Source organism: Humulus lupulus, chromosome X (assembly GCF_963169125.1).
Source record: "Humulus lupulus chromosome X, drHumLupu1.1, whole genome shotgun sequence".
Lineage (NCBI taxonomy): Eukaryota > Viridiplantae > Streptophyta > Magnoliopsida > Rosales > Cannabaceae > Humulus > Humulus lupulus.
This window is the reverse complement of record NC_084802.1, coordinates 98,619,155-98,691,243: the sequence shown is the minus strand read 5'-3', so window position 1 is coordinate 98,691,243 and position 72,089 is coordinate 98,619,155. Positions and strand designations below refer to the sequence as shown.

Genomic DNA, 72,089 nt, shown 5'->3' with positions numbered 1-72,089 from the left:
CACTCGCTACCATAGCGACAAATAAAATTCTTGACTTTGTCATCAAGAACATTGTTTGCCGATATGGTTTGCCCCGAAAGATCGTTTCAGACAACAGAACCCAATTTGACAGCGACCTATTCACCGACTTCTGCGAAAGGCACGGAGTTATTAAAAGCTTTTCTTCAGTTGCGCATCCCCAAGAAAACGGGCAGGTCGAGGCCGTGAATAAAACTCTTAAGGACACCCTGAAGAAGAGGCTTGAGGACGCTAAAGGATCATGGCCAGAGCAGCTGCCTGAAGTCCTCTGGTCGTATAGAATGTCTCACCGAACAGCGACAGGTCATACCCCATTTTCTTTGGCCTACGGATATGAGGCTATTCTACCTGTCGAGTTAGATCCCCCCTCACATCGACGCATAACATACGACCAAGACCGGAACAGCCAACTGATGATGGAGTCCCTAGACTCAATTGACAAGATACGGGAAAAAGCCCAACTCCGAGTTGCTGCATACCAGCAAAAGGTCGCCTGGTACTTTAACTCAAAAGTAAAAGAAAGAAAATTCAACGTCGGTGACTTGGTGCTACGACGAGTTTTCTTGAATACCCGCGACCCCACTGCTGGAGTAGTCGGACCTAATTGGGAAGGACCTTACCAGATTGAAGAAGTCCTTCACCCGGGCACCTACAAACTTGCACGCCTAAACGGAGATCTCGTTCCATGTTATTGGAATGGAGAACACCTGCGCAAGTATTATCAGTGAACAGTCCTTTTTAAAGGACTGGCTTGTATTAAATTTTACTTTCTACAAGTTTTGCAAAAAGGGTTAGCCACGTTGTATGGCTAATCGCTTATATATGTAAGGTCCTTTTTTAGGATCACTCGTAAAGACATGTTTAGTCCATTTTTAATACGAGATTATAAGGGACTGTGCGCAGCCAGTCATTCTTGCCAACTTTTGTAAATTTATTTTTACAAGTATTTGTTCATTACGTGTGTTGTTTTGCTGTATTACAAGTGTTAAATTTTGCAACGAGCAGTAATGTTTGCACAGGTCGTGGTCAAGGCAAGTGACCAAGGACCTAAAACTCCTCGATCACTTGGGGGGCATATAAGGTACATCGATAGCAAAGCGTACCACCGTGAGGTACGTAAACACATGAACAAAATAAGTGAAAGCATGCTTCGGTACTTAGAACATTTTTCAAAAATATTTTGAAAAAAGCAAACCAAAGTACTATGCTAAGTTCGGTCATGCGAACAGATATTATAATAAAAGATTATAATATCATAGGCAAACGTTTACACCGCGAGCATTAATGCTCGGACGTAAGTATGAAATTAAAAGGAAAAAAAACCTTTACACCGCGAGTAGTACTGCTCGGATGTAATTGTTCAAGCATAAGCAAAAGAGCTGCCCTCGCAGCAATAAAAGAAAAAAGATTGTCTTTACAAAAAGACCCGTGGGCCATAAAAGCTGAAAAAATATATATAAGTATTAATTTTGCTGGGGGGCAGGAGGGTCTTCTGGATTAGGAGCATTCTGGTCAGCCACAGCATCAGCAGCAGGAGTTTGGGCCTTAGCTTTCTCTTCTGCCTCTAGCCGAGCAGCGCACTGCGCCATCAGCGTCTTTTGCAAATGCTCGGAGAGATAGCTAATGTCTGCCTCCCGATTGTTCTTCCAGAAGTCATAGAAGCAGAGGAAGGTGGCTTCCTTATACTTCTTCAGAGTTTTAACTCTGTCCTCCTCGAGCTCGTGCACCCGTTCCTCAAGCTTCTTTACCTCATCCCTGCTGGCGGTCAGATTGAGCGTGAGCTGTTTACACTCTTGGGTGTTGAGTTTGCAGTTCTCCTTCCATTTGTGCCGCTCGTCGATGGCTTTATTCCGGGCCTCTTCACTCTTCTGAAGCTCTCGGGTAAGAGTGGATTGGTCCTCGCATAGCTGCTCGTTCAGCTTAGCCAACTCCTTGTTCTCCACAAGCAACTTGTTGTTTTCCTCGAGCAGCTAGGTCTTCTCATCCTCAAGCGCTTGCTTAGCCTGGGCAAGCCTGGAGTCAAAGTTCTTCTCTCGAGAGACCATTGCCCCAGCTCGGCGCCAGCCAGCAGTCAAAGACAAAAACCCCTGAAGAAAAAATGGGTTAAGAAAGGAAGTTCAACATAAATGACAAAGCAGCAAAAGACGACTTACACTGGCTATCTCATTCAACCCTCTGTTGATGATTTCGTTGATATCCATTGTGGCAGTGTCATTGATGGCGACCTGGGAGCGCTTATGCTTGGAGAACCGATATATTGTCTCCCTGGCCATGCCAACTATATGGCTGGGCAGGGAGCCTTCAGACAAATGGTCCGTGGTCTCTTTGTCTACGGCCTTTGAGGAAGACCGAGGATCGGCAGGCGTGGGAGTTTGTTGCTCGGGGACAGGCGGATGTGTTAAGTCCTCTTTGGAGGGGGCGTCGGTGGGAGCATCTTTTGTTCGGACCTTCTTCGAATGGGTCTTGCTACTTTCCCCACGAGCTCTTTTGCTATCCTTCTTCGGGACAGAAGCTTCGGCAACAGCTTGGTAGTGTGCAAAGAAGTCCCCGGAGTCCATGCTTGCACAAAGAATGACATTTCAAACGACGAGATTAAAGGGTCGCAGAGAAACAAAGGTTAGAGTATGAGGGTTGCAAAAGTAAGGTACCCGAGCTACACCTACTGGTCGTTACATTATCTACTGAACTACCTAGTTCCTAGAAGAAATCTGAATTTAAAGAAGGAGCGTTCCTAAAGTTGCCGTCCCCATCAAATAGGTGGATGGGAATTGGCAAGTTATTTAAAAACGAGAATGGTGTACCGTATACATCCAACGAGTCGTCAGATTGTTCGGCAGGCTCAGCAGCCTTTTGTTTCCCCTTGCCCTTGGGGACCGACGTTTCTGTTGCTCGCTGGGGAACAACAGGCTCCCTGATTGTAACCCCAGTTGGCCTCCTCCTAGGAGGAGGTGCCTGAGGTTGCTGCTCGGGACCCTGCTCACGTCCCACACCAGCATGGATACCACCTGCCGCAGGTTCGCTGGTCACAGGAGGGGAGCCCTTAAGGCCAGCCAACCTAAGGTTAGCCTCAGTGATCAAGTTTTTCACACTCTTAGCAGCATTGGACATGCTAGCTAAGAGTGCTGCCCTTGACTCCATTCCTGGAGTGGGGGTTGGGCGCACCTGGAGTATAGTGGAATAGTAGAGTATTATGACTAGAAAAATTTAAAGGGCAAGAACTACTGATTTAAGGCTCGTTATTTCCCTTACCTCCTCGGGTGAAGGCCAGGTTGTCCGCAGCGATGTCAGGTGTGAGAAAGTACTCCAGATGATACTTCCCCACGTTGGAGATATGGGTGGTCTCGGACAAAAACGTGCGTCCGGTCTCCTGATGGCAAAAATGGAAGAACCCCGTACCGTCTTGGTTGGGGTTAAACTTAAGGTCAAATAGATAATTGACCTCATGAGGGGAGGGGGCTAGCCATTTCTTGAGTTTGTAAAGGATATAGAGCGCAGTCAGCATCCTATATCTGTTCGGGGTAATCTGAAAAGGGGCCACCCAGGAGTAATTAGCAACCCCTTGGAAAAATGAATGTAGAGGCAAGGTGACACCCGCCTCGATATGGTATCTCGACCAAGAGCTATAAGCCCCCCCTGGCAGGTTGGTTCGCTGGTCGATGGTAGGTCTGACTAGGGTCACCCCCGTCAGATTGTATTTATTTAAATAATTGGAGACCATGCGAATGGTCACCGTGCTCAGAGATACCACGTGCCACTCGACAGCCGGCTGGTCGGCATGCCGAGGACGGGCACGTGCCTGAACTTCGGTCTCAGGAAGGAATTCTCCTCGACCACTGGTCGAGGGGGCATCAGCAGGAGGCTGACTTGGAGAAGGGTTGCGTCTTTTTCTGGCCTTAGTTTTTGTTCTGGCCATTTTCTGGATAGGAGCTGGTGGAGGATTTGGGTTAGAACGTGAAAATGGAATTTCCGGAATCAACGTGGATGGATTCTCTTCGCCTTCGAGCAGTTGGGCTAAGAGTTCGTCTTCGATAGGTCTTTCTCCCCCCCAAGGGTCTTACATATGAACTGCAAACAGACAATGGAGGAGATAAGACAATCCGTGAAGTAGTATGGGGAAGTTGGGATAACGTTGCTCGTGCCTAAATAACAAGCAGCATTCTAATCCTACGCAAACTTCAACGTGGGTAGCTTAAAAGACGGAAAAAATCAATAAAGGAAAGAAAAACCTTTTCTGAGAACTTTTTTCGACTCCTAAAGGGCGGGGAAAAAATTTCAGTTTTTTTCGCCTAGCTTAAAGGTTGAATCTTTCGTCGACCTTACGTCCCAGTCCAGAGACTCTATCTATCAAAGTATTGACCTAACCTATACAAGGCATAAAGGCGCGCTTTTACCCAATATTAGGCGGTTTATACCAAAAACCCTAAAAACCCTATTCAAGAACGCAGGCATATTAGAGTAGAAAAACGGCATGCATGGCGTAATACAGAGCTTAAAGGAACAAAGTTTTTACCTGGGAAAAATGAGGATTCAGAGAAAGATGAAAACTTGAATCGGAAGACCTGCGACACGACGTCGGACTGGTTTTCGAAGCTCAGAACACTGGTGCGAGTTCTTGAAGATTTTAGCAAAGTTGATGGGTAAAAATTTCTTGAAAGAGAAGAAAGACCTACTTATAAGGAGCGAAGGAACAGCCAAAAGGCGGTAATCATCACTTCCCACTTTCAAAACGTGGGGAAGTGAACAAGCCGTCAAATTGCCTTTTTGGAAACCGAAAAGGCTTGATTAGACATAATTATGACACGGTTTTTGAAAATGCACGGGGACTCTGACAGACGTGGGAAGACGAACGGTTGTTCCCTTAAGTTTCTTTATTACTGGTCGCACTAAACAAACTTGGGGAGCGAATGTTATCCCAAAAATCAAGAGTGAATGACATGGCAGGAATTAATTGCACGTGGCTGACACCTGGAAAAACCTGTGTTCGACTATCGACCAGGAAGATATTCAGCATTATGCGATCGGTCTCTTCATACGACCAGTCTGGTCATATGCACGTAACACGCGGAGGAAATCTTAGGCAGTTATGATGGAATCCGAAATTCTCTCCCATGATTTCTTGAGTATCTGATTATTTAGGAAATAATATCTGTAACAGATCAATGTAAATCCTCCCTGAGCTTATAAATAGAAGAGGGGGACTCAGGGAAGGGGGATCCTTTTTTCTTTTCTGACTTCTAAATCGCTTGAGATTAGAGTTATCATATCAATCATATTGTATTGTTCTTCAGAGGCTGGTGAAACTCATTGAACCCTAGTTCTTTGATCACTTCTTTGGATCTCACTTCAATAACAATCTAAGTGGACGTAGGTTATTACCTGATCCTGGGGCCGAACCACTATAAAATATCGTGTTCTTATTATTTTCGTCATCACGTTCTTTTCAACGCATTCATCCACGTCAAGCGTATTTTGACTCCGTGTCAATTGTCCAAAATCAGGGTCAACAGTAGCTATGTATAGTAGATCTAATGGTCCAAGGTCATAGAAATATTTGGGTCATTACATCACATTATTTAATATAACAATATATTAAACTATAACATTTATGTCACCTGATATAGCGTCTTGTACTCTAGTAAAATAATAAAGATTTTATTATCTTGCTTTTTTATGGAAAATAGATAATCTTCATTAATAAAATCAATATGACATATCCCATTAAAAGCTCATACTGAGCAATATCAGTAACAATCAATTACAATTTCTATCCACTAGAGCACTTGGCAAGAAATGGTGTGTCTTACAAATGAGAACTTAGGCTCCTGTTTATAGAGTTTTGAGACACCCTTTGAATTTCAAATTTCATCAACCCCCTTGCGTATTACCAATGTGAAATTGGGTGTTTATGGATTTATTGGGAAGATTTGGGAGTTGCCTAAGCTATTCAAAGCATTCAAATTGTTTAATGTGCAAAATGAGATTCCTTGGATACTCTAGGCCACGGTCGTGATGCTCTGCTTCCTAGGCCGCGGATAGAGACACTCTAGGGCACGACCTGGAGTGTTTTGTAACCTCACAATTTTTCACATTTTCACAAAAACGTCCCAAATCTTTCCCAATTGATTTTGTAACCTTCATACACCTAATGACAGTCAAAATAATATCTTTAATCGCCATATTACATAATGGCTCATTAAATCAAATTTTAGAAATGTGTAACTCTCAATCACACATTACTCATTTTGTAAAATATGTAACTCCCAAAAGCATGTTACACACTTAGACACACATTTGTCCTATTTATTTGTAACTCTCAATTTTATGTTTCAAAGTGTGACAATCGCATTTGTCACATTATTTAATATAACAATATATTATACTATAACATTTATGTCACCTAATAGAGCGTCTTGTACTCTAGTAAAATAATAAAGATTTTATTATCTTGCTTTTTTATGGAAAATAGATAATCTTCATTAATAAAATCTATATGACATAACCCATTACAAGCTCATACTGAGCAATATCAGTAACAATCAATTACAATTTTCAAAGGAAAGAAAACCCATACAGAAACTTCAACTAAGTCTAATAGGCACCAGTAATTGAGCATCCAAGGAGTGTGAAGTAAACAAAGTTTTCTTCCTGAATGGCAATATGACATATCAACTCTAGTAATGAAATAACACTCAAAATCAATCATAAGATTAAAGGCTTCATTATTGGAAAATAAACAACGATCGACCCAATATGTAAAGATTGATGAAAAATGACAATGCATCACAAACCAAGGGACCAATAGCCTGTTCATCCAGATTTAGAATAAATTGAATCCCGAATGGTAAATAACCATCCCTGAAGGCACGAACCTCACCAGCAGAGTTCTTTGACGATAGAAATACACAAACAAAACACACAATAAATAACAATATCAGATAGACATTAACAAAATAAAACCTATGCTTTGAACTCTGTCTCCTGCCAATATCGGATCCAAACAGATTCGAACCCTAGTGCCCAACCCAAACTAAAACGAACACCCCCACCCCAAACCCACACTAATCCGACTACAGCGCCACCCTGAGTCGCCGATCCAGCTGGCCTGAAGAAAAGGAAACCTCCCCGAAAGCCCACCAGATCTGAAGATCTCCAACCCCCTCGGCCTTCTACAGATCTAAGATTCGTCTTTCCCACCTCCATGCCAGCCCATCGAGATCTTTGAATGCCCTTGCAACAACCAGATCTATATCCTCCCCAACCCCGAAGTCATCAACGCTTGAGAAGAAGTCCGGAAGTAGAATGAACTCCCCTTCCTCACACGAGCAGCAACATCAAGAGAAGAAAACAAAACTGAGGGAATAAAAAAACTTCCCCTCTCGGCCAAAGCCAATGAGAAATTACCAGCGTCGACGGTGGCTCCGACCAAGAGAGAATAAATTATGCTTAAGGACATCGATATAACAGAGAGATAGAGCTTTTCCTTACTTAGAGCCTACGCATCAATCTATATTTCTTTGAGAGTCCTAAATATCCCATTTTATAATAATGAAGTGACCTACTCGATTCAAAATCCTACTTTTCAAACTTAGACGCCCTTTTACAAAATAAATTAGGTCAAAAAAAATATTTAATAGGCCCTAAATATAGTGTATATTGTTATATTTCCAACATTTATAATGATAATTTATTTTAGATAATAATTAATGTATTGATAAGTCTAGTTCATGGTAGTTTTAGAGTTTGTTTTAGTCAAATTGTAAGTTTTGTATGGTATTATGCTTGTGTTTGTTTTGTTTTCAGATTTTTTGCTATGAATTTGTGAATGGAGAGGAAATGAGTGGATTTAATGATGAAAATGGGTATTTTGGGAGCTTTTAACCATTTTGTGTGAATTCAAGACAGCTGAGAATATTCAGATGACTCTGGTGCTAAACGAAGGTGAAAAAGGAGTGAAATCAAGAAATTTTGAACAAGGAGTCGCGACTTGCCCTTACAAGTCGCGGCGGGCATGAAGATAGAGGCGAATCAGTGAAGGGAATTAAGGACAGGTGGTTCGCGACTTGGTCTATCAAGTTGCAACGCCTGAGTTTCCAGAGGAGGAAGAAATTGGCAGAAAAAGAGGTGGGCCACGACTTAGGAATATGCAAGTCACGACCCGCCTCACTAAAATTTGAAAAAAAAAATGTGTTTAAATACAATTTTTTAGGTCATTTGTAAAGGGGAGTTCTTGGATTCAAGATTAGCAGCTGTTTAGCATTATTGATCTATTTTTCTTCAGTTTTCTCTTATTTTTTAGTAGTTTAATTCTATGTTTCTGAACATTTATTTGATTATTTTAGTCATGCCTCTTATGAACTAAACATTTATTCTAGGGTTTAATGCAGCACTTGGATATTTGTCAATTTTCTATGAATTTTATATAATTTCTTATTCTTCTATCTTTTATCTATATGATTTGTGCTTAATGCATGTGTTGACCGTGTTTTTGGCCAACGACGCGTAGACGTCAAAACGACAAAAACCTTCAAGAGAAATAAACGACACAGACAATTTTTATAGTGGTTCAGCCCCAATGTGTTGGTAATAGCCTAATCCACTTAGAGTTATGATTATAGATCTACACTCAAGATCATATGAACCTGAGTCAACTGAGTTTCTTCAGTGCAGAATACAAGAGTTCTCTCAAGATACAATTACTCTCTCTCGAAAATCAGAATCCGGACCCTCTTTATAATGCCATGAGCCTTGTATTTATAAGCTCAGGATCGTATAGATGATGTCCCCCATAATCGGGATATTTTATTATTCCCACTATATTTAATTAACAATAATATTCAAAATACAACGATACACTATATTTATGGGATAATCTGAGAGATTCCCGCGTAGGTAAGACCGATTCTTGTTGAAATCATTTCTGGGATCTTTTGCGTAGCCCTGCTCTGTCTGGTCGATCCATATCACACTCAAGAAGAAAACTGAAGGGCAAAAATTCCTCACTGGTCGGCCAAACCTTCACTGGGCGGACACGCACCTGACTAGGCGGACATGCACTAGGACTGGGCGGACATGCACCTGTCCGGTCGGACATGCATGTGACTGGTCGGCCAAGGTCATGCCTGGGCAGACAGGCATGTGACTGGTCGGCCAAGGTCATGACTGTTCGGTCATGACACTTGACTAGCCAGTCAAAATTCTTCACTAGTCTACCAGGTCACTCCTAAGCCAGATTACCCAACCATTCCTTGCCATTTGCCATTTCTATTGCCACGTCATCATTTTCAAATTTTGGGGATAACATTTGTCCCCAAGTTTATTATATGATGTTCTCACATAATAAATTTTTTTCTCCACTGCTGACGGTATAATAAAAAAATCCAACTGTTCATTTTCCCGCCCATGCAACAGATCACGACTCCATAGCAGACCACGATCACCGAAATTAACTGCTCACAGTCGTGGAGAGAAAAAATGCTCAAGGAATTCCAAGGGTCTAAAAATAAGTGGCAATTTCCACTTTTTTTTCTTTAAATAGACCCATATGTTCCCATATTTTCATAAGCAAAATAGAGCAAAAATTTCCCTCTTCCTTCATCTTTTCCTCTCTTTGGCTGAATACCCCATAACTCCTTCTTTTTGGCCGAAAGTTCAAGAACATCAAGGGAAAGCTCCCATTTCTTCAAGCAAATCAAGGGTTCTTCAAGATTGGGTAAGTCCTTCTTCTTCATCTCCACTTATGTTGTTGTTTTTTTTTTCAAAACTTCAAGAAAATATGGGTGTTGGCCGAAACATCATAGGACACTTTCCCCTTGGATTTGTGTATGAATCTTTCAAATACAATGTGTTTTGTGGCTGTTTTGATGTTGTTTAGGTTATGGGTAACTCAATTTTATCTTCAATTTCATAGAAATTTGAAGAAAAATAAATTATTTAACCTAAATCATAAGTATGGGTTTATGGGTAATGGATGGTATATATGATCTCAAGAACATTTGAAACCTTTCAAATCACCCCTTTTGATCTTGTTGTTGTGTATTTTAGATGAGGAATTGTGTTTGTGTCCTATAGAATTTAGGGCTTTCTCGAAAATAGTCTATTAGGGAATACACCCATGACCGATCGGTCATGCTTCCTTCTGTCCGAGGAGACCATAATTTGAGATGCCCGTAACTGCTCGGACACGCCTATCAGCCGAGCGCATGTCCTTCTACCCACTCGGATCAACGCCCACCGATAGGACACCAGAAACGCACAGCTCCTCGGGACCAGCCGCACCGATAAGACACCAGAGACACAATGCTGCCTAGCCGTTCGGCCATGCGTACCTACTGCTTCCACTCGGATGCCACACACGCTCGCTCGGATGCCTCGGTGCTGGCTGGTCGGATGCCTCAGCATCTGCTCGGACTCCATGCTCAGCTCCTCGGACAACTGCCCAAACACGCACACACGGAACGCTGCTTGGATGTGTAGACGCGCGCACAGCTCGGAAGCTTCGGCGTGACGCAGGTGCACTGCTCGGTTGCTAGGCCATCCGCTCAGACGCTAGGCCATTCGCTCGAACACGCGCACACACGACACACTCGGACATCACACTTTAGGCACCAAAAGTTGTGCCTATCATTTTTTTTCCCTTATACATGCTCATTCTAGGGACCTTAGGCACTTTTAGGCACAAAAAATATTTTTTTTTTCCTCATGCATGCTATATTTTTACTACTTAGATACATTTTTTCTGAGTAGAAAAGTAAACATTTCCCTGCTAAACTAATTGATCTATATTTGTATGGTTACTCACCTCCCCATTTTTATTGTTTTTTTGTAGATGAATCGCTTCGACTATAGGGGAGGTGACAACCATACAAACTCTGACACTTCCATCCCACAATCGAGCGATACTCCTCAAAGCAGTGACTCTTCGTCTAAGTCTCCTAGCAGTCGCTCTCCTGAGGATCGCCTTCGCCGTTTTAAGAAGATCCTCCCCCGATCAGCCTTATATTTCCTTCACGAAGAGCAGTTCCTCCATCAACAGGTTGAATAGTCAGAAATGAGGGTAAAGAAATATAACAGACTCCCACAGGACCAGGATCCTTAGGTAGCCCGCAAAGCGGTACAGAACATGGTGGAACGCAGTGAGGTCCGTACTGCGGCTTCTTTGAGACCACCCCGCCAGACGCAAAAACCAAATAAGCCTCGGAGAAAAATTACTCAGAAATTGACTACCGAGATCCAGCGTTTGGCTGTCCAAAAACCAAGAAAGGAAGGAGAAGAAACACCTTCTTGGTTTATCGCCAAACCTTCGAAACTTAACCCCGGGATGTTTGACAAACACATCCAAGCCTTGGGCCTAAAAGAGGTTAATGTGATATGTCTGTGCCCTCATCTGAGAGCTAACAGGCCTGGTGGACCTTACTGTGCCTGGTCTAGGCACCATGTATACGCAGGAGCTACCATACCGCTACATTCCATCTTCCGGTCAGTAGCGGACTATTTCAACGTCTCTCCTTTCCAGATCGCTCCTAATGGGATTCAGGCATTGTCTGCTCTATACATTCTTTACTTCCTGCAAGGCTGGGATCCACCTACTCCTCACGAAATACACTACCTATTCGACTTCAGAACCAACCCGAGCCATAAGAACATAGGTTTTTTCCACCTCTTCCATAGGCATAAAGGGATTAAATACCTCCATGGTATTGCTCACAAGTCAAATCTTGGAAAATACTATACAGAGTATTTTCTCACTTCGGACATCAAGGCCAACAACTTGGCCTTTACACACGCGGGTCCATTTCACTAGCCCTTGCCTACCAAAGAAATGTGTGCCCGAGCGGAGGAGTTGGCTAATATGTGCACCGAGGAGAAGGATGTGAAAGAGTTTGTTACTGTGGATAATCTTCAGATGGTGGGCCCGCTACCAAGTAACCAGAACATCACAGTAGAGAGCACTACCGAGGAAGCTAATGCAACTGATCAGTCCAACGCTGATACTGAGGTAGTGACCGATCAGTTCTCTCCTGGACCATCTCCCCACCCCCGCAGACCAGGTGATCTCATCATTAGGGAGCCCCAGCCAGAGGACCAACGCAGACTTGTCATTCCCACACAGCCTGGGAAGGGAAAGACCATCTAGCTTGAGAGAGACTTAAGCTCATCATCTAATGATGAGGATGACTTCCTCGACCAAATCCTAAACTCAAGTTTAGTAGTCATAGTGAGATGTTTGATAACTTGGTTATATGGGATTTATAGAGCTGTCTGGTAATAGTAATGTATTTAACCACCTCTCGCTTTATTTTTTTACTAACAAATCTTGTGCTTTCTCTTTTACAGATTCAGAGATGTTTAGGCAATTCAACACCTTTCTTGCCCCAAAGAGGAAATCCGGGGAAGGAAGTGGCTCCACCCCTCCGAGCAAAGTCCCAAGGACCACTCCATCTAGCCAAGGGAGACAACCCGAGTAGTCGATCACAATCCCGCAGCTGACTCCTTCCTCGCTTCCTCCCTCTACGAGCCTAACTCCTACTTGCCTGGCTGGCTTGAGTGAGGCCCTTTGCATTGCTGGTGGTATCGGGAAGGAACTGCTTGACCAGACTCTCCATGATGCTTCAATGATTCAAAGCTTTGAATCCTTACCTCGGCTTAGCGTTGAAGTTGTCTTACAAAGAGGGCTCGCTCAGTTGATGAATGTAAGTATTCTATCTTAAGACAGTTTGTTATTAATATTTTTACTTGTAATAACCTCCTATTTTCCATGCAGTCGCTCGTCACCATCAGTCACGCTCAGCACCGAGCAGTTGACTATAAGGAGTTGATCAAGGTCCTAAATGATCAACTAGTGGATGCTCAAGCTAGAGTGGAAACTTTAACTGCTTCGGAAAAGGATCTCAAATCCAAGCTGGAGCAGGCAGAGAAGATCGTGGCTGAGCGGGATGAGTCTCTTAAGGGGCCGGCCGATGAGAACCAAAGACAAACCCAAATCAACAAGTCGTTGACCGATCAGCTAGAGAAACTGACTCGTGAGAACGAGGAATTAACTCATGAGAATGAGGAGCTAAAGTGGGAGAAAGAAGCCGATCTTGCTCGCTACGAGGAAATTTGCTTCAACTGCTTTTACCAAGTGTGGGAGCTGAACAAGCCTCTCAACCTTGACTTTCTCACAGATGAGGCCAAGGCAGAAGAGCTTGCGAAATGTGAGGCAAAGGCTGTTGAGGAAGCAGCTAATCCTGCTGGCACTACACCTTTTTCCCCTACGCTGTCATTCCGACCGGAAGAAGCAGCTGATGCTGAGGAAGGGGTTGATCAACCTACCATAGCCGACCAGTGAGCTCCCATCCACCCAGAGAGCCTCCATCCGACCAGCTGACTAGTAGATCCTTATTTAGTATTTTGTTATGTACTTTTGCTCGTATGGCCGAGCTATGAACACTTTACTTTTATAGACTTAATCATTTAAAAGTTATATTACATAGATGCCTTATATTTTCATGTGAGTACTTAGTTTTCTAACTTAGAAATTCTAGACATTTCATAAGTCCATACTAAGTATACTTTCTCACACTCTTATTGCTCTAATATATTTATGAGCATAATGTTTATTTTCACACGAATATCTGCTTCTAACTTAAAATTTTGAAAAAATTCCAAGTTAATTAAGCTTTGTAAAACAAGTTAGCTTAACGGCCCTTTTGACTTCAAAGATTTACAAGTCAGCCTGAAAACAAATATCTTTGCTCGTGTTCTTATTGCCTGTGTTGAAGTGTATGTCAGTATACCCTATGTGCCCCCCAAGTGATTGAGGGTTGAAAAATCCTTGATCACTCGCTACTTGACCGAATTCGTCCGAGCAATTATTACTCGTGAAACACATTGAATATACAAAAGATATTTCAGCAGTTAACCACTGCAAACACACATGCAACTATTTAAACGTTGGTCATTCATCTGATGGATACCGACCAGTATAACACTGCCCAGTATTTCTTTTAGAAAACCTTTTTTGTTTTAAGTTGTAATGATAGTTGAACACTGCCAAAGCAAGAATAATCAACACATATGCAAATTTTGTAGCAAGATTTGACCGCGCTGCGCGTGATCTCTTTTATTACTTGTAAAAAAAAGGACAAAACGTGTCTAATTACGAGTCTCAAACAAAATAACATGACTGGTTAGCAAATAGCCAGTTCACAAACAAACTTAAATAACAAGTTAAACACTTGATACAAAGCTACTACTTTGTAAGCAGTATTTATTGATAATATTTCCTCAAGTGCTCGCCATTCCAATAGTTCCTGATCAGCTCTCCATTTAATCAAGCAAGCTTGTAAGTGCCGGGTGGCAAGACTTGCTCAATTTGATACGGTCCCTCCCAGTTTGGTCCTAGTACTCTAGCCACTGGGTCTCTGATGAACACCTTCGTGAGGACCGAATCTCCGACTTGGAACTTTCGATCTCTGACTTTGGAATTAAAATAGCGGGCCACCTTTTGTTGATGAGAAGGAACTCTCAAGCTTGCTTTTTCTCGTCTCTCCTCAAGGAAATCTAAAGATTCAGCTAGCAACTAGTGATTCTCCTCCTGGTCGTACATGGTCCTTCGATGAGATGGTGGGTCTACTTCCACAGGTAACATGGCCTCATACCCATATGCCAAGGAAAAGGGGGTATGACCAGTTGCTGTCCGGGCAGTAGTCCTGTATGACGAAAGGACTTCTGGTAATTCTTCCGCCCAAGCACCCTTAGCTCGCTCTAGACGCTTTTTTAAAGTATCTTTCAAAGTTTTATTTACGGCTTCAACTTGCCCATTGGCTTGTGGATGGGCTATCGAGGAGAAAATTTTCGTGATGCCATGCCGAGTGCAAAAATCGGTAAATACGTCACTGTCGAACTGAGTGCTGTTGTCAGACACTATCTTCTTGGGCAGACCATAGCGACATATTATATTCTTAATCACAAAGTCTAACACTTTCTTCGAGGTGATCGTGGCTAGTGGTTCGACTTCAGTCCACTTGATGAAATAATCCACAGCAACCACTGCAAACTGTACTCCTCCTTTCCCTTTCAGTAATTTCCCGATCAGATCAATGCCCCATACTGCAAAAGGCCATGGGCTCTGCATTTGCTTCAAGACATTCGGAGGCGCCCTGGGTACTTTAGAAAATCTCTGGCATTTATCACACTTCTTTACGTATTCCATGGAATCGTCATTCATTGTAGGCCAGAAAAATCCTTGCTGCAAAATCTTTTTAGATAGACTCTGCCCCCCAGCATGATCTCCACAGAACCCCTCGTGCACTTTAGCCAATAAGTTTTTTGACTGGTCGGGTGCTATGCACCTGAGTAGAGGTAAAGAGTACCCTCTTCTATACAGCACCCCATCCATCATAATGTACCTAGCAGCTTGCCTCATAATCTTCTTTGCTTCATTGCGATCATTTGGGAGGATTCCTTGCTCAAGGTAAGCAATGGTGGGTGCCATCCAAGTGTTAACTATTGTGATGGGCATGGCTTCTTGTTCATTAATGCTCAGTTCTGCCAAGTATTCCACTGGTACTATATTCAGAGTTTCAGCATCTTTTGCACTAGCTAGCTTTGCTAGGGTGTCTGCGTTAGAGTTCTGCTCCAGTGGTACCAGCTTAATAGTATACTCCTCGAATTGTGCTAGCAGATCCTTGGTCTTATTTAAGTACGCCATCATGCGTAGGCCCCTTGCTTGATATTCCCCTAGGACTTGGTAGACCACCAATTGGGAATCACTGTTCACTTCAACCGACCGGGCTCGAACATCTCTAGCCAAGCGCAAGCCTACTAGGAGGGCTTCATACTCTGCCTCATTGTTAGAAGCGTTGAATCCAAATCTTAATGCGCAATGAATTTGGTGCTTCTCCGGCATGACTAATATAATTCCTGCTCCCGAATGATGTTCGTTTGATGACCCATCAACAAACCGTTGCCAAGCAGGAAGATCCTCTCTCTGCCCGGTTACACGCTCTTGCTGGTCGGGAATATCAGCAATCCCAGTACATTCAACAATGAAATCTGCCAAAGCCCGACCCTTAATAGAAGATCTCGGTTGATACTTGATTTCGAATTGGCCCAATTCAACCGCCCATTTAAGTAGCTGACCAGATGACTCCGGTTTCTGCAAGACTTGGCGTAGGGGCTGGTCGGTAAGGACTTTAATGAGGTGTGCCTAGAAGTACGATCGCAACTTACGGGATGCAAGTACCAAGCAATAGGCCAACTTCTCGATCATGGGATACCGGGATTCTGCTCCTATCATTCTCTTGCTAACGTAGTACACCGGATGCTGCACTTTATCTTCTTCTCGTACTAGAGCAGCACTAACAGCGTGCTCTGTGACTGCTAGGTAAATAAAGAGGTCCTCCCCATCAATTGGCTTCGAAAGAACAGGATGTTGAGCCAAGTGTTCCTTTATGGCTTGGAAAGCCTGCTCACATTCTATCGTCCATTCAAACTTCTTGATTCCTTTAAGTAGATTAAAAAATGGGACACACTTGTCCGTCGATTTAGAGATGAACCTGCTTAGAGCAGCAATCCGCACAGTCAAGCTTTGCACATCCTTAATTCTGGCCAGAGACTTCATTTCAGCGAGCGCCCTTATCTTTTCTGGATTTGCCTCTATTCCTCGGGAGTTCACAATAAACCCAAGAAAATTTCCAGAACTTACTCCAAACGAGCATTTGAGGGGGTTTAACTTCATGTTGTACTTTCTCAGTACTGCAAAGCATTCCTCCAAGTCTCGTGCATGTCCTTCAGCTTCCTTTGACTTTACCAGCATATCGTCTACGTACACCTCCACGTTCTTGCTGATTAAGTCACGGAACATACCATTCACCAAACGCTGGTAGGTGGCTCCTGCGTTCTTCAATCCGAATGGCATAACCTTATAACAGTACAACCCTATGTCCGTTCGGAAACTGGTGTGCTCTTCATCGGGAGGATGCATACTAATCTGGTTATACCCTGAATAAGCATCCATGAAGGACAATGTTTCATGACCAGAGGTCGCATCCACCAACTGGTCTATTCTTGGCAATGGAAAATAGTCCTTTGGACATGCTTTGTTCAGGTCGGTAAAATCCACGAAAGTCCTCCATTTTCCATTGGACGTGGGTACTAACACTGGGTTTGAAACCCAAGCAGGGTAATATGCTTCCCTTATAAACCCGTTTTCCTTTAGCCTTTCCACCTCCTCCTTTAGAGCCTTTGCTCGATCTTTGTCAAGCAATCTTCTCTTCTGCTGCACTACTGGATAGTTTTCATCCATGTTGAGCATGTGGCTGATCATAGTTGGTGAGATACCCACCATATCCTTGTGAGACCAGGCGAAGACATCTTGATTCCTTTGCTAAAATTCTATCAGCTGTGCTTTTACTTCTGACTTCAACTTTTTCCCAACTTTGACCCCTCTGGTTGGATCATTCTCATCTATTAGGACCTCCTCTAACTCCTCAGATGGTCTGACCTCACTTTCATAATCCCCAAAGCGAGGATCAAAGTCCATTCCCTCGCTTTGGGCAACGCCCTATTTGGTGACTTCATCACCGGATGGGGCTTGTTGTTCTCTTAAACTAAGAGTGCTTTCTTGGCCAAACTCTTCTAACATTTCTTCCTAACCGGCTACGACTGTGAAACTTTGGTCGACATCCATCTCATCTACCTCCTCTCTCTCGGCACATACAATCATGTTGTTTTCTTTGGCCCCCTTTCTTGCTTTAGCTACCAAGGCATTATAACATTCCCTAGCCTCTCTCTGGTCTCCTCGGACGCAGCCTATGCCTGCACTGGTCGAGAACTTCATAGAAAGGTGCCATATAGAGACTGCCGCATGCAAGGTTGTGAGTAGTGGTCGACCAATAACCACATCATAGGCGGACGGGCAGTCGACTATCAAAAACTCTGTCATCACTGTCTCATGCTTGGGAGCATCCCCCGTTGTGACTGGTAACTTGATCGTTCCAGCTGGTGACAACCCTTCTCCAGTAAATCCATAAATTACTTGAGAGAATGGCTTCAAGTCATTGATAGATAGCTTCATCCTTTCAAAGGATGATTTGTAGATAATGTTCACAGAACTCCCTGTGTCGACCAAGCATCTCTTCACCTTCATATTCGCTATTTGGACTGTCACGATGAGAGGGTCATTATGAGGATATCTCACGTGTTGAGCATCATCTTCAGTGAAAGTGAGGGACTCACTTTCGTATCGTGGGTTCTTCGGAGGCCGCTCCTCTACAGCCATGACTTCGGAGGTTGAAGCTGCATCCAACTCATGCCGAAGGGTTCGAGCATACCTCTCCCTTGCCTTGTTGCTATCCCCAGCCAGATGTGGACCTCCACATATGGTGTCTAGAGTGAAGTCCACAGGCTCGGGTTGCAAAGGTGGGGATCGTTGCCGCTTGAACCCAGGATTGTTGTTACTTCCCTCTCCTTGGGTCTTTTCTGCTTGATACTTTTTCAATTTCCCCGACTGGAGGAGAAACTCTATCTCATCCTTGAGATGATTGCATTCATTTGTGTCGTGACCATAGTCTCCATGGAAACCACAGAACTTGTTCAAATCTCTCTTACTCATCTCTTTCTTGATGGGTGGGGGTTTCTGGTAGGGGACCTCCTAATGACTTGCGAGATATATCTCCACTCGGCTCGCCGAAAGAGTGGTGTAATTAGTGAACCGAGGTTCATACTTAGTTGGCTTGTCGTTTGATCCTGACTTAGCCTTCTTTTCATTGTGGCGGTCAGACCCGTTATTCCCATGTTTCTTACCACCACTTTGATCATTTCCACCATTCTTGGGAGGATTAGTCGATCCGCTCGGATTGTTGAAGCCCTTCTCTCCCTTCTCAATAACATCATCCAATTTCATATACTTGTCCGCCCGGTCAAGAAATTGTTGTAACATTGAAATTGGGTTGCGATGAATATTGTCCCACAAAGGACTCCGATAGATTATGCCAGAAGAAAATTCCACCATCTTCCTCTCATCTCCAACTGCAGTAGCTCGGTTAGCTTCTCTCATGAACCGTTGTATGTAGTTCTTGAGAGATTCGTCCTTTCCTTGTTTAATATCCGCCAAGTGATTGGCGTAAACTGGAGGGGTCTGAGCAGCACTGAACTGCCTGCAAAACTCCTTCCTGAAACTTTCCCAAGAAGTGATGGAGTTTGGCTTAAACTTCCAATACCACTCCTGGGCAATATTGGACAATGTAGTGGGGAAGACTCTGCACCGATAGTCATCACTCACTCCGAGCAGCTCCATCTGGTCTTCAAATTTCCCCACATGCCTTATCGGATCTACCTTTTCTGTATAAACTGGCAGTACCGGTGCTTTGTACTTCGCTGGTGGCTGGGCTGCTCTAATTCGAGCATAGAACGGGTTGCCACTCCTGTGGTCTACTCGATCGATTGCAGAAGGTCGTTTCAACAGACCCTGAACTACTGCTGTCAGAGCATCAAGCTGAGCTTGGATGCCTGGGGCCACTGCTTGGGACTCATTCTCGGGACCGCCTGGTCGGGCGCTCCTATTCGGCACAACATCATCAAGTATTTCTACATGACTGGTAGGTCGGTTCGGAATTCGCCCTTCGACCAGGACGGTCCTTCTCCTATCAGTAATGACATCTCTTAGATCCTTCTGAGAGGTACGCCTCCCTAACCGATCGAACACTGTACTGCGAGTTTTTTCGGAAGGCTTGCCATGCGGGACATACTCCTTGCCACTGCGTTGCTGGTTGGGATGCAGTGGTGGCCTTCCTGTCTGTGCTGGGCGATCTTTTCCTCCTCGATGGTTGTTATCATTCTTCTCCTTCGACTGGTCAGTGTGATGACTATCAGCTTCATCACGACCATGCCCATCTTTGAAGTGTGAAGTTTCTTTACCCCGAGGAGCTCTATTTTGCTCCTGCTTAGGTGGAGTTTTCTTACTGCCTGACTTGTGACTTCCGGATCTGGAAGTCTCTAATCGGTGGGTCCTTGAGGGGGTTCTGGAGTTCCCCCTTTGGGTTGAGGCAGTGCCCGATCGGACTCCATCTTCTTCCCGACCAGGTGGGTTACTACCACTCTTGTTTGGCCCTCAAGAATTGGGTCTATCAGTGTTTTTGTGACCAGCTTCTGTGGTCCTTGCTCCTGGGGTGGCTGCTCCTCGTGCTGCAGCTTGGGCATTGGCCTGGGCCAGCTGCATAGCTGCCTCCAGAGCGAGTGTAGCCTCGCAATGTTGCCTATCGGCCTCCTCTTGCTGTTGCCGGATCTCCTCACTCCTAGCGTCCATCTCCCGTCTTTGCTGCTCAAATGCAGCCTTCTGCCTAGCCATTTCTTTAGTGAACGCCTCTTGTCTGGCGTTGAATTGTGCCATTTCCTCCTGGAAAGCCCCCATGGCTTCCTGGAGTTGTTCAACCTCTGGAGTCACGTCCCCGAGCATGACTCTAGGCTCAGTCTCATGGTCTTGAGTGCCAGGACCTTCTGATCTAGCAGGCTCTTTAGAGGAACCTGGCTTCTTGGAGGCCGCATTGGTTTTCTTAGGCACCATAATGCTATAGTGATTGCATGTCTTTCTCTTCAGGCTCTCAATGAAAGCACCAAAATGTTGACCGTGTTTTTGGCCAACGACGCGTAGACGTCAAAACGACAAAAACCTTCAAGAGAAATAAACGACACAGACAATTTTTACAGTGGTTCAGCCCCAATGTGTTGGTAATAGCCTAATCCACTTAGAGTTATGATTATAGATCTACACTCAAGATCAGATGAACCTGAGTCAACTGAGTTTCTTCAGTGCAGAATACAAGAGTTCTCTCAAGATACAATTACTCTCTCTCGAAAATCAGAATCCGGACCCTCTTTATGATGCCATGAGCCTTGTATTTATAGGTTCAGGATCATACAGATGACGTCCCCCATAATCGGGATATTTTATTATTCTCACTATATTTAATTAACAATAATATTCAAAATACAACGATACACTATATTTATGGGATAATCTGAGAGATTCCCGCGCAGGTAAGACTGATTCTTGTTGAAGCCGTTTCTGGGATCTTTTGTGTAGCCCTGCTCTGTCTGGTCGATCCATATCATACTCAGGAAGAAAACTGAAATGCCAAAATTCCTCACTGGTCGGCCAAACCTTCACTGGGCGAACACGCACCTGACTGGGCGGACATGCACTAGGACTGGGCGGACATGGACTAGGACTAGGCGGACATGCACCTGTCCGGTCGGACATGCATGTGACTGGTTGGCCAAGGTCATGCCTGGGTGGACAGGCATGTGACTGGTCGGCCAAGGTCATGACTGGTCGGTCATGACACTTGACTGGCCAGTCAAAATTCTTCACTGGTCTACCGGGTCACTCCTAAGCCAAATTACCCAACCATTCCTTGCCATTTGTCAATTCTATTGCCACATCATCGTTTTCAAATTTTGGGGATAACAGCATGTGGGTAATTGATCACTATTTACATGATTTATGATTTTAATTCAAGATCCGAGAGGGGAGAATTGAATATTCTATAATCATATAAACATAGATTGCATATAGGACGATAGTACCTATAGGGTTTGTGTAGCATTTAGGGTTACTATGCTTCATGCCTGCTATATGTTAAAACTTATCACATATATGTAGAAAGTTTGCATATAGGTTAAGATATTTTTATCTTGAAAAAGAATTAGGCTTGTTTTAGTTAACCCACTATTATGATAGAAATTGAAGAACTATATGCACTGATTAGTAAGATTATCAAGTTGAAAAGTTGATGAAGTTAATACCCTAGGTTTTTAATTATTGAATCAATTTTCATAATTGCACAATTTATTTCAATTTTAGGTTTTAGTTTAAAAATCACTCTATTTTCGACAGCCAAATAAAAAGCTAGAATTGGTTATTTGTACTTGATTGATAGTCTATGTGGGAACGATTCTTATTTATTATCTATATTACTTGAATCGATTGTGTATATTTGCGCATTATATTTTTGCTATCAAGTTTTTGGAGCCGTTGCCGAGAATTATTTAATCAATATCAAATATAATTGATTCTTGTTCTACTTTGGCTTTTCTTTAACAACTTTTCTGACGTGTTCTCTACTTGTTTCTCAGTTTCAGGATCAACATGTAGTTTTGGTTTATGGGACGAGGTAAAACAACAGAGATATTACCAGTGAATCCTGAGATTGAGAGAACTCGTAGACAGAACTGGAAGAATAAGAGGTTTGAGGCAAGGATGTCTGCTAGCCAAGGGAATGCAGTGAATAATGTCACCAACAATGTCGAAGGGGATGTGGTTGCTGAGGTCCATGCTGAACAAGGGGCTAGAAGTTTAAGAAATTATGTACTCCCAATTGTTACAGGAGTGCATTCATACATTAGATGCCCCACAATTGCCACTAAATTTTTTGAGATTAGGCTAGCAATTCTGCAAATGGTCCAATCTACTGTTCAGTTTGGAGGCTTGCCTACAAAGGACCCTAACTTGCACATAGCTAATTTCTTGGAGCTTTGTGCGACGTTTAAGATGAATGGGGTGAGTGATGACGCAATAAGGTTGAGGCTATTTCAATTTTCACTAAGGGACAGCGCAAAGAGTTGGTTGGTTTCCCTACAGGCTAACTCTATTACCACATGGGAGGAGCTCCCTCAAAAGTTCCTTGCAAAGTTTTTCCCTCCAGCAAAACCTGTAAAGTAGAGAGAGGAAACTAATAATTTCTATCAGACGAAAGGGGAATCGCTGTATGATGCATGAAAGAGATTCAAAGAGTTGTTAAGGAAGTGTCTGCATCATGGTATAGAGAAGTGGATGATGGTCTACAACTTTTATAATAGCTTGAATGGTACTGCTCGTATCATAATAAATGCTACAACAGGAAGTGCATTCATGAGCAAAAGTGCTAATAAAACTTATGAATTGTTAGAGAAGATGGCCATGAACAATTACCCACTACTACAAAATACTCTTTACGAGACATTTTTGTAGGACACGCACCTAAATGCAAGTCCTTAAAAATGTTTTATGAAGTTTATATATGAGTCCTTAAAAAAAACTTGGGAGAAAAATTAGGTTGAATTCTGACTTTTAAGAGCACGATTTGTGAGGACTAAAAGTGTATTTATGGCTCCCAAGCCTTTAAAATTGTTAAGTAAAGAGATCTTAAAAATATATACACTTTTCCAATTACGGGTATAGGAACAATTTTTCAGGAGAAGCAAGAAGAAAGGAAATTTGGGGATTTAGGGTTTGGTTGTGCTTGGGGTTAGGGGTGGCTGGCCGGAGTTTGATGGTAGGCGACAGTGGCTGCTGGGGTTTGTGGGTGGTGACCGACGACAGTAGAGGCTTGGTTCTCGGCTGGGTTCTCAGCACCCGTGGGTTCTCGGCAGTTGGGTAATCGGCACCCCTGGGTTCTCGGCACCCTGGGCTCTCTTCTCCGGCAGCGGCGCTTGTCTTCCTAGGCTTAGACATACGCATCTCGCGGCGGCGTGGGTTCTCGGCAGATAGCAGGTTATTCTTTATTTTATTTTTCATTTCTTGATTCACAGAGGAAGGGGAAGGGGAATGTTTTGAAAACATCTACCCGCCAGGTAATTTGGTATGCGAGTCGTTTGTTCTTATGTTAATAAGCTGATAGAATCATAGAGCGAACTTAACCAGTCAGTAGAGCTGCAACAAATTCATTTGCAAATGAGTTCTTAATATTTATTGATAATGCTACATATGCTAGTCTTTATTAGAAAAGAATGGCTATATTTCTATGATATTGTATTTTGTGCACTCTGTTATTGATACAAATGAGGCAACATTTATCTTTCCAATGGACTACATAAGTCTTGCTATAAATAATTAGTCTCTGTTTCCCTCGTCTGATTGCTAATTTCTGTGTTTAACTATTGATTGTAGACAATTTTTCTACCTGTTGTTGGACTTGTTGACCCTGACAAATTAAACCCTGGTGATCTTGTTGGAGTGAACATAGATAGTCACGTGATCTTGGACACATTGCCATCTGAGTACGATTCTCGAGTATAGGCTATGGAGGTTGACGAGAAACGTACTGAAGACTACAATGACATTGGAGGACTAGAAAAGCAGGTAAGCTTTTAGGCTGAGGCATGCCCTTTGGGGTACTCTAGACTTTATGATCTTAAGTACTGTGTGCTTGCTTCTTGTTCTCAATTTTTTTTATTATTGCACAGATCCAAGAACTAGTAGAGGCCATTGTTCTGCCCATGACACACAAGGAGCGCTTTCAGAAATTGGGGGTCCGACCACCCAAGGGAGTGCTTTATATGGACCTCCTGGTACTGGAAAAACTTTAATGGCTTGTGCTTGCGCTGCACAGACAAATGCTACATTTTTAAACTTGCAGGCCCACAGTCGGTCCGGGTATTGTATATATTGCTATCTTTTTCTTTTGTGAATACACACTCCAATATATTCTAGTCTTTCATATTTTTATCTCGTGGATTTATTTTAATTGTTTATTTTGGAACCTTGTAGATGTTGGAGATGGAGAAAAACTTGTTCGTGATGCTTTTCAGCTTGCAAAAGAAAAATCTCCATGCATTATTTTTATAGATGAAATTGATGCAATTGGGACAAAGCGATTTGATAGGTAGCTAATTTTCTACTTTTTTTGACAATGCATCTGAAATGTTTATGATGTTTTAATTTTCTTTTGTTCTGCGTGGAATTGCCAAGTGCAATACATAATAAATTCTCCCATCTGTTTTTACTACAGTGAAGTAAGTGGAGATAGGGAAGTACAACGTACTATGTTAGAATTGTTGAAACAGCTAGATGGTTTCAGCAGTGATGACCGTATCAAGGTAACGTATTGGTTGTTTATTACTTATTCTTCTGTGCATTTAGAACCATAGATGCAATCTGGTACTAAAAGATATTATGCTGATTTCTAACTATCTAATACCATTTTCTTTATATCATTTGAATAAAGGTCATAGCAGCAACAAATCGTGCTGATATTCTGGATCCTGCTCTTGTGCGGTCTGGTCGTTTGGATCATAAAATTGAGTTTCCACATCCTACTGAAGAGGCAAGGGACAGAATCCTACAGGTATATATCCTTTTTGGATTAACTTGTCAGTTCATTTATTTTTGGTTGTATGTAACTCTCTTACTGAATCTTTCTACTACAAATCTATAGATCCATTCTAGGAAGATGAATGTTCATCCTGATGTCAATTTTGAAGAACTAGCTCGATCCACTGATCACTTCAACGGTGCACAACTAAAAGCTGTTTGCGTGGAGGCAGGCATGCTAGCCCTTCATCGTGATGCAACTGAGGTACCAACTTTTTATTTCTCGGTAACTCTGGATTTGACTGTTCTTGTTTGGATAAATTATTCAAGGGCCTCTTGTTGTTAGATTGTTTGAGTTGTGGCATGGAAATAAAAATAACAGTAATTCCATGCCAGGTGAATCACAAGGACTTTAATGAAGGTATCATTCAAGTTCAAGCAAAGAAGAAGGCGAGCTTGAATTATTATGCATAAGGTGGATCTATGGAGATGTTTAGCGCGCTGGCTAAGAACTATTCAAGGACAAAAGCACTAAAAATGTTCTTTTAGGGCATGCGAGCTAAAAACTTTTCTTAAAGGCACTCAACTTGATTTTTTAGGACATGCATTGCAAGTCTTAAAATCAATCTTTTAGGGCCCGCAATGTGAGACCTAAAAACATTCTTCTAGGGCTCGCAACGTGAGTCTTAAAAAATTTCACTTTATAAGGTTCTCAAATAGAAGATTCGCGACCCACGAGTCCTAAAAACTTTATTAGAGCTCGCATTCTTTTGTAGTAGTGACAATGAAAAATAACCACTTAACAACTTGCACAAAACAAATATTTTTTTTGTCGAGAGCACAAAACAAATTTTATTATTTGATTAAACCTAAAAACTAAACAAGAAATTAAATAAAACAAACAAAATAACAAGAGAGCAAGAGAATGAAGAAGCGAAACTAATGACAATGCTGGAGAAATGCTATAATAATCTAGGCATTACTAAACAAGAATTCCATATAAATTCAAAGGTTTCCATCGAAATCACTATGGTTTCAATTCTCTAATTAAACGAACATGTCTATATGCTAATCTAACTTCAAGATTTGTTTTTTCCAAAAGGATTATGCAAGGTAACAATATATGTCTATACCTTTACAAATTACAATCAAAGAAAGAAATCTTGTGTTATTACTCAAAATTCAAGAGATAACGTGACGAATGAAAAAGCAGCACGTGACATCACAAGTCATGGAAAAACAACAAAGTATTTGAAAAGACTGATGAACAAAAATGGATAGGTCCAGGACCTATAGGGAAGTCGACCGCCTACACCACCTAGGGGTGGTCGCCCTGGCCCTAGCCCCCTAGGGGTGGTCGCCCTGGCCCTAGCCCCCTAGGGGTGGTCGCCCTGACCCCAACCCCTAGGGGTGGTCGGCCTAGCATGCTTAAGAGCCGCATGGGGTGGTCGGCCTAAACTCCCAAATACACTTCGCTTGATAAATTTCACGCTCGTTCAAGTTGAAATCAATAGGCCTAGCACCCAGAAGTTCAACAGGCCTAGCACCCAGAAAATCAACAGGCCTAGCACCCAAGCTCTAAAGGGTCATTGGGCCTAACACCTAAGTCTCATAATCATGGGGAGGTTTCAATCGTGCATCGTCAACCACGATCCAGAGAAATGACGAGAAGATGCGCGATCTCATAATCATGGGGAGGTGGACATGTATCTCCACTCCCAATGATTGTGTACCAAACCACAATTCCCAGTCTTGCTGATCATGTAACAGCCATTGGGTACTATAAATAAAGGACCCAAGGCTTCATTTAAGGAGGCCGAATATTTTTGGAGAGACTTTGAGATCAATCATTTGATTAACTTCTAGGCAAATTTGTATCGAGTGAATTCTTTAGTTCATCTTTGTAATTGTTGATTGAGTGATTCAATACTAAAGATTAAGTGGATTAGGTTACTCCCGTTCATCAGAACATGGCTCAACCACTATAAATTTCTGTGTATTTTGTTTAGATATTTGTACTTTGTCGTATATTTACATTTATCTCATTCAAAAGGTGTCGTATCTATGTTACATACGACCGTTGGTCAATGTCACAGGTCAACATTTTTGTGCTTTCATTAAGAGTATGGAATTAAAAACACACTTTCATCAATTTTACGATGCCTCCAAAACCTAGTCAGATGAAGAAGACGACTCCCAGGGATTCCACTGCCCAGGATCCCGTTGATCTCATTAACGAACCTCAAGTGGAGGTTGGAGATCAACCTGATGCGGAGGATCCACAGGACGCTCACCAGGAGGAGATGGTACGATTTTTGGCAAGGCAGGAGGCCTTTGCTGCAGAAATTGCCCTCCAGAGGGTGACTATGGAACGACAATGGCGGGAGATAGATGAGCATGTCCAGAGGATGATCCAGAGGGAGTAGGAAGCTGACCAGAGACACCAGGAGGCTGTTGTGGCCCTGGAGGCAGCTACCCAGCTAGCCCGAGCTAACGCTGAAGTTGCTACTCAGGTGATGAGGGAGGCTCAAGCCAAACCAGCAGGGATGCGTGACAACAATAACTAGGAGTCCCAAGGGAGGATTCGAACCCCCAGGACGCTCTCAGAGCCACTTTCCCAGATATAGGATGAAGAGGTGCAGTCCCAAACTGCCTTCTCCATGACTAAGAAGAATAACACTTTCTCTCGGAGTAGGAGTGTTCCCAACCCGAAGGCTCCCTCCCAGGGGGACAGACAAAAAGGCACAGGAGAGGAAGGTCAGACATCTGAGAGGCGTGACAGAAACAGAAATGGTCGCTCAAAGTCTCAGAGTCATGTAGAAGGAGAGACTTAGGGATAGGATCGCATCGACAAGAACACGGTGAACCTACCACCCCTACACCCTCAGTCTTGCTAGGGAAAGGAGCCAATGAACAACACCAATACCGTGTTCGATAGGCTTGGGAAAGATGCACAACCTCAAGATCTGAGAGAAATCATCAAGAGGAGAACCAACGCTCAGGAGGGGGTACTGGGAACGTCTACCCAATCTGGAGCAACGATCCCACCAGTAGTGCAGGCTCAGATAGTTGCACTCACCACAACTGTTCAGGGATTGCCAAAGAAAGCTTCCAACATTGAGCTGGCTCATAGAAGTGGGAGTCCTTTTAGTACTAAGATCCAATCTGCTCAACCACAACCAAAGTACAAGACCCTGAAACTTCCAACATACACTGGGAAGGAGGACCCAGTGCGACACATTGGAAAGTTTGAGGATCAGATGGAGTTATTCAGTGTGGAGCATGATTATAGGTGCAGGGTATTCCCTACCACTCTCTCTGATTCAACTCAGGAATGGTATTGGAAATTCAAACCTGGATCCATCACTTCTTGGGAGCAACTCAGGAAGGAATTTTGCAAGGTCTTCAGTGTCGGGCGGATTCAACCAGTTTATGCCAATCAGCTAGCTGACATCAAGCAAGGGAATGATGAATCCCTAAAAGACTACATCGAAAGATTCATGAGAGAAAGCAAACTGAGCATCCACAGTAGGAGATGAAGGGAAGTTCTTTGCCATCTTGGCAGGAATCATTTATCGTAGTCCCTTGTGGGATAACATCCACAGAAACCCCATAAACACATTGCAAGAGTTCCTGCACTGAGCAAACAAATACATGAAGCTAGATGACGCTATCATGAAGGAAGAAAAATGCATAAACCATCCGACCACTATCAAGGCAAGCAAGAACGGTGTGAACCCTCATAGCACCAATGGCGGCAGCGATAAGAAGAGGAGTACCTCAGGGGTCGAGTAGAGTGGAGAAAAGAAGGCTAAGTCAGCACTAATCGACAAACAACCTAAGCACTAGCCCTACCAGCCCAGGTTCACAAACTATATTGTCCTGACTACAACAAGGGATGAGATTTACTTGGAAACATACCAGGAGGTACCATACCAAAAGCCAGCACCTTTGCACTCATAAGGAATGAGGGACAAGAACGAGTTTTCTCGGTTCCATAATGATTTTGGGCACGACACAAACGAGTGCAAACAGCTGAATGATGATATAGAGTTTCTCCTCCGATCAGGAAAACTATCGAGGTACCGAGTTAAGAACGAAACCCCTAGCAGGAATCCAGAGTTCCAAAGGCAAAGGACTCCACCACTGAAGCCAGTGGCCGTAGACTTCACATTAGACATTGGGGGGGGGCACATAGCAGGCAACAATAACAACGCTTGTGAACAATATGCAAGGACCCTAAGACATGAGGTAGGGGATTTTTCCCAGTGCATGGCAGTCGAGGAGCAGTCTCCAAAAATCAGAAGTATGAAAGTGAAACTCTCACTTTTACGGAGGATGACGCCAGGCATGTAAGGTACCCCCACAGTGACCCTCTGGTCCTTACCATTCAAATCATCAATGCCCGAGTGAAGAGCTGCTTGGTGGATATGGGAAGCTCAGTAGATATCATATACAAATCATCCCTCGAGAAGATGAAGCTCACGGTCAAGGACCTGACACCTTGTTCCCAAGTGATATATGGGTTCACAGGAGAATGCCTAGCACCAGCAGGAACTATCAAACTACCGGTCACGGTGGGGGATGCACCTAGGCACGAGAGTGTGATGACAGAGTTTCTGGTGGTAGATTTCTCATCGACTTACAACATAGTGCTCGGGAGACCCCTCCTGATGGCATTACACGCAACAGGGTCTATCTGGCATTTATCTTTGAAGGTCCCCACAAGTGCAGGGAAGGATGTGTACATGGTAACCAAAGGGAGGCATATGAATGCTATAACACATCTGTGGTCAAAGTCAAGAAAAGACCATGTGTAAACAACATGGTGTGGACCTATTGCAAAGGGAATGAAGGACCAATGAGGTTGTCAACATGGAAGTTGACATTGAAGGAAACGCTCTACTGGAGTCAGGGGCTCCTTTTAACGAAGATTTGTTATTGTAACAAATTTCCCAAAGCGAGGGAAACGACATCGATCCTCACTTTGGGGACGACATCATGAGAGCAAGACTAGTCAAAGATCTTGACGAAGTCCTACTAGATGAGAAGGACTCGACTAGAGTAATCAAAGTCGGGAAGGAACTAAAGGTGGAAATTAAGGCACGGTACGTAGAATTTTTGAAGAAGAACTAGGACGTCTTTTCCTGGTCACATAAGGACATGGTTGGAATTTCTCCATCTGTGATAAGCCATGTCCTAAATATGGACAAAAACTACCCATCGGTGCAACAAAAAAGGAAACTACTTGACAAAGACCGATCTCAAGCCTTGAAGAAGGAGGTCGAGCGACTCAAGGAAAACCGTTTTATAAGGGAGGCCTACTACCCAGATTGGGTATCAAACCCCGTGCTGGTCCCAAAATGAAACGGGAAGTGGAGGACATGCGTGGACTTCACAGATCTGAACAAGGCTTGCTCCAAAGACTGCTTCCCACTACCCAGAATACTCTCATTAATGGATGCATATTTTGGGTATAATCAGATAAGTATGCACCCTCCAGATGAGGAACATACCAGCTTCCGGAAAGACAAGGGATTGTACTGTTATAAGGTAATGCCATTTGTCTTGAAGAACGCAGGAGCCACCTACCAACGTTTAGTGAATGGCATGTGTCCGAGACTTGATTGGAAAAAATATGGAGGTATATGTCGATGACATGTTGGTCAAGTCCAAAGAAGGTGGAGGACACATTCAAGACTTGGAGGAATGCTTTGCAATACTTAGAAAGTATCGCATCAAGTTAAATCCTCTCAAGTGCTCGTTTGTATTTGGTTCTGGTAAGTTTCTCGGATACATAGTCAATTCACGTGGAGTCGAGGCTAACCCTGTGAAGATCAAATCATTGATCAACATGAAGTTAACTACCACAATCAAAGAAGTGTAAAGATTAACAAGGAGAGTAGCTGCCCTCAGTAGGTTTATATCGAAGTCTACAGACAAATGCGTCCCCTTCTTTAACTTACTTAGGGGCAGCAAGAAGATCCAATAATGGACCGAGGAATGTGAGAAAGCTTTCCAAGCCTTGAAGGAACATCTCACTCAACCTCCCTTCCTAGCAAACCCAATAGACGGTGAAGTGCTATTCATCTATTTGACAATCATCGAGCATGCAATCAGCGCTGCTTTGGTGAAAGAAGAGAACAGGGTACAACACCCTGTGTACTATATCAGTAAAAGGCTAGTAGGTGTGGAGTCTAGGTATCCCCCTCTTGAAAAGCTAGCCTACTGCTTAGTAATCACTTCCCAGAAGCTGTTTCCATACTCCCAAGCTCACTCAATCTGAGTCCTAACCGATCAACCACTATGACAAGTTCTTCAGAAGCCAGAGGCCTCAGGATGGTTACTAAAATTGATGGTGGAGTTAGGACAATTTGATATCACTTATCATCCGAGGACGACTATAAAAGGACAAACATTGGCGGACGTCATAGTCGAGGGCACCAAACTTGAAGACCCTTCCTACCAATCGAAGAATGGAGATATCGAGAAGTAAGGAGATACTCCCGTATGGAAGTTATATGTTGATGGAGCATCCAATGAGCACAACTTAGGTGCAGGAATCATACTGATCACTCCAGAGAATCATCGAATCCACAACGCTCTCAGATTTGGATTCAACGCTTCAAACAACGAGGCTGAGTACAAGGCATTGCTAGCAGGATTACACTTATCTCGGGATGTGCACGCACAATCCCTAGAGATATTTAGCGATTCCCAACTAGTAGTGTTCCAGGTACTTGGGGAGTATTAAGCCAAAGGACTTAGGATGGTGCAATACCTGAACAAGGTGAAGGACTTGTTGGCACAGTTCAAGAGATACTCGATTACACAAGTCCCGGGGGAGCAGAATGCCAATGCTGGTGCCTTTGCCAAGCTTGTCAATGCCAAAGACGCGGACACCCTGAATGTCATTCCCGTTGAATACTTGGTGGAAAGAAGCATAATCGAGCAGGAGGCACTACCTGTTGAGCTAGGAGATACATAGATGACCCCTATTATTAACTATCTCAACCAAGGAGAAGTACCCAGTGATCGGAACAAAGCAAGGAAGTTGGTGAGACAAGTTGCACGATATATGATAGTCGAAGGGGTCCTGTACCGACGAGGGTACTCCCTACCATTGCTAAGGTGCATTACACCAGATCAGTCAAAGTTGTTAATGATCGAGGTACACGAGCAGTTTTGTGGAGATCACGCTGGGGGGCAGAGCCTATCAAAGAAAATCCTAAGGCAAGGATACTTCTGGCCAACGATGAATGAAGACTAGATGGAGTATGTCAGAAGATGCCACAAGTGTCTGATGTTCTCCAAGATACCCAAAATGACACCTAATGAATTAACACAAATGCAAAGCCCTTGTCCCTTCGCTATATTGGGAATCGACCTGATCGGGAAGCTACCCACGAGAAGGGGAGGAGTCCAATTTGCAGTTGTAGCCATAGACTACTTCACCAAATGGACTGAAGTAGAACCGCTTGCCACCATCACCTTGAAGAAAGTCTTAGATTTTGTGGTGAAGAATATCATATCTTGATTCAGTCTACCAAAGAAGATAGTCTCGGACAATGGGACTCAATTTGACAGTGATATGTTCGCTAAATTTTATATGAGGCTTGGAATCACAAAGAGTTTTTCCTTGGTAGCACACCCCAAGCCAATGGTCAAGTAGAAGTAGTGAACAAGACTATCAAAGAAACTCTGAAGAAATGCCTTGAACAAGCCAAAGGAGCCTGGCCAAAAATACTTCTAGAGGTCGTATGGTCACATCGAACAATGACTCGAACAACAACAGGCCATACACCATTCTCTTTGGCGTTTGGGTATGAAGCCATGTTGCCAGTTGAACTCACTCTTCCATCGCATAGACGAGAGACATACGATCAAGGGAGGAACCATCAACTAATAGAAGAGTCGCTCGATTTAATCGAGGAAAAATGAGAAAAGGAAAATCTCTGAGTAGCAACATACTGGCGAAAAGTGGCCTGATACTTCAACTCCAAGGTGAAAGATAAAAAATTCCAAGTTGGAGACTTAGTACTCAGGAGGGTGTTCCTAAACACTAAGGACACTACAGGAGGGGTACTAGGACCTAATTGGGAAGGGCCATACCTTGTGGAGGAGGTGATCCCACCATGGACATACAGGATAACTCGACTGAAAGGAGAACTAATAAAAAACTAGTGGAATGACGAACACCTCCACCAGTACTATCAGTGAAGCTGTTTAGCACACAAATTTTAATTTGCAAATGTATTATTTTCGAATTATCTATGTAACAACCATTGTGCTTATGATGAATGAATGAATTTAATTTCTTAAGTTTCGCTTAATACTTTAAATTTCTTTCAACTAAAGACTGGTCTGAGGACCTGTTGCCATTATGGATCATGTTCGATCCTAGTCCTTGAGGGATCTATCGACCCATAAGATCCAAGCAAGAGACAGGTCTGAGGACCTGTCACCATTATGGATCATGTTCGGTCCTAGTCCTTGAGGGACCTATTGACCCATAAGATCCAAACAAGAGACTGTTCCGAGGACCTGTCGCCATTATGGATCATGTTCGATCTTGGCTCTTGAGGAACCTATCGACCCATACGATCCAAAAAGAGAGATTGGTCCTAGGACGTTGTCGCCAAATTATTTGACCATGTTCGATCCTATTCCTTGAGGGACCTATCGACCCATAAGATCCAAACAAGAGACTGGTCCGAGGATCTGTTGCCATTATAAATCATGTTTGATCCTGGTTCTTGAGGAACCTATTGACCCCAATGATCAACAAGAGAGATTGGTCCTGGACCTTGTCGCCAAATTATTTGATCATGTTCGATCCTGGTTCTTGAGGAACCTATCGACCCATACGATCAACAAAAGAGACTGGTCTGAGGACTAGTCGCCATTATTTGATCATGTTCGATCATGGTTCTTGAGGAACCTATCGACCAATACCATAAAAAAAGAGACTGGTCCGAAGAATAGTCGCCATCATTGGATCATAATCAAATCTGGTCCTTGAGGGACCGATCGATAATTTGATCTAAGACTCGTTACAAGCTCGATTAGCCCATCAAGACTCGATATGTCCAACTTAGACACTTCTGTCTACAATCATTATAACGAGTACACGAGAGATTACGTAGATCATGATCGACACTTGCTACATAATTTTCATATGTGTATAGGTATCAATACTACTAAGTATGAAACCATCACCCGACTACTAATGAGGGACAAGCATTTCCTGCTTGCTTCATTGGGTGAAAGGGATAGTACTATGTGTCTAAACGCTCAAATCACGGCATAGTCAAGTAGAAAGTGACAAAGACTTTTAAACCCATGATCACTTGGGGGGCATATAGTACATACCGATCAGGGTATACACAAGCAATGAGGACGCGACCATAAGTAATAATCAAGCTCAAGTTTTTCTAGGACATTTGTTCAATATATGTTTCAAAAGTGCAAAAAACAAAAACAAAAAAGGCATTGGTAGGGATACTCCTAGCCATGTCCCTTATAGGGTGGTCGACTAGACCATCAAACCTATAGGGTGGTCGACCTATCACCCATGGGGTGGTCGACTGACCATTTTGTTCGTGGTACTTAGTGAAGTATCGCACTACTCACATTACCATGGTTGTTGGCATGTAAAACGTAAAGGAGTAAGGTTAGTATGGCGCATGAAATACATGTGTTATGAGTATAATAATACCTGAACCAATGAGGGTTGTGAGTTGATATACTTAGCAAGCATTGGAAATGAAAGTTTTCAATCGATACACTGAGTACTCATAACAAAAAAAAAAAAGCATAAAGACATAAAATGTCGTATGTAAAAACTGTCAAGTACAAGGTGCCCTACCAATGGCACAAAAGGAAAGACAGAATAAAAGACCCAAAGAAGACTAACTAGAGTGAGGAGTATCATCTGAAAGACCGCCCTGAGCCTTGGCAGCCTCACGAGCCAAACACTTCTTAAGATCCTTTGCTCGCGTCTTCTCGGGGAGGAAATCCAAGTTCAAATTTTTGTTGGACTTCTAGATCAAGCAGAAGCAAGAGAAGGTAGTCTCTGAATACTCCTCTCGTGCCTTGTCCTGGATAGCCTTAACCTTTTGCTCTTTCTCAAGAAGAGCATCCTTCCACAGTTGGTCCATTTCAGCAATCAACTTCTCTTTCTCAGCTTCAGACTATTTGAGGGTCAGCTCGGTCACTTCCTGCTGTTTGAGCTCCACGGTACTGCGAAGAGTGTTGATTTCTTCATCTTTCAAAGCAATTTCCACGTCCCTAGAGCCAAGAACGCGCCTAAGGTCTAGTACCTTGTGGCAGACAACTTAAAACTCAGAACGAAGGTTGGAAAACATAGAGGTATACTCCACAGACCTATCGCGGACATGGGAGACCAGCATCACCGCCTACAAAAAAACATACAAGTGTTAGATAACATCAACACACAAGATAACCAGACAAAAAGAAAACTTTAGAGGACTTACACTCTGAATGTTAAGGAGTGACTTCGTGAGGATGGTGCTCAAGTCCTCATTCTTAATCCCATTAAAGGACGTATTCGTCTACTCCAGATGGGATGCTTCGTCCATAATGGCACCTGAATTCCATATGGTAGACTAGTGTGGCTCAGATAAGGGAGCAGACTCAAAGGAGGAGGCACCCGCATCAGTGATACTAGGAGGAACCGGTATGGGCAAGGATGGCTCTACCTCTGCAACAGGACTAGACGCCAGAGGAGCCGAAGGAGGCGCCTCGGGAGGGACCTTCATTATCAGCTTAGGCTCAACCCTGGCTCTCTTGGCCGCTCGGACAGAAGGACTAGTCTCGTTTCGAGTCGACCTTTGTTGGGTCTGAGCATATCTTAACCTGCAAAAGAAGATAAAATATTAGCAGGATATTAAGCATAGACGAAACATAAAGTAAAGATGATAAAAGTGTTGAACCTTCTGAATGAGATTCAGGTTCGAACATGGCCTCATCAAAGTCATCTAAAGCAAGGAGCGAGTGCGCGGATGCACCCACCTCATAACCCTCATGTCTAGCTAGCACGCACGAAGTGGGTACCTCCTTGATATGAATAGGCCCCGGGGAGTCTATGGCGTTCATGGGCTCGGTATAATCTTCATTCATCGATGACAGTAGAAGGAAACAACCCGACCTTCCTAAGGTTCTCTGAAGTAATGAGAACCTTGACGTTCTTCTCCTCAGGGGTCATGGCAATAAATGCCTTGGCCCTAAGAGTCATGGCCTGGGTCGGGAGCGGTCTATAAAAAGGCCTGACGTGCTTGAACTTGGAGTAGTTGGCCTCTGCATCTTTGGTGAAGAAATAGTTGTTGACATATCTAAACGCCTTGCTGTTTCCAGAGATCTCTTCCAAGAAGGTGTTGGTACCCTCCCTCATATAATGGTGGAAGTGGAAGTACCCTAAGTTGTGCTGAGAAGGGTTTGTCTTCAGATCCAACAGGTAGTGGATCTCATGAGGTACTGGAGCAGCCCATTTTCTATGATGGTAGATAATGTACAATGCAGATACCACCAAGATAGAGTTGGGGGCCAACTAAGAGGGACTAATACCAAAATAATCTACCACGCTCCGAAAGTACGGATGAAGAGGAAGTAGGGTGCCAGACTTGATGGCAGAGCGTGTCCAAGCGCACATACCCAAAGGGAGGTCCTCAACTCTGTCATCTGGACCAGGGATAGTAATTGAATCGCCAGAAAGGTCGAAGGTCTTCCTTAAGTTCTTTACCTTCTCTTCAGTAATGTCAGAGGCAGCCCCTTTGAACCAAACCACCTTGTAATCAGTAGGGCGAGGCTTCTCAATCGATTTCCATATGATCTCACTGGAAAAGGTGGCCCCAGAATCTGATGAATGGAACTCTTTTTGTTGTCTCTTCTTTTGTTGCGCAGCTGGCGAGACTGTCTTGCTCTTAGGAGAAGGGCGAGCCACCTTAGGCCAGAACCTATGAATAGAACGCTTCTGAAGGTGAGAAGCTTGGTGATGAGAGCCCTTGGTATATTCTTGATGAGAAGAAGAGTGATGGGGAACCCGACTGGTATCCCGGTGCGAAGGGCGTGGCGAGAAGTCTTGCTGACCAGACAGACTCCGCCGAGAAGAATGACTTTGATGAGATGTGCCCTGAGAGCCACGAGGAGTACTATGCTGAGAAGAGATCTGAGAAGAACCAGGCGAAGAGGCTTGAGTTATGTACCTGGAAATGTGAGGATTATCTTCGGAAGGTTGCCGAGTTGTCTATTTTACTCTCGCCATTGGGTAATACTTTCTCAAGAAATCTTCCCCAATGAATAAATATAAAGCGGAACGAGGGAGAGTCCTTTTCACCCTTTCCAACAGCTCTTGGGGAGTACGCTTGCTCAAAGACTTGTCAGACAAAGAGGAGCTGGATATCTGCAACAAAGAAAAGACAAAAAGTAAAGTTAGTATATCGACGTAATGAAGCTCCCTACCACGAACCATATAGGCCAGTAGCTGGGGGCATATCCATTACTAAGGAACAAAAGTGAAGAAATCAAAGGAAAATTCTTTTAAGGTCCCGGGTGGTCGGCCTATGATTGGGCCGACCACCCTAGATTTTGGATCCCTGGAAATCGCCCAGGGAGTATGGTGGTCAGCCTATGCTACGGTTTGGGCCGATCACCCAGGCTTGGGAACCCTGGAAATTTCCCAGGACATGCTTGAAATGTAGTTCAGACTTGATTTGTAACCCTGGGAATCGCCTATGCCTGGATCTGAAATCTTAGAAATCACCCCAATCATAGGGTCTATAAGCCTGGAAATCTCCCAAACTAAGGAAACCCTAGGGGTACCCGGCCTATACTGAGATTTGCAGGCCTGAAAATCGCTCAAGCTACTAGGGGTGGTTGGCTCATGATGAAATTTATAAGCCTGGAAATCGCCTAGGCTAAGGAAGCCCTAGGGGTGCTCAGCCCATGATGAAATTTATAAGCCTGGAAATCGCCCAGGCTAAGAAAGCCCTAGGGGTGCTCGGCCCATGATGAAATTTGTAGGCCTGGAAATTGCACAAGCTAGGGAAACCTTATGGGTGGTCGACCTATGTTGAGATTTGTAGGCCTGGAAATCGTCCAGGCCATGGAAACCCTAAGGTGGTCGGCCAATGATGGATTGGTAGGCCTGGAAATTGCCCAAGCCATGGAAACCTAGGGGTAGTCGGCCTATGAGGGATTTGGAGGCCTAGAAATCGCCCAGGCTAAGGAAAATCTATGGGTGGCCGACCTACATACCTCTAAACCCTATAGCATCATGCAAAAAGAAATAGGGATCAAGCCAATCTTTGATTGAAAACAAGTTTTTTTATTCAAACAAATCAGTTGTTTTAAATCAAAATAGAGAAAAGCAAGGAAATTCAGACAGATTCATCAAAGACATAAAGATTAGGAGAGAATACTTACCCAAGAGAAGATACGCTAAGTTGATGAAGTTGGAGAATTCCACGACTCAAAATTTCCCTGAAGGAGGCGCATGGGTCAGGGATCTAATGAGTGAGTCCCTACTTATAGCCTCTCAGACTAACCATATTTTTCGGAATTCAAATTCCTTAAAAAATATCTGGTATTGTTAGAAATTCAAATTTCTTGAAAAATATCTTATATTTTTAGGAATTTAAATTTCTTGAAAAATATTTTGTATTTTTAGGAATTAATATCCTTGAAAAATATATTATATTTTTAGTAAATCAAAATTCCTTAAAAAATATATTATATTTTTAGAAAATTAATTTTCCTAAAAAATATGATTATTTTTAGGAATTACAATTTTTCTTGAAAAATATTATCGTTTTTACGAATTAAAAAAAAATTCCTTCAAAAACAGATTATGTTTTTAGGAGTCGAATTCTTTGAAAAACGTAGCTATTTTTAGGATCCAAATCCTTAAAAAATACACGTTGAGAAAATTATCGATAGTTGATAAAGTACTACGTAATGTCTCGAGGGACTTTTGCTGTTAAAGTACTGCTACGATATGTTTCTCGGGCCAGATCAAGTTTACCGTAATGTTGGACACAATACGATAAACTTCAAGGGCAAATGTTATCCCTCAAAATTCAAAAGATGACGTGACGAATGAGAAAGCGACACATGGCATCACAAGACATGGAAAAATGACAAAGTATTGAAAAAGATTGATGAAAAAAATGGATAGGTCCACTACCTATATGGAAGACGACCAGGCCTAAACCCCCTAGGGGTGGTCGGCCTGACCCTAGCCCCCTAGGGGTGGTCGGCCTAACCCCAACCCCTAGGGATGGTTGGCCTAACACGCTTATGAGCTGGATGAGGTGGTCGGCCACCCCTATTCTTCATAGGATGGTCGGCCTAAACTACCAAATACACTTCGCTGGATAAATTTCACACTCGTTCAAGCTTAAATCAATAGGCCTAGAATCTAGAAGATCAACAGGCCTAGCACCAAAGCTCTAAAGGGTCACCAGGCCCAGCACCTAAGTCACGTAGACCAACCAAGAATTAGCATGTAACTCCCTGGATAACCAAGACCGTTACAATGTGTATTTTAAAATAGTGCAAGACTTGCTAATCAAGTCGTTTGAACATAAATGTGATCCTAAAGTCAACTAACAGGTTAGGGTTAAAATATTTTTATCATAAACGGTTAAGTTTCATTAAAACAAGTGTTTGATACATGGGATCCCAAAAATAGGGTATATGTGGTAAATACAATCCCCAAAAGCTGGTACAACAAAAGCCAGTCTAATGGAAAAATACAATTTAGAGCTCTATTCCTATAACTTTCCCTCGGTTGTGGCGGTCGAGTAGCTGACGATGGAAATTTCGCCCCCAGATCTCTCAAACTCATGGTTGGTCCAGTTTCCATTTTCCTTTACCTACACCACGTAGCACCTGTTAGCCAAGGCCCAACAAGAAAACCATAAACAACAAATACATATAGCAGTAGTAGCATCCAATCAACCTTAATTCAGTTAATTCAATAATTCAGTAGAGTACGAGCATTAAACTAAACAACAGTAAACATGTGTTTTCAAGCATACATTTAAATCAATGATACAAAAGTACAGGGTTGGCGCCCTTAGACCGAGCCCACTGTTTATCTAGCTGACCCCGACTCGCTTAGGTCAAGCTGCGTTCAATACGCTTATCATCAAACCCGACACCCTTAGGTCGTACTTTCATACAATGCATAACATCAATACTGTCACACAATACATATATTTAAATACATGGAACCTTAGTCCCAAACACAACCGCATGGGTGTAGTTTTCTTACCTTGAATCCCAAGCAATAAATAAAGAGCGGTTCTGAGCACGATCCTCAGTTCTGAGCCTTAACGATAATCCTAGTCACAATAACAATGCATAACTATCAAACCTTAATTTAAATAAATGTTTAGGGAACAAGTATTAGCTTCCGGGACCTCGAATTCTACTAAACCGGGTAGTAGAATTAGTCCCGAGCACTTAGGTTTGAATCCCCGAGCCTAAAACCTCGTTCGCCTTTAATTTCCCATTTAGGGGCGCAACTTGCCCATAAAGGCCGCGACCCAAATGAAGGGCACGGGCTGCGACTTGCAACCCTCCAGGTCGTGGCGCGCCTGGCGAACAGAGGCATCCAGCCCCTTAAAACACGCGGGCCGCGGCGCCTGAAGAATAGGGCCGCGACCCAAGGCCCCAAACCAATAATTTCCTTCCCTCTCTTAGCATTTTCCTCATCAAAATCCTCAAATTTCAACCTCAATTATACTTCCTGACCCAAACCAAGTCCATAAGCAAGTCTAGGACTCTTAATCATATATCTTAAACACAAAATATCAAAGAAAACCCTACTAAAACTACCATCCAACCATCAACAATTCATCACTTAAAAACCTAAACCAACTGATCTTATAAACCTGAATTCTTAACAAAAACCAGAAAAAATTCCTTACCTTAATGATGATGTTGTTGTTCCTGAGCTGTCCCTTAGAGTCTTGACCTAAGTTTTCCCAAATCCTCAAGCTAAATTCCCTGATTCTATCTTTCAATTCATCAAAATTCCTTTAAACACAAGAAAGGGAGAGGGAATCATGTATGAGAGAGAGAGAGAGAGAAAGCTGTGAAGTGAATATACTTGGGTGGTTTCTGGCTAAGTCTAGACTTCCTACTGAGTTTATCTCTTAACTCAAAATGACCAAACTGCCCCTTGCATTTCTTAGCCTTCTAATGATTTCTAAGGGCACAATGGTCATTCTCCCGATTCCTGCTAATTCCTCAAGTGTTCTTACCATTTACCAATTAATACCGTCGTGTCCAATTAATTACCAAATACTTGTTCATTACTCAATCAATCCCAAAATATTCTCTAAATTCCCAAAATACCCCTAGGCTCCCCCGAGCCGGGTATTAAACCCCGCTGTGACTATTTCACTAATCCGCTCACTGGGATCGTCTCGAGCAATATACTACAAATATATCCACATAATAATGTGGTCTCAACCATTTATCTCATATAATCACATTTATGCCCTCAACGAACCAAAATTACAAATATGCCCTTATAAACAGTAAATGGCCCACATGCATATCTAATACTCATAAACATGCATATAATATATCCACATAATCATATAAATCATGCATGCCACATAGTCACACATTTAATCAATTAAACACACATACATCAAATTATGCCCTCCCAACACGCTAATCAAGGCACTAAACCCTATTAGCATTTTGGGTCATTACATAGCATTTTTCCAAAGGTTCCAATCGTGCATGATCAATCACGATCCAGAGAAATGACAAGAAGACCCACGATCTCATAATCATGGGGAGGTGGACACATATCTCCACTTCCAATTATCGTGTACCAAACCACGATCCCCAGTCTTGTTGATCATGTAACAACCCATTGGTACTATAAATAAAGGACACAGGGCTTCATTTAAGGGGGACAAAGCTTTTGGAGTGACTTTAAGATCGATCATTTAATTAAATTTTGGGAAAATCTGTGACGAGTGAATTTTTCAGTTCATCTTTGTAATTGTCTATTGAGTGAATCAATACTAAAGACTAAGTCGATTAGGTTATTCCTATTCATCATAACAGGCTGAACCACTATAAATTTATGTGTTTTGTTAGATATTTGTACTCTGTCGTATATTGATATTTATCTCGTTCAAAAGGTGTCGTATATCGTACATACGACCGTTGGCCAATTTTACAGGTCAACATCTTGCATCATTCAAGTTTTGTGTCTATTAATCCTAACCTTTTCAATATTAAAATTAACATAATTACTCACAATTTGTGATCAAACAATAGCAAGTAATGATCCATAAAAAATACTTGAATGAATAAAACCTCAAATTACCATTAACAACATTAACAAAGCATCAAAACTCACATATTAAAGTTCATTAATCATTGTAGCTATGAAAGACAACTAAAATATCCACATTCATGTTCTCTAAAGATTAGAATAATAAAGGTTGAAACAAAAAAGAGAGAGAATAGAAATCAAGCCACTAATGGTGTCCCAAGCTGGTCATTGTTCCTTCTAATCTTCTCCTTGTACCTTCTCCTCCTTCTTGTATAATCTCATTCTTTTTATTCCTTTTTTTCTTTTCTTCACCTCTTGGGCATCTCTCCTCTAATGGCTGCTTAAAAGAATGGTGAGAGTATATAATGGTGGCTGAATTTTATTTCTTTTTCTTTTTAAATCTAGAGTTCCAATTAGGTTACCCTAATTTTCTCCTTCATCCACATGTCACCTCTATTCTTTTGTGACCACTTTGAATTAATCTCAATTGACTTTATTTATCCAAAACACACCAAATAAATTATAAAAAGCTCACTAAATGACAACTAGCATGGTTTCCGAAGTTGATCTCTCATTAACTACTATGCTCTAAATGTTGCAGCAATTTGAAAAATCCTGCACCAACAATTAGCATTTTAAATCAATTTATCTTTCTTTAAAACTACACATAATTGAGGTACATTAATTATTTAATGAGAAACTAAATAAAAAATAGGAATTTTTACACAAAGTACAATATTTGGCCCTATGTTTACATTCTTACTGACAGGAGGTATTTTTTTTTTACATTTTTACTATTTTATATTTTCTTTTATACGGTTTTCACATTTTTATTTTTACACGTATTCGGGTTTCACTGTTTTTTTCCTTTCTCACACACGTTTCTAGGCAGTGATCTTCTTCTTCAATGTTGGTTTACTTTTTCTTCAGCAATTAGCAGTTTATGAGCAAATTTCCCCACGATCTTGCTCACGCTCTTACCTCCCACGATCTTATTTCACTTTTTTTTTTTTTCTATTTAAACAAATTTATTTTCAATTTTCTCATCATGTACTTGATCAAGATCTGAAATTCCTTCTCCATTTCAAAAACCTATTCCAAAATTTGATAAGTCTAAAAAATCTCCTGATTCGAAGAAGATAGTAGTGTTTAAAGTTCAGCCCAACCCCAAATCAATGGCAAAAATATCTCCTGGAAAAACTTCAAAGGCATTGTCGTCTAAGAAGAGGGAAGCTCCAAGTGATGATGAGAAGTGTAATTCGAAGAAATCCAAACTGGGTTCATCTGGCCGTAATGTAGCAGGAGTTACTGAAACTAAGAAAACCATGGTTTGTTTTTATTTTTATTTTTGATCAGTTTCTTCAGTGGTGTTTTGTCATTGTTTGTTAGGTTTTGCTTATTCATTTATGGTTATTTTTTGGTTGTTCTGTTTCTTTATATTATAATGTTTAGGGTTTTTAACCATTTTATAGTTATATTTGTTTTAGGGGTTTTCATTGTTGTTTTTAGTTATTTCAAATGTGTCATTTGTTATGTGTTTATATTCATTGTTTTTTTTTAATTTTGTAGTTTTTTTTTTGGGTTTTTTCCCTGTATCAGTTTCATTGTTTATGCGTTCTTTAATGTTTGGTATTTTGAAATTAATATGTTTTGCGAGTTGTTATTTTCGTATTGTTTCCTTGTTGTCTTGTTGAATGTGAGTTCATATGTATGTTGTACTTTTGTTTTTTTATTATAGTTTTTGTGTTGTTATCTGATGTATGATTAATTATTAATATATTTTTTGGATTTTTATTTTTAAGCCATTAGTCTTATTTCTGTTTATTTTTTGTTGCAGGATTGAGATTATAAGTTCAAACCAAGTCGATTCTTTTTTTCAAGGGTTGTTCTTAGTTCTAGTTATGAAGTTATTAAGGATATCAATAATTATTTGAGTGATAAGCCAAAAGAGAAGTTTTTCCAAACTTGTTTTGGTAATTTTTTGAAAATTTATGCATTTAGTACTCATCCTCAAGTTGTTCATGGGTTATTGTTGAGGGAGGTTAAATAACCTAATGAGTATGGGTTTTGGGTTATGGTTAGTAGTGTTAGATTGAAGTTTAGTATTGAGGAGTTTGCCTTAATTTCTGGGTTACATTGTGCACGGGGGATTGTAATAAGTTGAATTTTAAACAAGAGTCAAATGAATTTCTTGAAAAATATTGGTCAGGTTGTGATAAGATTACTAAGCAATCTATTCGAGAGTGTTTTAGGGCTAAGGGGTGGGGTACAGATGATGAAGCCGCTGTTAAGTTGGTTGTTTTATATTTTCTTCAATGGTTTCTTTTTAGTTCTGGGAAGGATAAACAAGTTCTTCGTGAAGATTTAGATGTTGTTGATAGTGGTCGTTATGATGATTATGCGTGGGGTAAGGCTTGCTTCGAACAAACCATTGGCTATTTGAAGGGCAAATTATTTAGTTGGTATAATGCTCTTTATCATTCAGATAAAAAAAAGGTGGATCCATTTTATAGGATCCTAGGTTGCCCACATGTTTTTCAAGTGTGATTTTATGAGTGTTGTCAACATATGAATGGGAAGTATTGCAAATTTGTTATTGGTGGTATTCCTAGGATTCTTAACTGGAATTGTTCTACTACTCCTAGCTTCACGCTATTGAAGACTACCATTTTTGACATTCCAGTGATGACGGTACATTTTATTTTTTGTTGTGGTGTTGTTGTTATATGTTTTTTTGTTGTTTTATAATTTTTTTTCCATTCTTTTTTTTATATAGTTGAAGTTGCAGAATCTAAAACTAACTGATAATGAGTGATCTGTTTTAAAATTGGAGGGCTTTGATTTCAACACTGATGTTAAGGATTGTGGGAAATGCAAGATTGATTTTGTCTCTAATTTGGATGCTGGGATTCATTCTGAGTCTAGACTTGAAATTGGGGATGATGACATGCCAACAACTCACCCTCGGGTGAATTTTGTGTGGATGATGAAATGAAGGTTAAGATTGACATAATTGTGTCTAATCAACAAATAATGTCTGCTCACTTATTAAGTTTGAAGGGTTTTGTTGAATCCCAATTTATTTTAATGTTTGCTGCATTGTCTGACACGCAAACAAAGTTTAATCATGTTTTTGCTGATTCTTTTACTAATGTATTTTTGTGTTGTTATTGTGTTGATGAAACATCTTTGTTATGTTGTTCTCTATTAATCCCTTGTGTTATTTTGCTGTTGCAATTGGTGATGTAGGATGAAGATGTTGATTCAGATGATGAAAATGAGAACGAAGAAGAAGATGATGTTCTTGGCAACGAATATGAAGAAGAGGATGATGAGACAAAATACCAGTTTTGTGATAATACTAAAAAGGAAGTTGAGTATGAATATGGAGATGTTGATGGAGATGATTGGGGGGGGGGGGGGGGGGGGGGGCAAGAAAGAGAAAAATGTTGATGATAGTGATGACGGCAATGTGGATGATGCCAAAGAAGTAGTTGGTGAAGATAATACTACTGTTAATACCAATCAAGTTGAGATATCAAGCAAGGGAGTTCATAATGATATTGTGAAACATGTTTGTTTGTTTTTTTGTTAGTTATAGTATTCAATTGTTATGTTTCAATGTTTTTTATGATTTTTGTTATGTGTTATGTAGACTGTTGGTGACAAGGAGCATGATTCGATTTCCTAAGAATTAAATAAGGTTGATGTTGAAAATCCTATTATGTTTGGGTTAGATGTTGTTTTAAAGATTGTTGTACATTTTTTTCTATGTTTTTTTATGTTGTTGTTTAGTTGTTTTAGTTGCTTTAGTTAATGATATTTAGTTGTTAACATGTTTTTGTCTAGTTGCACCCAAGTTGCTCCACTGTTGATGTTGACATGCCCGATGTTGTTCAACCTAGAAAGGAGACCGAAGTTACTGATTGTGAAGCTGTTGCAACAACTAATGTGGTTTTATGTTTTCATGTTGTTGTTTTAATGATTTCAAGTTGTTTGTAATTGTAAAATTTTATATGTTGTGTTTTTTTTTTGTACAGTTGATTCCAAGTTGTCTTGAGGATGGTGTTGAGATTGAAGTTACCATAAATGTTGGGAAGAGGATTGTGAAGCCTGGAGTAGCTTTAAAGTCTCCATTCATGAATGAATTTGGGTCTTCTAGTTCTCTTGAAGCTGGACAACAATTTTATATGGTTAGTTATGTGAAAGGATTGTGCCCACTGGATGACAATATTAGGCAGGGTCCTAATATTGATCATGAACATGATTTTGATAATTGGCTTGCTGAGGGGCGTAATAAGAAGCCGAGCTATGTTATTTAAGTTTATTTTTGTTACTATTTTTGTATTTAATTATTTTTATAATGTCATTTGAATATTGTTTTTGTCTTCTTAATTGTTGTAGGAAGAACAAAATTTATGGAATGGATAAGAATATTATTAATCATGCTTTTCAACTTGGAGTGGATGATGTAGATGACAAGATGTGGTTTCACAATCTTGTTCATTGTGGTGAATTTTTATCTGATTTGGTTAGTGTTTTTTATATGTTTTGATGTTGTTTTATTGGTTTTTGTTTTGTTGTTTTGATATTTTTTTATGTTCCTATGTTTTTATGTTATTGTTCTATGTTTGTTTTCTCACCATATGAATGTAATTTTTTATTACCTGCGAAAGAAAGGCAAGTATGCATCTGAACCTAAGGTTTCTTTCATAACAGCATAACTTCTTTATATGAATTTTATGTCAAGAATGGTAATGATAATTTTGTTGTGAGTCTTAAGGATGTTGTTGCTCAGTTTATTAAAGGTAATATGATTATGTGTGGGTTGTCATGGGTTGATGTTGACCATGTGTTGTTTCCCATCAATATGAAAGTTGAGAGTCATTGGATTCTTGGTCGTTTAAATATTAAGGGTAGTTGTATTACATGTACAACTCTTTGAGGACTGGGAGGTATGAAAGTGCAGCATTCAGGGCTATTGAGCCATATTATATTTTGTTGCATACTTTTTTTTTTCATTTGCTTGGTTTTTACAAGCTTTGGAATGACCCTTGTGTATCATAATTTCAGCACGGGTCTTTTACTAAAATCGTGTATAGCTGGCAAATAAATGCATGGAAGAAATAGCCAAGGAATCCATGTATTTTCCATGTAGAAAACACGGTTTTCATGATGGTTGTACGAGCTAGGGGTGCATAAGTTGATAAGCGTGAGCTTATAATATTTATAAGGCATGACCTCCATAGTACGAGCTCGACGGTATATCCAGCCCGGGGCAACTTGGAGATATGGCATGTCTAGAGATCCCCGACGACTCGGATACTTTATACGATTGTTTATGGCCAGCTTGTGATATTTAATGTCCCAGATATTATGAGATTATTTATCTCATGATCAGATCATATCATATCCTAGTATATATGGGAATATTTCATATTAAATGTCATAAATGTGTAAATCCGTGATTGACTCACGGGTTACTCAAACCTGTCCAAGGAATTTCTCTATAAATACTAAGAATATTGGATAGAAAAAAGGAGAGAGGATTATTTTGTAATACCGAAACTCTGTCAAAATAGAGAGAGAAAAGCAGTAATAATATAGACTCGTCAACAAGGTGAATTTTAACCACTGAACCACGTAAAAGGTCCAATGTTCTTGAGAGTTATTTTCTTACTTCGGTTTATCATCAAGCACTAATTCAACCTTGTTATTTCTTAATTTACTGTTGGTGAAAAACCCCGTCAACAGTTTGGTGCTTTCATTGAGAGTTGATATTAGTGCTTTCATAAAAATCCCAATCAAATCTCATCATGGTAGTCACTCGCTCGATGCACGGCAATGAGATGGAACAGCCGGGTAGACAGGGGGCCCACCATACCGCTGTTTCAAATGAGCATGGCCCCGATGTTGAGCAACGACCGGGAAAGTAACCGGCGGGCCACGACGATACTGGGAGTTTGGCGTCATTGCTGCTGAATCCAAACCTGGATTACTTAACTCGGTAGAACTGGAAAACATGCAGTTAAGAAGCCATCTTGCTAAGGCAAACAGGCAAATCGAGGAGGTTCTGGCTCGATTACCCCCTCTTGCAACCGACGTTAATGTTGGAAAGAGGCAAAGTGGGTCTCATAAGTCCCATAGGAATAACCAATCCAAACCAAGTCGGTTAGTCAGAACTGCCACCCAAAGTTCTGTGCCCACAGTGCAAGATCGCCAAGATGCTCAACCTAGTGGCCTGCCCAAGGGTCATCAGCAGGTCAGTCGATCGGTTAGAACCGTGACCTCAAGTTTGGTACCACCATCGCATGCGCCTGGGAATACCCATGCAACCCACGAGGAGGAGCCAAAGCAGGCTCACAGAGACAAAATGTTCCGACTAACCCTCCTGCGTCACGATCGGATCGCCAGACGCAAAGAGGTAGAAATGGTTGGGCGGAGCGACCGTAGGATAATTTAGTTCGCCTTGACGGAACAAGAATTTCCTCGCCAGTCAAGAATCCCTCATCACCCATAAGACATCCGACACCGCCTCGTTCTGCACGGGACATTCCTGCTTATGGGGACAACAGAAGAAATCCTCCTCTTTCTTCACGGGACATTCCTGCTTATGGAGACAGCAGGAGGAATCCTCCTTCGTCTGCCCCTACTTATGTCCGATGGACACGTGTCAATAACCCAGATCCTCAGCCTCAACCACAACCATTCAGCTTCGCTAATGGAAGTTATTGGACTGAAAGCCATCAAAGTGGCGGGTCCGAGGGCGATCTGAGAAATCACTTGAGTTCGGCTCAGAGTCCTCAAGTCGATCCATAGCCTGATCTGCGAGATTGCCTAAACTCACAGAGAAGAAATTCAGCCCTAAATGAAGGAGTTAGTTACATTCGTCAAGGGGGAGGTCCTTCCGAAGTATGTGATAGCGAGAATGCCCCACAAAACCAAGCCCGAACTTGGAGGGACAACAACCCGTCGAATGCGTACGATAGGACGGGTGCTGTTGAACAGCCCCAGAATAACCAAGGACCAAACCCTTGAAAGGTTAGCTCAGATGGAAGAGCTAATGAAAAGGCTCCTATCAGAATAAGAGAAAGATGAGTGTGGTTCAGAGGATGAGCTCGAGCTTTTCGCCCCGAATATTGCGGCGAGTGCATATCCACAAGGTTTCAGGATGCCACATTTGTCAAAGTTTGACAGAGATGGAGATCCATTTTACCATTGGGGGATGTTCAACACCATGATGATGGCCCACAACGTCGGGCCCAAGCTAAGATGCCTAATATTCACCTCGACTCTGATTGGGCTAGCTAGGCAGTGGTTCAAACAGTACAAGAGGCATTCAATCAGCTCGTGGAAGAGTTTTTATGCTAGGTCATTATTGGATATGCCTTTTCCCAGCTCGCGTAAAGAAGTTCAGAGCCTGGCTGGAAAGGAGGCAGCGCTAAACCGATTCATTTCAAAGTCCACTGACAAGTGTTTGCCATTCTACAACTTGCTCAAAGGAAACAAGAAATTTGAATGGATTGAGGAGGGCCAGCAGGCATTCCTCGACCTAAAGACGCATTTGGCCGAGCCCCTAGCATTGTCTAAGCCTTTATCTGGAGAGCCCCTGTTCCTTTATTTGGCTGTGACAGAAAATGTAGCCAGCGCTGTGTTAGTTCGGGAAGAAGACCATACTCAAAAACCGGTATACTATGTAAGCAAAAGACTTCTCGTGGCTGAATCATGATATCCATTGATAGAAAAGATAGCCTTCTGCCTGATATTAGCTTCCAGGAAGCGTAGACCATACCTAAAGTCCCATTCAATCCATGTCATGACCGACCAACCTCTAAGACAGGTATTGCAAGAACCTGAAGCGTCAGGACGTCTTTTAAAATGGGCAGTAGAACTCAGCCAGTTCGAGATACTATACGTACCATGGACCTCGATCAAGAGTCAGGCCCTTGCTTACTTTGTGGCTAAATGCACCAGATTTCAAGGGGAGCTTTTGAAGGAACCAGTGCAGGAGTTGTGGAGAATATTCATGGTCGGCTCATCAAACAAGAATGAATTCGGAGCTGGGATCATATTGATCTCTCCAGAGGGGCATTGATTCCATATGGCACTGAGATTCAGATTTGAGGCATCGAACAACGAACCTGAGTATGAGGCTTTGTTATCTGGGCTTGGAGTCACAAAGGAATTGAAAGCAAGGGTCGTCCAGTGTTATAGCGATTCCCAGCTCGTGGTCAATCAGGTGTTGGGAGAATATCAAGCGCGTGGTACCAAGATGGCAGCTTATCTAGCTAAGATAAAGGGAAAGCTATCAGAATTTGTGTACAGTACTGTCAAACAGATCCCTCATGAGCAGAACACTAATGCTGACACTTTGGAAAGGCTTGCAACCACGAAGGAAGCTGAGACATTGAACATAGTACCAATGGAATTCTTGGAAAGTCCAAGTGTAGCAGAAAAAGTGATAGAGGTCGAGATGATTGACACAAGGCCGACCTGGATGACTTCCATAGTGGAATACCTTACAACTGGAAGGCTACCTGAGGAAAGAAAGGATGCGAGAAAGATACTCTATCAAGCTCTGAATATGTGATAGTGGATGGAACATTATATCGACGTGGTCATTCACTACCTCTTCTACGGTGTGTTCTGCCTAAGGAGGCTGAAATCATTCTGCAAGAGGTGCATGAAGGCTTTTGTGGAGATCATGCTGGGGGGCAAAACTTAGCCTTAAAAATATCAAGGCAAGGTTATTTTTGACCCACTTTAACAAAAGGTTCCATCTCCCATGTTCAGAAATGCGACAAATGCTAGTGCTTTGCCACAGTCACCCGAGCTGCTCCAATCGAGCTGACGATGATCTCATCCTCGTGGCCATTTGCAATATGGGGAATTGATTTAATAGGATCTTTACCTATGGGAAAGGGAGGAGTTCGTTATGCGGTGGTGGCAATTGATTATTTCACGAAGTGGGTAGAGGCTGAGCGTTTGGCAACCATCACTTCAAAGAGAGTCCTGGACTTTGTGGTGAAAAACATTGTATGCCAATTTGGGCTACCTAAAAAGATCGTGTCAGATAATGGAACCCAGTTTGACAGTGTTCTCTTCATCGATTTCTGTGAAAAGCACGAAGTTATTAAAAGTTCTTCTTCGGTTGCATATCCATAGGCCAATGGACAGGTCGAGGCTATGAATAAGACCCTAAAGACGAGCCTTAAGAAAAGGTTAGATGAGGCCAAATGAGTATGGTCTTTGTAGCTCGCGCAAGTACTTTGGGCATACCAAACTTCCCACAGGACATACTCATTTCTCCTTGACCTTTGGAAGTGAGGTTGTCCTTCCCGTCGAAGCAAAGGAAGCCACGCACAGACTGAGGACATTCAAATAGGAGCAGAATGATGAGTTACTTAACGCGTCTCTCGACCTGATCGATGAAAAGCGAGAGGATTCACAGTTACAGCTTGCACACTATCAACATAAAATCACTCGTTATTTTAATTCTAAGGTCAAAAGACGTAGTTTTGGACTGGGCCACCTAGTTCTCCGAAGGGTCTTTTTGGCAAACGAGGATCCTAAAGACAGGGCTTTAGGCCTGAAATGGGAAGGACCCCATCAAATCATGTAAGTTTTGCGTGAGGGAACTTTCAAGTTAGCTTGGCTTAGTGGAGAAGCAGTCCCACAGACCTGGAATGACATGCACTTAAAGAAGTATTACCAACCACTGATGTAAGGCTTAGTTATGAAAGCCATTTAATTAAATAATGGGGAATTATTGTGTAATTTTTCTTGTTGACGTGGTTTTAAATCGTTGTCTTCTTTTTAAGCTCGTGTATCGATGTTGTACAAGCAACCAAGAAAGTTTATACATTCTGGTTACTTGGGGGGCATATAACCCGAGGTGGATCAGAACAAGATTGCTAATTGAGTTTAAATTTTTATAACTACTTAAAATCCTGGATATAACCAAGTATGAAAACTATCCTGGATATAACCAGGTCAGAAACTTAGAAGCTTGGAAAATTGATTATTCGATGGTTTTTTAAGAAGCTCGAGATGTCAATAAACCTAGCACGAACTAAGTTCAAATCACTTAAAACCCTGGATACAACCATGTCCAAAACTTTGAAGTTAGCAAAATTATTTGATGGCTTTTTTAAAGATCGAGATGTCAATAAACCTAATACAAACTAAGTTTAAGATATTTAAAATCCTGGTTATAACCGGGTCCAAGGCCTGACACTTAATAGGAATGATATAAATCAACACATTAAATTTGGATATAACCAAACTCAAAATATCTATCTCGATCTAAAAATTGATTCCTAAAATCTTGAATGTGCAAGTCTAAGAAAGCATAAACATGAGAGATAATCAAGGAAACGACAAATATATTAAAAGTTAGATATATGAATTGAAATTCAAGTTGTCCCGAGCAAAAAAACCTTGAACTAAGCCCAAGGGAAATTGTTTACAAACAAATAAAAAAAAAGAAAAAAAAAAAGAAAGAGCAAAACAACAAAGACTTCATTGAGCCCCTTCAGGACGTTCTAAGGACGTGACCTCCTCGATCTCTTGCACGCCTGCTGTAGAGGCGTCCTCTGTCTCCGATGGTTCTTCCAAGATCCGGGCCTTGAAAGAAAAGTTGCCATCCTGGTTAAAAGCCCAACAATGATACCACATGTCTTCCATGGAGGAAAGTGAGGCAACTTTCTCTTCTTTAATCACAGCCTCGACCTCTAGCTACTTTGCTTTGGCCTCAGCAACCTCGACCTGGAGAGCAGCCAAGGCTATCTTTGTGGCCTGCTCGCTTTCTTGAGACGATGCAAGGGAAAACTTGGCATCGTACTCACTCTTTTGACAGCTGCAAAGGCAACTTTGGCAGATTCCTCGCCTTCTTGAGCAACGGTCAGGGCGGTCTTGGCAGTTTGGAGCTCAGCTTTGAGTTCTTCATTTCTAGCCCTAGCTCGGGCTATACTGCAGTGCTGAGCCAGGACAGACTGCAAAATAAAGAGACAAGTTAGATGTATACTTTGGCAAGATGAAAATAAAAAATATTTCACTAAGGAATGATATCTTACTGTGAGGGTCATCCCCAAGGCTGACTCCAGGACGTTCTCCGGGCTTCGTTCTTCTATCGTCCTCAAGTCTCTCGAGTTGGCTTTATAAGCGTGCCCCACCATGTGGCTCGCTATCTCGTAGAGGATTCCCCGAAACGCATGGGGGATCTTCTCTAGGTCCTGGGATCAACTGGGATGCGCACAGTTGCAGCTGAGATAAGAGGAGCTGGGGGATTAGCTTGTATTTCCTGATCTCGAGCAGGCACAAACCGAGGAGGAGGAGGAGGAATCCTCTTCCCCGTCACGGTAGACGCCGAAGCGGTTGAGCTCACGCCTTTCCCCTTAGCAGGGGATTCGGAGGTGTTTCCTACCGCAGGGGGGGTTTTCTTTGTAAATCAAGGCCTCTTTATAACAGGATCCGAGCTGGACTTTCTGCCCTGGAAAGTTGTACGGATGTCAGGAGCTCTGGATCGTTCCATCTCTTCGCCTGAAAAGAATTAGAAGGGAGTTAATTCACAAGTAAAGTTGGAAACTTACACAAAAGAAATAAATAAAGGTCCTACCCTCCGGGCTGGGGGAGGAGTCTATTATCACGACCTCCGGCCTTGGGACTACTAGAGGAGAAGGGGAATCTAAGTCTAAAATTTCTTGGATTATAGGAGGTTTGGGCTCAGGGTCTACCTCGGGGCTAGACTCGTCTACATATTGCCTAAATCTAGGGGCAAAGGCACCCTGAAGCAAAGAACAACACGACCTATGATTGGTTCCATACTCCTCAAAAATGGCTGACCTAAAGGTTGAGGTATTATCTACAACAATAGTGCATCTAGGGTAACTCATATCATGGGGCAACACTAAGTGATCCACGCATTGGAGCAGGGTAATGTTACGGTCTGGATTGTTAGGGTGGCAGTGGATGAGCTGGTTTAGGTTAAATCTAACTAGCCTAAAGTCAGCAACAAACCTATCTAATTCCCTATAAGGGTATGGGTTACCTTGGCCAGAGGGGCCGACTACTGCCCCCGACACAACTCGTTCTAAATTAGGTTCCCAAGCAACCTCAGGAACCCTCCTCTTCCGCATAAGAGGCACCTAGTCTTCCTCTTGCTCCTCGCCTTCAGCAGCTGCTGAGTCTTCCTCTTGGGAAGGCAGGAGCTTGTGGACTACTGGAAGGGTAACCCGGGTCCTTCTTAAGGCCAATGTCTAGCCTTCGCCGATCAAGTTACACACCAGCATCATGACGTCATTCACGAGCTGGCAGTAATCCTTCTCACTGGGTGGGAGCCCAGACAGTTTTTCATACTGACCCCCGAGGGTCACTGACTTCTCCGTCCTCGCGAATATGGCTGCACAAAAAATAAACTCAATTAAAATATGCATAAGGAGTATGTCTTAAAAAAATGACTTTCCAAGCTAAGAAAAGAAAGAAGACTTACGAGGACGGTTGAAGTATCGATGCTCACAGTTTCGGAACCCATTCGACATAAAGAACTGGTCCTTGTAGTCGTTGGGGTGGCTTGGGAGCTCAATAACCGAAGCGGTGTCCAGGAATCTGGTGAGGTAGTAGAATCCGTCACCTCCCCCTTTTTGCTTTGGGCTGGCTTTAAGGCAGAAGAAGTATAGGATATCTACCAGAGTGAGGACCTCCCACTCATGCTTCAAAAAGAGATATTTCAGCCCTGCTAGAAGTCTGTATGAATTTGGGGGGAGCTGAAAAGGTGCCAACTTCACATAATTCAGGAAGTCAGCAAAGTACTGATCCAGGGGAAGGAAGGCCCCCGCCTTTAGATGCTCGTCACTCCAGGCCGCGAAGTCATCCTGGAGAGGCGCGCAGCTCTGTTCCCCCTCAAACGGAGGTTAGGAAATGAGGACCTTTTACCGATCTCTATATTATGGCTCAGCATAATTTTGTTGATCCTTCCTTAGGTCGTAATCTTGGAGGCAATTTTCTGCCTCGAAGAACGCATTGGGGTCGACCACAACCTCCCTCTCCACCACTGGGCCGAAGTGGGCAAGGGGAGATTCAGAGTCGATCTCTTTTCCCTTGTTTGTTTGCTGAGGAGGCGAGCCAGATACATTCTTCTTGGATACGCTCTTCTTGGATGCCATTAGATCGCCTAACGAACAAGAATGATGAGTTACTTAGTAGGCAATCTAAGATTTTGTAAAGGTTATGACATGGATGTACGGGGCAGAAGGCTATCTCTAATATACAAGCTGGGTTAGTCTCAGCTCGTTGCGTGATCCCACGTGCTATCCTACGCTACGCGCCTCAGTTTCCCAATAGACCCCAGATGTTTAGGGATCTGTGTGCCAGAAAATCCGACCACTACTGTCCTTGGGAGGCACTTTAGAGAAAAACCACCCAAGAAGCGTGTTCCCTAAGTAAACTGGTTTCGAACCCTAACCTTTCATCTTTTATATCCCGAATGGGTATTTCCTAAAATTTGCCATAAGCAACAAAAATTTACCTAGAAATGACCCAATTCCTTGAATATCATAGTTATAAGAAATATTCTAAGACCTTCTTAGAAAACCTAAGTTGAAGCCTATGTGCCAAAAATATTGCGAAAACAACCTAATATTAACTATGGTGAAGCATGGGTGAGCATGGTAAATAAAACATAGAAATCATTAAAGAAAAAGTTTCTTCAAAACGATAAGACTTACAGTGTGTTCATCGAAAGAAGAAGTAGATTTCGCAAGGAAGAATTCCTGGAAGACTCCTGAGTAATTGAACAACTGGGTTTCAGAAAGATTTTGCACAAAAGGTTTTTGGTTTTCTTTTCTTTGAGAAAGAAAAAGGGTTTGAAAATGCAGAAGAGAGAAGATGAAGAAAGATTTCAAATAAAAGGTGATGAACTGTGGAAATTGTCTACCCTATTTATACGTAAACGACATAAATCAATTTGGGCCATCCGATTTGGTCAGTACAAGATCCGAGGGCTATGTTTCAAAGGACAAAACAGCGGCAAAAATTTGACAAGACAATTATTGCAATCCTCGAAACCCGAACAGACGCCAATTGTAGTATTCCACGTGTCCAGTACTCGAGTAGTGGGCAGGCATGGTTTATTGCGATAAATGCCTAAAAGTCCCTATTGTAGGTCAGAAGGTGACATCATAAACCACGAGCAGCGACTTGGGGGTCAAATGTGTATCCTAATTTCAGCACGGGTCTTTTACTCAGATCGTGTACAACTGGCAAATAAATGCATGGAAGAAATAGCCAAGGAGTCCATGTATTTTCCATGTAGATAGCACGGTTTTCATGATGGTTGTACGAGCTAGGGATGCATAAATTGATAAGCATGAGCTTATAATATTTATAAGGCATGGCCTCCATAGTATGAGCTTGACGGTATATCCATCCCAGGGCAACTTGGAGATATGGCGTGTCCGCGGATCCCCGAAGACCCAGACACTTCATACGATTGTTTATGGCCAGCCTATGATATTTAATGTCCCAGATATTAGGAGATTATTTATCTCATGATCATATTATATCCTAGTATAAATGAGAATATTTCATATTAAATGTAATAAATGTGTAAATTCGTGATTGACTCACGTGTTTACTCAAACCTGTCCAAGGAATTTCTCTATAAATACTGAGAATATTGGACAGGAAAAAGGAGAGAGGATTATTTTGTAATACCGAAACTTTGTCAAAATAGAGAGAGAAAAGCAGTAATAATATAGACTTGTCGACTAGGTGGATTTTAACCACTGAACCACGTAAACAGACCAGTGTTCTTGAGAGTTATTTTCTTACTTCGGTTTATCATCAAGCACTAATTCAACCTTGTTATTTCTTAATTCACTGTTGGCGAAAAACTGCGTCAACAACCCTAATCCAACTTCTAAGGATCCAAAGGCTCCTTTTGAAGTTGTAAATGTTGATGGCTTGCCTGCTCAGGAGGATAAGTAACTTTTTTTTATATTTGTATTTGTGTTTTTTTCCAGTTGTTTTTGCTTACAAGTTTATAATTTTAATGCTTCTTTTCAGTTGTTTTGCAGTGATTATGGCATTTTTGTTGCTTCTTTCACTGAGTATTTTATTGATTGCAAGGATATTCCATCAAGCAATTTCTATGTTGAAGACCAATGTGCTAGGTTAGCTGTGTTGTTTTATTCATACTACAAAATGAAAGAAGAAGAAAACATTGCTAGTCAGTCTGAAGCTCTCAAAAAGGCTAAAGGGAAGGACAAGGGTTTGGTGGTCAAGTATATTTTTGAGTTTGGCCTAGCATCAACATTATGGCAACTACAACGAAAATGAAAAACAATTGGAAAATTTTATGTTATTTTGGATTATATACCTTATTTGTATGTTTATTTTAATTTTTTTTATGTGACAATATTGGATTTTTTTATTAATGTTTATGTTTTTTTTATGATGTCTTTTATATCAATTTTTGTGTAATTGCTTTTATGGTTGGGAAACTTTGTAGCAACACACAATCCACGTAATATATATAGTTGACAAATTAAAATAATACATTAAATGTATATCAATATAAAAATAACCCAACGCAAACTGTTTAGTAATTAATATTTTTCTCAAGTTGTACAATATATATTTGTCATATTAAATTTTTAAAGATAAACATTTTTCATCAACATATAACAAGAACTTAATCAAATATTATGTTTTTTGTCTAGAAAAATCAATGCTATTACAACCCAAAAGCAACGTCATTAGTATTATGTATAACAATAATATATGCCTTAAAGAATCGAGTATTTTCCAATTCAGTATTTAAAGAAATTAAAAATAAATAAAATGATCCCATAAAATGTAATGTTGTTCTAGTGTTGTTTTCATATGTTTATTGGCTTGTTTTGACATGCCTTCCTATTATGACCTCTTTGCCCACATCTACTGCACCTATTTTGCATTTTAGTTTCCCAAGCAGCTCTGATTCTTCTTTTCTTTGGTCTCCATGTTTTCACTCTAGCATCTGAAGGTAATATTATTATTTCTTTGATATAGTTTGGTACATCCCAAGTGCGTTGGTTTCCTACTGGGTATACTATTGCTTCATATGTTTGAAGCCATGTTTTTGTTGTGTAGTAATCTGAGCAGTAAACATAAGGATCTAGGTGGATCTCCTTCATCATAGAAAGAGCATGACCACATGGCATCTCATCCATTTGAAATTTATTGCATGTGCATGTTTGATCTTTGAGGTTTACAATCCATGATTTTTCTTCTTTAACCACCTCAAATAGATATTCATTTGATGGTTTTACCTGTAGTTCAATAAAAAAGTTTTGTTAATTAACTTGAAGACAAATGTTTAATGCATGTAAGAGCAACACTATAATAATAGTATAACAACTAGAGAAATTCTTCAAGTTGTAAAAAATTGAATACAAAAAAAAAACATACTGTAAGTCTCAACGAGTATATGTAGTTTTTGGTCATTTTCTCCTCAGCAATTGGTGTCAATTTTGTGAATGTATTTTGTGCATTTTTCCTGTTTGTGTATGTACATTCTTGGAGTAATCCATATAAGCATTCTAAAAGTGTTGTTATTGGAAACTCTCGAGCAGCTAAATTTAATGCGTTCAGTGATTCTACAATGTTTGATGTCATTGTGGAGCACCTATTGTTTGTTAAGTGGAACCTTGACCATCTGTGATATCAAAATTTTTGCAAATAAGGACGAATGCGGTTATCCATACTATCAAGTTCCTTCATATGATATTCAAAATTTGCCTTTGTATGCTATTGCTGCCCCAGTGAATGGTTCCATGTATTTCTTTGCATGTTTCTTATATGTTGATTTCAAGCTGCTTAGCAGATGGAGCATGCAAAATCCATGAGTGATTTCTGGGTATATTTTTTTGTTGCTATGATGATGCTTTTGTGTCGATCTAAGATGATACACATGTTTTCTCTAATGCCATACACCTGTCTTAGTTGTGAAAAAATCATTCCCAAGAAGAATAATTCTCAGAATCAGTAATACATAAAGCTTGTGGAAATATTTTACCTCCTGCATCTTGTGCATTGGCAGAAAGCAAAGCCCCCCCATATGTTGCCTTTAGGAAAGTTCCATCAAAATCTATTATAGGTTTGCATTTGTTCCAGCCTTGCAACAATGGATTCAATGCAATGAATATGAACAACAAACTATTGTCTTCAGCTATTTTGAAGTCCACCACTGACCCAGGATTTGTCTTTTGCAACATATGCAAGTAACTTGGAATCAGGGTATAGGATTCATTTGATTTTCCTCTTATATTGTTTAGAGTGTTCTCTTTACTTCTCCAAGCAGTCATATAATTCATTTTGATCCCATATCTGTCATTTAAATCACCTCTGATGTCTGCTGGTGTGTATGTTGTTTTGATGTTGAGGAACTTTGGCTTTATACACTCTCCAATTAATTTTGATGTTGCTTGGCGTTGATTGCTAAATCGTATTTCTAGGAAGCATGTGTATATTTTATAGTACTTCCTGATGATGAACGACTGTGTGTTTCCATTCCTAGATGCTCTTACGTACCACTTGCAATTTTCATCCAAACACACAATAGTGTACTCTCTTGTGCATGATTTTTGTACCTTTTATTGGAAGTGATTTCTAATTGCGAAGTAGCTGAGAATAGTCTTTAGTGTTTCTTTATCTTTGTATATTTGGCCGGTTTCAACTTCTTGATGTTGAGGTTCGGTTATCACCAGAGCATCTACAGTGTCGACTTAAGTTTCTTTATGCTGGTTATTTTCGAGTTGCTCTATAATTTCTTGAGTGGCTATTTTTGCATAGTCGATGATGTCAAACATCTCAGTGTATTCTTCCGTGGTTTCTTGGGGTTGTTCTGTTCTTGATTCATCTATTCGTGGACCATTTTCAATCAGTGGCACATTTTCTGTTATTGTAGATTCCCTATGGTTGAAAAATGGTAGGTTTGATGTTGTTTCCATATTTTCCACTGTGTTGACACATAAGAGATACTTTGTGAAAGTTGCTTCTTTGATTTTGAGTTGCACATAACATTCGAGAGTATCATCATCAACGATTTTTAGTGGTGTGTAACCTTCTTTCACTTGATAATGTAGTTGAATTGTTGTTGTTTCTGGATTGTTTTGTAGTTGCTGACATTTTTTCTCAATAAGATACTTATATCCACATTCTTTTTGTATTAATTGTCCACTTGCTTCAAAATCAACATAATTCTTGTTGTTATCCCAGTGTCCTTTGCTTTGCACCAGAATTGGTATTGATTCCATTGCCTAAAATGTAGATTATCACAATTTTTGTGGTAAAATTAGACTGTTATGGGTGGCTATAATTCATTAAATATCTTTCGATGAGTTAATGTAGCGTAGCTACAACGCAAGAGCAACACAAGAAAAATGTTTAACAATAAATTTAAAAGAAAACATCTTAGCTCTTTTCATTGCATTTCTAAGAAATTGAAGAATCTTATTCCTACCAGAATCAACCAGAAAGCAATCTCGGATATTAATAAATAACGGTAAAATAATATAATCAGCCAAATAGCAACCAAGTTCAATGAATTAATTGAATAAATAACTTCATTTCAACACAACGTATCTGAGAATTGAAATTTGTTTAAGAGTTAATTTGTGTGAAGTTTGGTTGATTTTGCCAACTTCCTTTGGGTTTGATGATTTCCTGATGATTTGTTGTTGATTGCAGAAGAAAGATCGCCGGAATCCATGGAGGTCAGTTTCGGGTTTATCTGGAAATTATTTGTTGTTTTTCTTTGTTTTTTTCGCATTTTTTATTTGAGTTTTTGATAAATTTTGTTTTGGATCGTTTGGGCTTTTGATCTATTTGTTGTTTTCCTGTAGCTTCGATCGCGATCAGTGGTGCAACATGATTGATCGAGGGTTTTCATCAGTCATCGACCATTGGAGAAGAAATCGCCTTGCGTGAAGAAGACGCCGTATTTTTGTTATTTTTTCTGTGCTTTCGTATTTTTGCAAAAAAAAATCTTCAGCCGTATTAACGTTATTTTGCCCCTTTTTTTGTTCATATATGAAAAAATCTCTAAAAAAAATCTAAAAATTATAAAAATTAATTAGAACTAAAACTAATTAAAATTATCTAAATTAAACTAAAATATCTTGAGAACAAAGCTAAATTAATGCACCGAAAGAGATATATAATTCTATTTTCATAGACTTATCACACCCCAAACTTAAAATTTTGTTTGTCCTTAAGCAAAAAAAGAAAAGGAATTAAATCAAACTAACATTAGAGGCAATATGAGGCTAGAGTCGGTGATCTCAATAGTTTTTCTCAAAGATTTTCTAATAATCATAGCTGAAAGAAAAATACTAAGATTTTGATATCAAAGTAGAAAAAAATACTACTTTAAATTTGCCGAATCATTTAATTTGCTTATCTCCGCTACCGTACTCATCAATACCCTGCATCAAAAAAGATACAACTCATGCACATATATAACTTGAAAATGGAATGTTTTTGTACATTTCCTTTGACATTCCATTCAAACTGTTTATCCCATGCAGGTATTATTGTTTTATGTTATCTCTTTGCGTTTTTTTTCTTTCTGTTTTATAGTAAGTTTTTCGATTCATCAAAACCACTTTCTTCTTCTTCTTCTTCTTTTAATTTTCCCTTAATTTGACAAAAATAGAAACCCCTGATGATGCATGATTAAGCTTACAATTTTTTTTATTTTAATTAGTTTTCTTTTTATGTTTTGTACTTAATTAGTTAGTATATCTAGTCATCGATCGCTACTGCAAATGTTTTTATTTTGGCTTCATGTGTAGTAATAGATCAGGAAAACTTATGACTGAAATTACATTCTTGTAGAGCATGAATACATACATATATATAGATGTATATATATGCATATGCAGATTAGTATAGTTTAGATTTAATTTAAAGGGAAAACAAATCAGTTAGTATATCTGTAGTATATATGTTTAAAGTATTTTTGTGTCTAAACTGCCAATAAAGAGAAGAAGAATTGTTCATCATTCTTGTTTTCTCTGGTGACTTCAACGGAGTACTCCGTCGTCGTTTCTGAAAATTTCTTCAGCAGTCTGTATTTGGTCCGTCTTCTCCCTCCGTCACGACATCGACATCTAGTCTTCTTCTTAAAGCCTGTTTTGGGATTTTGCACGTGTTTTGGGAATGAATAGAGTCAATTATATATGATTGTTCAACGTTGATTACATCAAAGACGATGATTATGCTTCTCTCGTACTATAGGTTTGCAACTCTCGATGACATCTATATTGCCTCAAAAAACACCAAGACACAAGATTGTATATAATTTAGAATACATTGAGAAATTGAAAAAATAATTAAGAATATATACCTCATTCTTGCATGACAATAATTGAGATTTGTTAGTGCAAAACTAACCAACTAAGTCTTCCTTCCTATATCTCTAAATCAGAAGCAAAAAGCAGATCAAATAGATCAACCAAATACTACCATCATACAATTGCGGTGAGATAATATGTATTTATAGAGTTAAGGAGGTGACTTAGCTACATAACCCTAGTTGGACTGGGCAAAGGCTTTAGTCAACTAGAAGGCTCACACTTCTGCTTCAACTATACTTCCCACAAATGCTAAGCCCATTAACTATAAATCACTAATTATATGGGCTAATACAACAAAGAACTATCTAACAACGCATATTTTAATAAAACAATTAAAATGTTAATGTAAGCTCAAATAAAAGTCTTACATTCTCTCACTTGGGCTACATTAATTGTTTTAATACATATACATATATATTAAAATAATAATAAATTACATATTATATGAGAATTTTAATAGATTGTGCAAAAATATGGCTTTTTTTCAAGAAAAGTTAATCTATGACTTTTTTTTGTTTTAATTTCACTTTTATGGGTTTAGTTTCCCATATTTTTGTATAAAAGTTTGTTTATGCCATATTTTCACCCTTAATCAAGTTTTATGAATTTTGAAGGGTATGTTTGTAATTTGATTATTTTTTTTAGCTTATTTGATTATTATTTTTATATTAAATTTTTCCATGGTTGTTTAGCAGTTTTTTTTTTGTAATATGAATTGTGTTTATTATTATTTTTTTATTTATTGTAAACATCTTTTTTTCCTTTTTTTTAGGTTGTTCGTTTTTTTTTTAAAACCTGGTTAAGGTAACCAGTTACTTATTTAGTTTTTCAAAGTTATGTAAAAAAAATCTTACAGCTAACTTAAATAACGTTTATCTAGAGGGGTAACTAGTTACTTGTTTGTGTTTTTTCACATTTATGTAAAAAATAATCTTAGAGGTTAAATAACATGTATCAGGAGGGGTAACCAGTTACAGTGCGATTAGTAACTTACTGCCATAAGAGGGGTAACCAGTTATCATAAGAGGTTGACGAGTCACTCATATTAGAAATGAAAAAAAACATCACATTTGAAGGAAAAAAAGAAGAAGAGTAAGTATGATTTAGTAACCTAGGTAATCAGTTACCATATAGAACCCAAAAATATACACACACATCAGAATGTGAAGGTAACCAGTTACCTCCTAAAATATACAAACAAACAACGTGAAGGTAACTAGTTACCACAAATCTCAAGACAGAAAAAAAAAAACACGATATGATCACGAACCAACCTCCTCCCTCGCCTCCGACCACCACCAGAAACCCCCATCCCCTACGCGCAAAACCTTGTCGCAAACCCAGCCATCCCCGTTGTTTTGCACAGCTCCGAGCACCACAAATCGCACACAGCCCAAGAGCCACCCTTCTTCCTCGCCTCCGACCACCACCAGAACATCCCTCACCTCAGCCTATCCTCGTCGTTTTGGATTTGGGGGCTCGCAAATGGAATCGCGCAGAGATGCGCGGATTGAGTTTGTGTTCGTCGATGGTGCGGCTGGGGTGTTCTTGGCTAAGTTTCATGGAGGTGTGCGCCTAAGGTGGTGAAGGTGGCTGGGTTTCATGGAGGTGCGGCTGGGGTGTTCTTGGCAGGTGGTAAGGGGGTGGCCGGAGATGATGGTGGAGATGGTGAGGCAGCCGAGTGGAGGAGTGGCTGGGTTTCACGGAGGTGCGGCTAGGGTGTTCTTGGTAGGTAGTGAGGGTGGGTAGTCGGAGATGATGGTGGAGATGGTGAGGCAGCCAAGTGGAGGAGTTTTGGCTATGGTGGAGATGGTGAGGCGGCTAGGGCAAAATGAAAGAGAAGATGGACTTGGCTGAAGGAGTTTTGGCTATGTTAATTACTATAGTACCCCTCCTTTTGCTCATTTGTTTTGATTAATTTTGATTTCCAATATGGGATTAGTTTTCCCATAAACTAAGTTTTTCTTAATTAAAATTTCCCATACAAATTAAAGAAAGTTGAACTCCCATATTTTTGCACATTGATGGCTAAAAAGCCATATTTTTTAAAAATCCCCTTAAAATAATTTTATTTGAAAACAACTCATGGGTTGAATAACAAGAAAAAATTTATGGCCACTTTTAAAACAATAGTTCTTTGATAGCATCTCAAAGAACTGATCCAGTTTAATCGTTGATATTGAACTATGACAATCACTTTGTTTCTTAATCAACAAAAGACATTCATAATCACAAATACCAATAACCAAACCGACATGGTCGACAAGTCTAGTAGTGTGGTAAGGAATTATGTTTGGCATGTGATAAATAAAATAACATAATCTCCTTATCAGTCCTCAATTTCACTGATGTCGTGACGCTTAATAAATAAGCCAGTGAAATTAACCATTACCACTACTTAATAAATAAGACAATGTAATATCATTAAATATGCTTAAGAAATTAAGTCAATATGATATCATTGCCATTAAGCTAATAAACTCAAAAGACAATAATCAAAACAATATGAGCCAAATGCTTTCAATTCAATCATTATCGAGAATATACCAAAACATAATTGAAAACATAACCATTCAATAGCCAAATATTGAAACACAAAATGTAGTTCATAACTTCAATTATAAAATTACAAAAAAAATCATAATTTCTAACAACCAAAAGAAACAGAAAAGAAAAACTCCCCCTAACCCAAAAGATCAAAGTATTTTAAAATGTCCATATCAACAATATGTTTATTAAACAATGAGGCACTTAATCCTTTGGTGAGAGGATTTGCTAACATCAACCCTGTCTTGCAATTTTCTATAACAATGTCTTCTTTCTTGACTAAGTCTCTGATAGTAAGATATTTTATCTCCATATGCTTTGAAGCACTACTGACCTTGTTATTCTTTGAAAAGAAAATGACAACACTATTATTACAATAGATGAGCATAGGTAAGGAAATAGAATCAACTACTCGTATCTCTGAAATCATATTCTTTAACCACAAAGCTTGTAAAGATGCCCCATAACATGCTACAAACTCAGCATACATAGTAGATGGCGTAATTAAAGTCTGTTTAATACTTTTCCAAGAAATAGTTGTACCAACTAATGTGAAAATATATCTAGAAGTTGACTTTAAATCATCCACAAAACCATCAAAATCTGAATCAGAATAACCAACAACTCGGAGACTCTCAACATTCTTATACACAAGCATAAAATTCTTTGTTCTTTGCGAATATCTCATAACTTTCTTGGCTGAAACCCAATGATCATGTCCAGGAATAGATAAATATCTGCCAAGAACATTGACTACAAAAGCAATATCAGGTCTAGTGCAAACCTGAGCATACATCAAACTCCCTACTACACTTGCATATGGGATGTTTTTCATTGCTTCTCTCTCCAAGTTGTTCTTAGGACATTGTTGCTTACTAAACTTGTCCCCTTTCAGAATAGGGATAGAACCAAGCTTACATAGATTCATGTTGAACCTTTTGAGCACACAATTAATGTAATATTCTTGAGATAAGTCAAGAACTTTTTGATCCCTCTCACGATGAATCTCAATCCCCAAAACAAAAGATGCTTCTCCAAGATACTTCATATCAAAGTTTGTAGATAGGAATAGTTTGGTCTCATTTAATAATGTCAAATCACTACTCGCACGTAAAATGTCGTCTACATAAAGAACAAGAAAGATATAACAACTCCCATAGATCTTCATATAAATAGGCTAATCAAATTTGTTCTCTATAAAACCAAACGATGTCACAACCTTATCAAACTTCAAGTACCATTGACGAGATGCATGTTTGAGACCATAAATAAACCGTTGCAATTTGCAAACCAAATTCTCCTTTCCATCTTTCTTGAAACCTTCAGGTTGAGACATATAGACTTGCTCACTTAATTTTCCATTCAGAAAAGCAGTTTTTACATCCATTTGATGCAACTCTAAATCAAAATGTGCTACTAAAGCCATAATAATCATGAATGAATCTTTATGGGAAATAGCTTCTCTTTGAGTAATCAATGCCCTCTCTTTGAGTAAATCCTTTCCCCTCTAAACGTGCCTTATACCTTTCAATCCGACCCTTATTGTCCTTTTTGGTTTTAAAAATTCACTTACAACCTATTGGTTTAAAACGAGCTGGTAATTCAACTAACTCCCATACATCATTATTCTTCATGGAGTCAATTTCATCATTCATAGCTTCTATCCATTTAGAAGATTGTGGACTATTAAAAGCTTCACTATAAGTCACAGGATCCACAAAATGACCAATATCATATTCTCCTTCTCCAAGGTAAACTAAATAATCATTAGATATGGCAGACCTCTTTTCCCTTTGAGATCTTCTTGGAGGAAGTATTTCTGGAATAACTTCTATTTGTTGATCAACATTTTGAATGACATCTTCCACAATTGGAATTTCTATAATAACATAACCCTCATCCATATGCTCGTCAGCAATAGGAGCATTATCACCTGGGGTAGGGATAGAATCACTATGATTATTATCTCTTGAAACCGACACAGGAATGAAAATTCCATCAGATGACTCCCCCGTTTCAAGAGAGGGAGTAGGAATGTTTTCAGCAACATCAAATTCCATAAATTTTGCAGTCTAAGATTCAACAATTCTAGTACCTCGAGTAGGATAGTAAACGCAATAGTCTTTGGAGTGATTTGGGTAACCAACGAAAAAACACTGGACTGTTTTGGGATCTAACTTTTTTAAATTAGGATCATAAATCCTTACTTCAGCTGGACAACCTCATACACGAAGATGATTCAAACTAGGCTTTCTACCAATCCACAACTCGAAAAGAGTTTTGGGTACAGATTAACTTGGAACACGATTCAAGATATAAGTAGCAGTCATGATTGCTTCACCCCATAAGAGTTATGGCATATTAGATCTACTCATCATGCTTCTAACTATATCCATTAAAGTGCAATTTCTTCTCTCTGCAACTACATTTCGTTCAAGGGTACCAGACATGGTGTATTGAGCAACTATACCATTATCTTGTAAATACTTAGCAAAAGGCCCCATGTTTTGTCCAGATTCGGTATACCTGCCATAATATTCCCCTCCATGATCCAAATTCACAATCTTAATGACTTTCCCTAATTATTTCTCAACCTCACTTTGAAAAATGTTGAACTTATCAAGAGCATCCGCTTTTTCTTTAATCAAGTAAGCGAACCCATATCGAGAAAAATCATCAATGAAGGTGAGAAAATACTTTTTTCTGAATAAAGAAGAAGAATAAGTCCCACTAATGTCAGTATGTATAATATCTAATAGAGATTGGCTACGGTTGGTAGTCTTTTTCCTTGTTTTGGTTAACTTTCCTCGAGCACATTCAACACAAGTATCCCAATCAGAAACATCAACAGGAGGAAGAATTTCAGCCTTAATTAATCAATCAACTCTTTATTTGGAAATATGACCTAACCTTTTGTGCCATAGCAATAAATATTTTTCCTTAATATAAGATCTCTTAGCCACATTACTCTCAACATTGAAAGAGGAAGCTAAAGAAGCCAATGATAACTTGTAAAGACCATATGAATAAAAACAGTTTCCAAATAACTCGGGAGTCAAACATAATGTCAACCTTATTATTCGCAAAAAGAAAAGAATAACCAACATAGAAAAATTCAACTCCAACATCGTTTCCCACTTTAATCTTTGACTCCTCACATTTGGCTTCCTGAGATCCCTTAGCCCCTGCAAAGTAGTAGAAACATGAACTGTAGCACCACTATCTAACCACCAAGAATAAATAGGAACATCAACTAGATTAGTTTCAAAAGAAACACAAGCTTACGGTCTACCTTGTTTTGCTTTCTTCTTTTATAACTAGGTCTTAAATTTGTGACAGTCCATCCTCCTATGGCCCAGTTTTTCACAGAAGAAAAACTTCACATTAGTGTATTTTGGCTTTCCATCCTCATGCTTCTGTCCATTATCATGCTCCTTACCATTGCCAGTTTTCATAGAAGCATGGTTCTTATGATTCTTAGATTTTCCTTTTCCTTTGTTGGGTTTGTGTTGAGAAACATAATGAGTGGACTCATTCTTTCCTTTTTTAGCTTGTTTTCCTTAGCAACACACTTCGAAATTAATTCATCGACGCTCCATGTTTGATTATAAGTGTTGTAAGCTGTCCTAATGAGATTAAAAGAGGCAGGAAGTGCGTGAAGGGCATGATGAATAATGTAAGTATCAGGTAGAGGAATTTTATGATCTTTCAACTTGGACTGAACATTCACGATTTTCAGAATAAAATCTCTCACTCCCTTAGATTCATCATACTTATTTCATCCATAAGATGTCCAGCTCCTGCATTCTCACCAGTGTCATACATTTGTTCCACAGCTTTGAAAAAAGTTTTGGCATCTGTAGTGTCTGGAAAACCAGTCAACAAAAGTTTAGGAATTAATCTTTTCATAGCAATGAGACTAAGACAATTTGACTTTTCCCATTGTGCATAGAGTGTTCTTTGGGTAGTAGTACTTTATTGACGCGGTTTTTCGCCAACAATGTACTAAGAAATTAAACGGGTAGATTAGTGCTAAATTATAAACCGTAATGAAATAATCAACACTCTCTCAACAAATTAAACGGGTAGATTAGTGCTAAATTATAAACCGTAATGAAATAATTAAGACTCTTTCGAACACACACAAATTTTACGTGGTTCGGTGGTTAAAATCCACCTAGTCAACGAGTCAATATTATTACTTTTCTCTCTCAATTTATGCAGAGTTTCAGTATTACAAAAAATGGTCGTCCCCTTCCCTGTCCATTATTCCTAGTATTTATAGGGGAATTTCATGGATAGGTTTGGGTAACCGCATGAATAAGCCATGTGAATAAATAAGGTATCTATTTAATATAGATTATTCCCATTTACATTGGGATATGATTTGATAACATAATAGATTATACGTTTATTATCTCGGATAATAAATGATAGATATGTGATACAACCTTGGCATTAATGAGTGTATAAGGAGTCTCCGGATCTCTTGGGATCCTTCAGTATGCCTTCTGTCCGAGTTTCCATGAGCTGAATATCTCACTCGATCTCGTGTTCAAAGACTATCTAAACCCTAGCTCGTAGTAAGCTTAGAGCGCCCAAAAATGGATCTGATTATTATAAGTCTCGAACTCAATTGTTATCCTGAGAGGCGGTCTGATAATAACCTATGTACCATGTTGTCCAGCCCCCAAACTTGAGCTGTTCACATCACTGCCTACTTGGCTATTTTTCCACATATTCATCTGCCAAATGTACTTGAACTGAGTAATTGAACTCGTGCTTATTTCAGGGTACAATATTTGTCCCCCAAGCTCCTGCTCGTGCTTGATATTGTCACTTTCTGACATGCACAGAAGGGCTTTTTAGGCTTCTGCCATGTAAGATCGTGCCTGCCTACTACTCAAGTACTAGACATGTGGTTGCCTGCAGTTGGCGTCCGTTCGGGTTTCGAGGACTCTGACAACTATCTTGTAAAATTTTTGCTGCTATATAGTTTATTTAATCTTGGCCTTTGAATCTCGAACTAACCCAGTCAGATGGCCCAAATTAATTCATGTTGTTTACGTATAAATAGGATATTCAGACTTGAAACCTCACCACTTTTGCATTCAAAAAATATCATTTTCAAAGAAGAAAAAGTTTCCTTTTTCTCTCAAACTCTTCCCAAAAACCTTCATTGTCGTTCACACTTTCAGAAGCTTTCAAGGAGCTTCCTGTGGACATATCAATATCTTCTTTGAACGAACATATAATCTGTAAGTATTTCCTCACCTGGTTTGAATTTTTCAATTCTCTATTTTCCAGTGAGCTTTTTACTTCAAAAAATGCTCTTTGCTTAATATAGTTTAGGCTATGTCTGAGTGTAAATAGGAGATAGGGCTTGGTTTAGGCTAAATGTATGAAATCATACTTGTCTATAAATAAGGCACTCAACTGGGCAAATTTTCTGGGTTTTTCTGAGAAAATTCTAATGGTAAATCGGTTTGAATACCTATTTGGGGTGTAGAAGCGTAAGGGGTTTTAGGTTTAATTCTAGGTAGCTTAAAGGTTACGATTCCTTAGGCGATTTTGCATTACACCGCTTTCAAAAAGAAAGTAGTGGATCTGATTGATCTGACACACGAATCCCGAAGTATCTGTGAATTTTAAGAAATCGAGGCACGTGTCCTAGGACCACGCGTGGGATCACGCGTTGAGGCTCGAAAGTAAACCACATAAACCTTTGGACTTCTATACCTCCACAATCGTAGCTAGAAATTATCATAGGTCGCCTACTAATAGGCCGCTTTGTCATCAGTCGATCTGAATCATGGCACCCGCAAAGAAGAATGTTGTGAGCTCCTCTGCTTAGAACAAAGATAAAGGCAAGAAAGTTGCCCCTGAGTCTCCCATCCCTCACTTCGGTCTTGTGGTGGAGAGAGAGATCATTTTCGACCCCAATGCATTCTTTGAGGCCAAGCACATAGTCTCCCAGATTACGACTCAAGGAAAGGATAGCAAAATCCTATTGAGTCAAAGGATAGAGATGGGAGCTTATGGACTTATTGCTCGACCTGCGCTGGAAGGAGAGTGGAGCTGTGCTCCTTTCCAAGATGACTACGGGGCTTGGAGTGATGAGCACTTGAAGGTCAGCGCCTTTCTCCCATTGGACCAGTATTTCGTGGATTTTTTGAAGTACGTCCAACTGGCTCCCTTCCAGCTCCCCCCAAACTCATACAAGCTTTTGGCAGGGTTAAAATATTTGTTTCAGAGGTACGAGTGGGAGGTCCCCACTCCGGCATACATCCTATAGTTCTTCTGCCTCAAGGCCAGTCCCGACCAAAAGGGGGTTAGGTGAAGATTTTTACTACCTCACTCATTTCCCGAACTCCGCCTCTGTCATCGACCTCCCTAGCCACCCAAATGACTATAAAGATTTATTCTTTATGTCAAATGGATTCAAGAACTGTGACCATCGATACGTAAAGCGTCCTCGTAAGTCTTCTATCTTTGTGAATTCAGCACGCGAACTTTTTATCACTTGTGCACTATATACATTTTTTGTTTAAAGATTCTGATTGAATTCACTCTTTGTGCAGCTATATTCGCGAGGACAGGGCGGTCTGTGACCCTCATGGGTCAGTATGAGACCCTGTCTAGTCTTCCTCCTGGGGAGAAAGACTATCGTCAGAGTGTGAACGATGCCACCATGGTGGCTTGCAATCTGATTAGCAAGGGCCAGACGTTAGCTCTGAGGACTTGAACT

General features: G+C 40.6%; 2 protein-coding genes and 1 pseudogene across 2 annotated transcripts; 2 read left to right on the top strand and 1 right to left on the bottom strand.

Moving 5' to 3' along the window:
* The first annotated feature begins 22,162 nt into the window (after positions 1–22,162).
* LOC133806091 (26S proteasome regulatory subunit 6A homolog) lies at positions 22,163–46,589 on the top strand (annotated as a pseudogene).
* LOC133805309 (uncharacterized) lies at positions 46,451–57,939 on the top strand. The gene is made up of 3 exons (XM_062243447.1): positions 46,451–46,588; positions 46,800–46,926; positions 57,459–57,939. The coding sequence occupies exons 1-3, from the start codon at positions 46,539–46,541 to the stop codon at positions 57,729–57,731; spliced, it is 450 nt and encodes a 149-aa protein (XP_062099431.1). The 5' UTR covers positions 46,451–46,538; the 3' UTR covers positions 57,732–57,939.
* A 334-nt stretch (positions 57,940–58,273) lies between these two features.
* LOC133806090 (uncharacterized) lies at positions 58,274–59,051 on the bottom strand. Its single transcript, XM_062244225.1, has 2 exons — positions 58,845–59,051; positions 58,274–58,705 (listed from the first exon to the last, which is right to left on the bottom strand). Exons 1-2 carry the CDS (start codon positions 59,049–59,051, stop codon positions 58,274–58,276), a joined length of 639 nt encoding a protein of 212 aa, XP_062100209.1.
* Positions 59,052–72,089: the final 13,038 nt, after the last annotated feature.

Excerpts from the sequence above, each read along its gene's own strand:
- LOC133805309 (XM_062243447.1), top strand. The coding sequence starts at position 46,539 with ATGAATTTGGGTCTTCTAGTTCTCTTGAAGCTGGACAACAATTTTATA. Across the intron at positions 46,589-46,799 it reads CTGGACAACAATTTTATATG|GAAGAACAAAATTTATGGAA; the intron begins GTTAGTTATGTG and ends TAATTGTTGTAG. Across the intron at positions 46,927-57,458 it reads GTGAATTTTTATCTGATTTG|TTGTTTTGCAGTGATTATGG; the intron begins GTTAGTGTTTTT and ends GCTTCTTTTCAG.
- LOC133806090 (XM_062244225.1), bottom strand. The coding sequence starts at position 59,051 with ATGACATCAAACATTGTAGAATCACTGAACGCATTAAATTTAGCTGCT. Across the intron at positions 58,706-58,844 it reads TATACTCGTTGAGACTTACA|GTAAAACCATCAAATGAATA; the intron begins GTATGTTTTTTT and ends ATTGAACTACAG.